The 58928-nt window shown below is 52.8% G+C and overlaps 3 protein-coding genes across 5 annotated transcripts; all 3 read left to right on the top strand.

Annotated features, from left to right (window-relative positions):
• Positions 1-5428: 5428 nt before the first annotated feature.
• LOC113837251 (hsp70-binding protein 1) lies at positions 5429-25936 on the top strand. Of its 2 annotated transcripts, XM_027430699.2 has the most exons (8): positions 5429-5588; positions 5968-6263; positions 9563-9767; positions 11689-11913; positions 21543-21698; positions 21776-21872; positions 22432-22543; positions 25602-25676. In XM_027430699.2, the coding sequence occupies exons 2-8, from the start codon at positions 6060-6062 to the stop codon at positions 25674-25676; spliced, it is 1074 nt and encodes a 357-aa protein (XP_027286500.1). In that variant the 5' UTR covers positions 5429-5588; positions 5968-6059. The 2 variants fall into 2 exon arrangements, with proteins under 2 accessions (XP_027286500.1, XP_027286499.1); XM_027430698.1 differs by lacking the exon at positions 5429-5588 and having other exon boundaries at positions 6060-6263; positions 25602-25936.
• Positions 25937-27541: 1605 nt separating this feature from the next.
• Positions 27542-54376, top strand: Ppp6r1 (protein phosphatase 6 regulatory subunit 1). 2 transcript variants are annotated; one of them, XM_035449327.1, is made up of 24 exons: positions 27542-27670; positions 38290-38522; positions 42470-42656; positions 42776-42913; positions 43000-43065; positions 43594-43706; positions 43799-43912; positions 44063-44225; positions 44313-44465; positions 44565-44699; positions 45356-45420; positions 45535-45650; positions 45764-45849; positions 45953-46042; positions 46164-46261; positions 48973-49030; positions 49123-49292; positions 52082-52215; positions 52306-52438; positions 52566-52636; positions 52760-52841; positions 53276-53386; positions 53476-53538; positions 53619-54376. In XM_035449327.1, exons 2-24 carry the CDS (start codon positions 38296-38298, stop codon positions 53620-53622), a joined length of 2577 nt encoding a protein of 858 aa, XP_035305218.1. In that variant the 5' UTR covers positions 27542-27670; positions 38290-38295; the 3' UTR covers positions 53623-54376. The 2 variants fall into 2 exon arrangements, with proteins under 2 accessions (XP_035305218.1, XP_027286498.1); XM_027430697.2 differs by lacking the exon at positions 27542-27670 and adding an exon at positions 27741-27872.
• A 237-nt stretch (positions 54377-54613) lies between these two features.
• Positions 54614-58089, top strand: Tmem86b (transmembrane protein 86B). The gene is made up of 3 exons (XM_027430700.2): positions 54614-55779; positions 56178-56424; positions 57402-58089. The coding sequence occupies exons 1-3, from the start codon at positions 55729-55731 to the stop codon at positions 57782-57784; spliced, it is 681 nt and encodes a 226-aa protein (XP_027286501.1). The 5' UTR covers positions 54614-55728; the 3' UTR covers positions 57785-58089.
• Positions 58090-58928: the final 839 nt, after the last annotated feature.

Raw genomic sequence — 58928 nt, 5'->3', positions numbered from 1 at the left:
TGCCGGGCCCCCCCTTCCTGTGCCCCCCTGCAGGGGGTGGAAGCGCGGGCAGGCCGAGATCCCCCCCCCCCCACGCGCCCTCTCTCCTCCCCTCCTCCTCCTCTCCGCCTCCCCCACCCCCGCCACTCGTCCTTCTCCCGCACGCTGACATCACCATCCCGACCCCCCTTCCACGCCGGAGGGGAGGTGATGGGAGGGAGGGATGGAGGGGTGGGTGGAGGGATGCTGGAGGAGAGGGATGCCTGCAAGGATGGAGAGAGGGATGCGGGATACGGTACCAGGAGGCAGGCAGGCAGCGATGGAGACGCAAAGAGAAGCCCGACGTACATTAATGGGTGGGAAGGTGCGGGGTAGCAGAGGCAGGGCGGAAGAGAGAGAGGGGCAGAAAGAGAAAACGAGGGAGGGAGGGAGCATTAGGAGTTCAAGGCCATCCCTGCTATATAGATTAAGGACGGCCTGGACTATGTGAGACACCCCCACCCCACCCCGGGGCAAAAAAAGAGCTGGAAAAGGCAGGCACGGATAGGAGACACGGAGGACCAAAACAAACAAACGAACAACGCATGGGTTTTAGAGATAGAGAGGGGGACAAAGAGAAACAAGGGCTGCCAGGGGGTCCAGATATTCACAGGAGGAGGGAATAATGCTGGACTTAGGTGGGAACAGACTTCAGGCTCTGTGTGTGTGTGTGTGTGTGTGTGTGTGTGTGTGTGTGTGTGTGTGTGTGTGTGTGTCTGTGTGTGTGTCTGTGTGTCTGTGTGTCTGTGTGTCTGTGTGTGTGTGTGTGGGCAGGCAGAGGGCAAAGGACCCAGAGCCAGAGAAGGGAAGGACTTTGGAGAGTTGTCGACCCAAGTGTGATCTATTTCTCTGTGTCCCCTGAGGTCAACACTCTGTACTCCTTGGGCAAAGTCTATGTTCCCACCATTATCAGGGCTCCAAAATCTGTTTTTTTTTTTTTTTAAGACAACGTCTAATCCACGGTGACCTCAAATTTTGTGGTTGAAGATGACCTTGAACTTCTGATCTCCTGCCTCTGCCTCTCAAGTGTGGGATTACAGCCCTGGAGAGATGATTCAGCAGCTAAGAGAACCAGGCTACTTCCAGAGGACCCAGGTTTGATTCTCAGCATCCACATGGAGTTCAGGGCCACATGTAACTCCAACTCCAGGGGACTCTGGCTCCAGGGCACCGTACACATGTGGTTCACAGATATCCTCACAGCCAAGCACCCATACACATAAAACAAATAATTGTTTTGCTTGTTTTTTGAGTCAAGGTTTCTCTGTGTAGCCCTGGCTCTCCTGGAACTCAGTATGTAGACCAGTCTGGCTTCAGAGATGCATCTACCTCTAACTCCTGAGTGCTGGAATTAAGGGCATAAGTCACTGTGCCCAGCTCCAGCATTTATTTTTATTTTATGTGCATTGATGTTTTGTCTCCATGTATGTCAGTGTGAGGGTGTCAAAAACCCTGGGACTGGAGTTACAGACAGGTGTGAGTTACCCTGTGGGTGCTGGGAATTGAACTCACGTCCTCTGGAAGAGCAGCAATGTTCTTAACCACTGAGCCATGTCCTCAGCTCTCATGTTTCATATACCTAGATAGGTGGGCAGATGGATCAAGATGTCCTGAGTGTTTGTAGTCTGTGCTTGTCGTTAAGTCCTAACCCTCACACAGGCCCCAGTATAAACCGTACACTCCATTGGGCGCACCATAGATATGCATCCAACCTTGTTGAATCTACTCTCTATTAGATCCACACAAGCCACAGCCTTCTCTCTGTCGGGTTCCCAAAGCAGTTAGACACCCATTTAATCCCCAAGTTTCTCATAGGGTATACCCATGAAACTTGACGCTCCCTTGAAATGACAGCCTATTTAACCACCTTCGTTCTAGCCATCTTTATAGACGGGCAAATCTAAGCCACGCACTGTTCTGAATGGTAAGGCTAGGTATGACACGGTGCTAAGTCAACAAAATTCTTTGTCCGGTAGGACTTCCGTGATAGCAGAGAGGACAAGGTGATGAACAAGGCAAAAAACTTGTTAGCTATTTTAGACAGTCATTGTTTGTGCTGAAGACATGACTAAGGGTAAGGAAATGCTTCTTTTCTTAGAATTGTGTGTGCTCTTAGAATTGTGTGCGTGTGTGTGTGTGTGTGTGTGTGTGTGTGTGTGTGTGTGTGAGAGAGAGAGAGAGAGAGAGAGAGAGAGAGAGAGAGAGAGAGAGAGAGTTTGAGACAGGGCTTCTCTGTGTAACAGCCCTGGCTGGCTGTTCTGGAACTCGCTTTGTAGACCAGGCTGACCTCGAACTCACAGAGACCTTGCCTGCCTCTGCCTCCCAAGTGCTGGGATTACAGAATGCACCACCACCACCCTGCTCATGAACTCTTGTTTTTGAAGAGCAAGTGCTCTTGATCCCTGAACCATTTCTCCTAGGAAGTGTTTCTGGGAATAGGTATGGCTAGGAAGCAAAATGAATCGTATAGACAAAAGACAGGAGTAGTCTAGGCAGAGAAAGAGCGAGTGTAGGGGTCCTGAGGCAGGAGGAGGCGGGGTCATGTCCTATGACATTGAAGAGACCAGAGTATCTAGAGATGAGTGAGCAAAGGCAAGAAGGAGGCAAGAAAGCAGCTGTGTGGCGGGGGCTTCAGAAACTGGCTGTCATGGGTCTTTGGTTTATGCCTGGTATTCTGTAATAAGTGTTCATCTCTTTTAAAAGTGTAAATTGCTTTTTGAAAATTTCATACATGTAGATAATGTATTCTGGTTATGCTCCCCACATCTGTCATCTGTAACTTATTGTTTGGATGTGTGTGTGTGTGTGTGTGTGTGTGTGTGTGCAAATGTGAGTACACATGTGTGCATAATGTCTGCAGAGGTTAAAGGTCAACCTCTAGTGTCATTCCTCAGTTGTCTAACTTAATTTTTTTAAGATTTTATTTATTTATTTATTATGTATACAGCATTCTGCTTCCATGTGTATCTGCACACCAGATCTCATAAGGGATGGTTGTGAGCCACCATGTGGTTGCTGGGAATTGAACTCAGGACCTCTGGAAGAGAAGCCGGTGCTCTTAACCTCTGAGCTATCTCTCCAGCCCCACCTTATTTTTTTTTTAAAGATTTTTTTATTTGTTTATTTTTTTGAGACAGAGTTTCTCTGTGTAAATCAGGCTGATCTGGAACTCAGAGATCCGCCTGTCACTGCCTCCGTTGTGCTGTCACACCAGGATTGATTTTTGGTTAATTTTTTTTTTAAAGTATGAGTGCTCTGTCTGCATGTACACTTGTATTCCAGAAGAGGCATCAGATCCCACTATAGATGGTTGTGACCCACCATGTGGTTGCTGGGAATTGAACTCGGGTCTCTGGAAGAGCAGTTAGTGCTCTTAACTGCTGAGCCATCTCTTCAGCACCAACCTGCCAATTAGGTTATATGGCTGATCCCGGTTTCCACCTCTGCACCACTGGGATTACAAGCATGCATTACCCCACCCACCCTGTGGGTGCTTCTTTTTCTTCTTCTTCTTCTTCTTCTTTTTTTCTTTTCAAAACAGGATCTCATGTGGCTCAGGATGGTCTCGAACTTGCTATATAGCTGGGGCTGGCCTTGAACTCCTCTTTGTCTCAAGTACTGAGATTATAGGTATACATTATTATTAATTAATAGGACCACTTTTACTCTGGAGTGTCTCAGTGGAGATGGCAAAGTTATATGATTACATTCCTTATGGTTTATTGTAAAGCTTTCACAGGGTATCTGTGTATCATATTGCAACTTTTTATAGAATGCACGGGAGCTTTCGTCTGGGCTACCAGCATGATGTATGTGTGTTTGTGTGTAATATTCATATATACATACAAATATGTTATATGTACATTTATACTATGTGACATCATATATCATTATACATACATCCATATATTATACATAGACCCCTATACATTCTAGTTCAAATTCTAATTCCCAGAACCTGTGAATATGTGACCTTATATGGCAAAAGAAACTTTGAAGATGAGATTCAGTTATGGATTTTTTTTTGTTTGTTTTTTCGAGACAGGGTTTCTCTGTGTAGCTTTTGAGCCTATCCTGGCACTTGCTCTGGAGACCAGGCTGGCCTCGAACTCACAGAGATCCGCCTGCCTCTGTTTCCTGAGTGCTGGGGTTAAAGGTGTGGCCACCACTGCCTGCCTGTCCTGTATGGCTCACTAGTGGCTTAGTTCTTAAGTAGGTGTGTGGCTAGCTGGTGGCTTAGCTCAGCACTTTGATCTTCAGGCGAGCTTTATTTGTTAGATTACAAACAAAATATCACTACAAAGCTATCTGTGGACAGCAGTAGTAAGAGTTCCAGGAAGGGCTGGAGAGATGGCTTTGAGGTTAAGAGCACACTGGCTGCTCTTCCAGAGGTCCTGAGTTCAATTCCCAGCAACCACATGGTGGCTCACAAATGTCTGTAACTCCAGTTCCAGGGTATCTGACACCTTTACGCCAATGCACATAAAGCAAAGTTACATAAACACACACACACACACACACACACACACACACACACACACACACACACACTGAGTTCCCGAGAACAGATCTCATGTTCTGGCCCACAAGGGCACCAAGCATGCAATGATGTATATATATATATATATCTCACTCATACATAAAATAAAAATGAATAAAGCCGGGCGTTGGTGGCGCACACCTTTAGTCCCAGCACTCAGGAGGCAGAGTCAGGGGGATCTCTGTGAGTTCGAGGCCAGCCTGGTCTACAAAGCTACACAGAGAAACCCTGTCTCAAAAACTCAAAATCAAAACCAACCAACCAACCAACAACCCCAAACCAATGGCAAATAGATAAACCTAAAACATTAAAAACCAATAATAAGGGCTGGAGAGATGGCTCAGAGGTTAAGAGCACCGACTGCTCTTCCTGAGGTCCGGAGTTCAATTCCCAGCAACCACATGGTGGCTCACAACCATCCGTTATGAAATCTGGTGCCCTCTTCTGGTGTGCAGATAGACACGGAAGCAGAATGTTGTATACATAATAAATAAATAAAATGTTAAAAAAGAACAAAAAACAAAAAACCAATAATAATAATAACTTCAGGGGCGTCTTGGAGAGGACCTGACCCATAGCGCAGAGTGGGCGTGGCCCGTCTAGGGGCGTGGCCGAACCAGAGGGTCCAGGTCCTTACGAAAGAGGCGGGACTTGACTGGGAAAGGAGGCGGGGCCCAGGCGAGTGGGCGGGGCCTTGCCTGGAAGGGGAGGAGCCCCGCGGTTTTCTAAGGGGCGCAAGGCGGCCGGGGGGCGGGACTTATCACCAACGCGCGCGCACGGCCGCGCGTGGAGGGGGCGTGGCGACGCGGGCGGAGGGCGGGTCGGGAGAGGCGGAGCTAGGCGCCGTTTCCGCCGAGAGCTGCTGCTGCTGCTTAGGACGGGGCGGGGACGGGGACGGGCGAGCAGCCTGGCGTGGGGGCCACTTCCGAGCGAGGCCGTGCGTATTTCCGGTAAAGATGTCGGCGCCCATCGGAGTCAGGTGCCGGCGAGCCTGTCTTTAGGCGTGGCGGCGGGCTCCAGACCCGGGAAGGTGAGGTCCGCTCCCGTTGGGGCACCCCCTCTTCCCAGACGAGGGAGGGGGGGACTTGTTGCCAGGGAGACCGAGGGAAGGCTTGTCGCCTTGGAGGCGGGGCAGCGGAGTTGCTAAGAGACGAGCACGCAAAAAAAAAAAGTGGATCCTGCGGGGGGGGGGGGGAGGGATGGGGGATGGGGGATGCTGGTTGCCATGGAGAGTGGGTGGGGCCTGTTGCTAGGGAGGAGGAAGGATGCGGGCGGCATCTGGATTTGGGGAAGGGTCCTGTGGCTAGGAAGGAAGGAAAGGGGGCTCTGGCTGAGAGGTGGGCGCAGGCAGAATGTTTTGGGGTCACGAGGAGGCTCCTAACACCCCCCGAACGCCGCCTTCCCCGCAGACCCTCGAGAGTCGGCCCGTCGGATGCCCGAGCTGCCTCGGCGGTGACCGTCGTCGTCTTCCTGCAGCACATTGTCCCCCCGCAGAAGGTCCATGGCCGACAAAGGCTCCGGGGGCGGCCGCCTCCCCCTGGCGCTGCCCCCGGCCTCCCAGGGATGCTCGTCAGGGGGCAGCGGCTCCTCGGCGGGGGGCTCAGGCAACCCCCGGCCTCCCCGCAACCTCCAAGGCCTGCTGCAGATGGCTATTACCGCGGGCTCCCAGGAGCCGGACCCCCCGCCAGAACCCATGAGCGAGGAGGTAAAGTGTGAGCACCCCAGGAGCTGGGGTGAGGGGCCCCCGCCCCGGGATGGCAAGTGTCTTTGGAGAGAGGGGCTTCAGGGAGCTGGGAGCTGTGGCCTTCTCTGTGTGCTGAGCAAAGAGTTTCTTAAGTGGAGCTGTGGCCCCTCTGTGTGCTGGTCAAAGAGTTTCTTAAGTGGAGCTGTGGCCCCTCTGTGTGCTGGTCAAAGAGTTTCTTAAGTGGAGCTGTGGCCCCTCTGTGTGCTGAGCAAAGAGTTTCTTAAGTGGAGCTGTGGCCCCTCTGTGTGCTGAGCAAAAGTCTCAAGTGGAGCTGTGGCCTCTCTGTGTGCTAAGCAAGAGTCTCAAGTGTGGGTGGCTGAATGAAGGTCAGCTGTGAAGTGACTGAGAACACAGCCTGGTTCCCGGAGGCACCCTGACGAGGGGAGAGAGAGACACAGAGAGGGACAGAGGAAGCTAGGGTTCTCTGGGATGAGGCAGACCTGGATGCAGCCTAGTCCTCACAAGTGTGACCTTGGGTATATTGCTGAAATCTTTTCCAGTCCTCAACGTTTCTCATTTGCCTTTGGGTTGATGGTGATAGTAATGACAGTGTTTCACAGGCAGTTTTGAGGTTCTCGCTTAGACCTGGGCTGTCCTCAGCGTACTGTACAGTTGGGATTTGCCAGTAGCCAACTGTGACCTTGGTTGGGCAAGTCACATCCTTGCTGTGCCTCAGATTTTTTTTTTTTTTAGTCAATGTATTCAGCATGGCCATAATAAAACCTGACAGAGTTGTCTTGAAGGTTGATAGGAAATTTACATGTAGTTTTTTTTTTAAGCTGACAGTTACTCTACATAGAAATAGTGTAGCAATTAAGTTGTAGCATAATCTGTATACATTGTGTCCTTAGACCTTTGCAGCACAAGGAGAACCAGGCATGGAACAATGAAACAGCTTGCCCAAGTTTATCAGGGAGTGTGATTACAAAGCTTTACCCCCCCCCCCCCACACACTTTCTTTCCTTTTTCCGGACTGAGGTCTCATACAGACCAGTCTAGCCAAAATGACCTTGTCCTCCTGGTCTTCCTGCCTCCCCTCCAAAGTCCTGGGTTTATAGGTGTGTGCCAGGCCTTTCGGCCCTCTTTGGGTTTCCTCTGTACTTCCTCGTCTTTGTTTGTGTCCTCTGTTGATTTCTCTTCATTCTCTATACTTTCTCTTGTTTTATTTTTTATTTTTTAAATTTTCCAGAAGACAATTAGCAATAGGTACAGTCTGCCTCTGCCTGTCTTCCTTTCTTCCTTCCTTCCTTCTTTTGTTCTTTCCCTCCCTCCCTCCCTCCCTCCCTCCCTCTTTCTTTCTTTCTTTCTTTCTTTCTTTCCCTCTTTCTTTCTTTCCTTTCTTTCTTTCTTTCTTTCTTTCTTTCTTTCTTTCTTTCTTTCTTTCTTTCTTTCTTTCTTTCATATTTCTCTGTGTAACAGCCCTAGCTACCCTGGAACTTGCTTTGTTCCAGGCTAGACCTGGCTAGCCTCACAGAGATCTGCCTGCCTCTGCCTCCCCAGTGCTGGGTGGGATTAAAAGTGTGCACCATCTGGATAGAGCCATTCCTGTCACAACTTGGAGGAAAGTGCCTGCTGTGCAACCCCGTGTAGTTCTCAGGACGTTTGTCACGATGCAGAGCCATCCAGCTCAGGGTGTCAGTAGAGTGAAGATGTAAGGCCTCTCTCTGCTCCAGCCGTGAGGGCTTCCACTCCGTGCAGATCCTCACACCTGGCATCTCGTGTCCCCCCCCTCTGTTGCCAGTTGGACAGGATAAAACTCCAGCGTCATCGAGACTCCTGTTTCTCATCTGACACCTTAGCTGTTCAGTGAGCTCTCTTTTCACAGTCCAGGATCTGGCCATCTCTCTCTCATCCCTGGTTGAGACTGTTCTTGAACTTCTAACCCTCCTGCCCCCACCTCCCCAGTGCTGGGGTTACAAGCATACTGCCGCCACCATGAGCTCCATCACCTTTCCTCGGACGTGGAGCACTTAGTCGCCTTCTCAGCCTCCTTGTCTCTGTTTCACACTTGTCTCTTCTTCCCCGCCAAGAACTTTTGTAGCTCTGCCCATCTCATTCAGAGCAAAGTCTAGGCCTTTTCAACTATCTATAAGATCCTGGGTGTTTGTAGGCAAAGTTTTCCTGTCCTGGCGGCTGCTTCCCAAATAACCACAAGAGAGTCTTACTGTTAATTATAAATGCTCACCTGGTAGCTCAGGCTTATCACTAAGTAGCTCTCACAACTTAACTGAGCCCGTTTCTGTTCATCTTTGTATTGCCTCTTGTATAATCTCCTGGCCGTAACTGTCCCCCAGCATGTCTTGCTCCCTCTGCATTTCCTAGCAACTCCTCTTCCTGCCCCCCCCCCCCCCCCCCCCCCCCCCCCCCCCGTTCCCAGTTCTCAGTTTGGTTGTCCCACCTGTACTTCTTTCCTGGCTACCAGCCAAGCAGCCTTTTGCTGACAGTGTGAGTAACACATGCTCACAGTGTACCGGATGGTTCCATAGCAGGTCTGTCTCCCTCCCCAACTTTTTTCTTCCCTTATTTAATCTGGCTTCAGCCACCTTGGCCTCCTGGTCGGCTCCGCCTTGAATACTCCTCCTAGTAGCCACCTGGCTACTCCCTGGCTGATTTCATTGCTACACGTGACCCCCGTTTAGTTCTCCACTCCCATGGTCCTCCACTCTGCTTACTCTTACCCCACAGTGCTTGTCACATCGTCATACGTCACACGCTTACATGTTCCTCTAGCCACACTCTGTTCACCATCCACACCCCCTGAAAGGCACCCCCCACCCTTCTTCTGTTTCTTTAACCTTTCTGTTTCAGGACTGAGTCCTTAGTACTAGGAAAGAATGTGTGAGTAAGAACGGCGTGCCTAACCAAAAAACAAAACAAAAACAAAAAAGGTTGGTGGTGCTCACCTTTAATCCGAGCACTCGGGAGGCAGAGGCAGGTGGATCTCTGTGAGTTCGAGGCCAGCCTGGTCTCCAGAGTGAGTGCCAGGATAGGCTCCAAAGCTACAGAGAAACCCTGTCTCGAAAAAAAAAAAAAAACCAACCAACCAACCAACCAACCAACCAATCAACCAAACAAACAAAAGCCTGGCATGCCTGCCGGGGTGGCCTTTAACCGCAGCGTTGGGAGTTGGAAGCCAGACGGAACTAGAGAATGAGATGGCTGTGCTTTCTTTCCCCAGTATGCTGTATTAGTGTCACCACCTGCGAGTCACTGAGAGCCTGCTGCTTCTCTCTCCCCACCCTTTTTCCTTTCTTCCCTAGAGACGCCAGTGGCTGCAGGAAGCCATGTCGGCGGCCTTCCGCGGCCAGCGCGAGGAGGTGGAGCAGATGAAGAGCTGTCTCCGGGTGCTGTCCCAGCCCATACCCCCAGCTGCTGGCGAAGCTGAGCTGGCCACCGACCAGCAGGATCGAGAAGGGGCGCTAGAGCTGCTGGCAGACCTGTGTGAGAACATGGACAATGCGGCAGGTACCGCCAGCCCCCACCGGGCGGGCACCCCACACCCTGTGCGGCTCAGCCCTCATCCCTTCTCTCCTGGACCGGGCCACCAGCCCCTCCCAGCCTCCGCCCACGCCCACCGGTACCACAGGAGCACGGCCCTTCTCGCGCCCCACCAAGTCACTGGTGACATGTGTGTGCCGCTGCCGCTCCCCCATAAGCCCCGAGACTAGTCATTGTCCCCTAATCTGCTGGCCATTTCCCACCACTCTCCAGAGGACAGGAAGGGAGGAGTTTGGGGTCGGGGGATAAAGTCAGCACCCATCAGAGGCTGGAAGTGTGTGTCGGGATTACCCTGGTTTGGAAAAAGAATCCGAAGGAGTGGTCCTGAGGTAGGATTGTGCTACCCTGGTCAGAACAGAAAGCAGGCCTACTGAGGAAGACTGGCACATCTGTGGTTCTAGGCTGGGAAATAGCATTCTGTAGGTCACAGGTCACTTTTTTTTTTTTTTAAAGAAAAAATATTTATTTTTGTTTATTTATTAAGATTTTATTTATTATGTATACAACATTCTGCTTCCATGTCTATCTGCACACCAGAAGAGGGCACCAGATCTCATAACGGATGGTTGTGAGCCACCATGTGGTTGCTGGGAATTGAACTCAGGACCTCTGGAAGAGCAGCCAGTGCTCTTAACCTCTGAGCCATCTCTCTAGCTCCCCTATATTCTTTTCGTTATTGTTGTTGAGACAAATTCTCAGGCAGTCCAGGCTACCCCTGAAGCTTGCTGGTAACTGGGGTTGGCTTTGAACTCCTGATCTTCCTTCTATTACCACCCCAGTGCTGGGATTACAGGTTTGTGTCACCAAGTGACCTGAGTTCAATTCCTGGAACTCACATGGTGAAAGGAGAGAACCAATCCCAGAGGTTATCTTCTGACCTCCAAAATTGTAGCACCCCCCCCCCCCCATAAATAAGTAAATGTAAAAAAGTCACAAAGCAGAAGTCACCATTTCAGGTGTATAATTCTGTAGCATTCATTCATTTTGTTTTATTTTACTGATTTTTTTTTTTGAGGCAGTTTTTCTATAACATCCTAGCTGATCTTGAACTTGTAGCAATCCTCCTGTTTCTGTCTCGTAAGAGCTGGAATTGCAGGCTTTCGACAGCACACTGGGTGACTTTCAGGATGTTCATGATACTGTGTGACTGTCACCTGCCAGGTTCCAGGATGTTTTCGTGTGAGGTATAAGGACGGAATTCAGGGTCTCAAGCATGTAAAGCAAGCATACTTCTCCTGAGCTATATTGCTAGCCCTCTTTTAATTTTGCATTTTGAGGCAGGGTCTCACCAGGTTGCCAGGCTGGCCTTGAACTCCCCCTGGAGCCCACACAGAGCTTTTGATTCTCCTGTCTCAGAGGAGTATAGGCATGTACCTCCTGTTCCTCTCCATCTGTTTTCAGACAGCTCTGGCTGTCCTGGAACTAACTGTAGACCAGGCTGGCCTCGAACTCACAGAGATCCGCCTTCCTCGACCTCCCGAGTGCTGGGATTAAAGGCGTGCGGCACCGCTGTCCAGCTTGTGACAGAGTCTTATGTAGACCAGGCTGGCCTTAAACTTCCCACGTAGCTGGGGATGACCTAGAACTTGTCATCTCACTGCCTCCTGAGTGCTGCGTGTGCCACTAATCCTGTTTTATGAAGTGATAAGAGACTCAAACCCAGGACTTCACGAGTTCTAGACAAGCGCTCTGCCAACTGAGCTACAGCCTTAGTTAGCCCCAGACCTGTTTCACTTCCAGAATCTTTCATCATTCCCAAGTGAGTCCCCACACCATTGTCAGCCCTTTCTCTCAGGCTCTGTTTCTAAATATAGTCATGCTCTAAGGCTTAAGAGGTCAGCCTGTGAACTGGGGGCTTTGACGCTTTTCTGTCTTCTCCTGTCTCTAGATTTCTGCCAGCTGTCGGGCATGCACCTGCTGGTGGGCCGGTACCTGGAGGCCGGGGCTGCAGGGCTGCGCTGGAGGGCAGCACAGCTCATCGGCACATGCAGCCAGAATGTTGCAGCCATCCAGGAGCAGGTGTTGGGCTTGGGTGCCCTGCGCAAGCTGCTCCGACTGCTCGACCGGGACTCCTGCGACACGGTACGCGTCAAGGCCCTCTTCGCCATCTCCTGTGAGTGTCCAGGATCGCTGGGTGGGGCCTGGGGCTTGCTGGAGCCGCAGGGAACACAGGGTTGGGTGCTTCCTTTATCCTTTATCCTGTTTTTGTTGGGGCTTTGTGTGGTGGTGGGTAACCGTGTGCAGCTTGAGCACCTCACACGAGGCAGAGTCTGTGTCCATGTGTGGGCTCGGTTTATTTGCTGCCTTGGAGACCATCCCCGATGCTGTAGGATACTGAGCTGACCAGCTGCAGACACAGGGGCGTTCCCCGGTTACAACAACCACACGTTCTCCAGACAGGGCAGTGTCCCTCAGTGGGTACCTCTGCACTCTGTACCAATGCTGCCCTGAGAAGTTTAGCTCAGATGTAGGTGCCAGCGTAGGAACAGAAAGAAAACCAGCACTATGGAGCAATTGTTTAATGCTGTTTTTGTTTTAATAATGTGTTTAATAATGTATTTATTAATGTATTTAATAATGTATTTAGTGTATGTGTCTGCTTCTACCATGTGGGCTCCAGGGGTTGAATTCAGGGTCTCAGGTTGGTGGTACATGTCTGTCTGCTGAGCTATGTCACAAGCTCTGGTGTGTGTGTGTGTGTGTGTGTGTGTGTGTGTGTGTGTGTGTGGTGTGTGTGTATGTGATGTGTGTATGTGGTGTGTGTGTGTGTGTGTTTATTTTTAATTTTATATATTTCTTTTCAAGATGCTATCACTGTATAGCTCTGGCTGGCCTGGAACTCGCCATAGAACTCACCACATAGACCAGGCTGGCTTCAAACTCTCAGAGATTCATCCACCAGCAAGTCCCCTCCTGTTTTGCCCTCTCTGTTATTTTGTTTTCTGACCCACTGTGTTTAACTAGGGCTGTTCTCATGAGCTCCAGTGGGTGCTTATTTCCCCAAGCCAGGGCAACTTAGCAGTGGCCACAGCACTGGGGAATATGGCTCCTCCTACCTGCTCCCCCAGCAACCGTGGACTAGAGTGTCTCAGGGGGGTGGGGCCTTATGAGTGCCTCCCCTAAAGTCAGGTGATTCCGATTCTCCTGCCCCCACCTCTGGAGTGCTGACACTGCAAACATGTACCACCATGCTTAGTTTATGGGATTCTGGGCGTCAAACCCAGGACTTTGTGCACGACAGACAACCACTCTGGAGTACGCCTCCAGCTGTCTTCACCTGTTTGTTTTGAGGCAGGATCTTGCTAAATTTTCCTAGGTTGGCCTTGAACTCACTCTACAGTCCAAGCAAGCCCTGAACTTGCCATCCTCCTGCCTCCAGATTCCAAGTAGCTTTGACGATAGCCTGTGCCTCTAGGCCCAGCTTAATCCATCCTTTTAGAGTGCACGGTGTAGTATTTTTTAGTGTATTCCCAAGGCTGTGCACCCCCTTTCAACTTCGGAACGTTTGTCTCCTCCAGCTGGACTCTGTCGGCATGCAGCAGTACCTCCCCTTATCCCCTGACTTCAGCTCTGGCAGCCACTAGTCTAATGTGTGTGAGGTTTGCCTGCCCATGACATTTCCTGTAAACAGAACTGTGTGCCCCATATGGCCTTTTGCTTCTGGATTCTTTCACCAAGCATAGTGTTCGTCCTTGTTGTGGCATGCGTCAGTACTTCATTCCTTTTTATGGCTGAATGACATTCCAGCGCGTCAACACGGCACATTTTGTTTATCTCTCCATCTGCCAGTGGGAGTCTGGGTTGCCTCAGCCTCTTGGGCTCTGCTGCTGTGAGCAGGGGTTACAAGTCCTGTCTCTCGACATGTTCCCTTTCTTAGGGTATGTACCTGGGAGTGGGCTTGCAAGGACATACAGGGCCTCCGTGTTTATCTCTGCAAGGATGACTGTTTCTTTTCTTCTTCTTTTTTTTTTTTTTAATTCTAAGACAGGTTTTCTCTGTGTTGCCGCAGCTTTCTTGGACCTAGCTAACAGAGATTCTCCTGCCTCTGCTCCTGGGTGCTGGGATGAAAGGCTCCTTTCCATTTTTGAGATGGGATCTCACATTTACTAGGAACTGGTCATGGAACTCCAGAGTTGGCCTGGAACTCTCTCTGTACCAGAAAATGACCTTTGCCTTCCCATTCTCCTGCCTGTGTCTTTCCAGGGCTCTGGGATTGTAGGCATGCACCACCATGCTTGGCTAGTGAGCTGCAGAGAGTCGAGCCCAGGGCTTCGTGAATGCTAGGGAAGCATCCTACCAGCAACTGACCAACACCCCAGTCCAACTGTTCCCTAGCTCTAGCCATTCCACATTGCCTTTGAAATAGGATGCGTAAAGCCAAACTGGTGGAGGACTGTAATCCCAGGACACAGGAGGATTGCCACAAAGGTAGATAGATGGTGGAGAGGAGGAGAGGGGGCTGGGGTGCCGGAGAGACAGAGAGAGAGGAGGTATGTGGGAGGAGCCTGTACCTGCTCCTGCACCTTGTGCTCTGGTCTCCAGTGGCTTCCTCACAGCCGGAGGCTCCTGGGCCACCGAGGCTGGTGGGAGAGCAAGGGAGCCTTGGGTAGGACAGGCTTTCAGCAGGGAGGAAGCGCTTCGTCCTTCCTGGGGCAGGAAGAAGGTCTGCTGCAGGGCCGCCTTATGGAAGTCAGGCCCAGACAGGACAGCCTAGCCCTAGGGTAAGGGAAAGGGCTTTGTGCCCCGGCTCTGCCTCAGCCCGACCTGGAGCCGGGTGGGGAGGGACTTGCAAAGCTTTCTTCTAATACGTTTATCTACTTATTATAAGATTTACTATTTGTACGTTTTTTTATGTGCATGAGTTTTTTTTGCCTGCATGTACACTGTATGTGTGCTTAGCCTGAGGAGGCCAGCAGAGGGTATCAGTGTCTTCTTGCACTCAAATTTACAGGTGGATTTGAGCTGCTGCCGTGTGGGTACTGGGAACCGAACCTAAGTCTTCTCTAATAATAGCAATAAGTGCTCTCAGCTGCTGAGCCAGCTTTTCAGTCCCTATTTTTCTTGTGTGTGTTTTAAAAATCTGTTTGTTTATTATGTGTAGTGGTATGCCTGCATGTAAGCCTGGACGCCAGAAGAGGGCACCAGATCTCATTACAGATGGTTGTGAGTCACCATGTGGTCGCTGGAAATTGAACTCAGGACCTCTGGAAGAACAGCCAGTGCTCTTAACCCCTGAGCTGTCTCTCCAGCCCTGTGTTTTTTGTTTTTTTTTGAAACAGACTTTCCCTGTGTAACTCTGTTTGTTACACAACTCTGGTTGTCGTGGAACTAACTCTGTAGACCAGACCAGGCTGTTCTTGAACTCACAAAGATCCGCCTGGCCCCCAAGTGCTGGGATTAAACTGCCTGGGTCTGGTTACATTCTTGAACATGGTACATGTTTATGTAAGGTAGGGGTGTGTGTGTGTGAGAGAGAGAGAGAGAGAGGGAGAGAGAGAGAGAATATGGTATGAGTGTGTGTTGGTGTGTTTGGTATGGGTATCTGGTGTGGATTGTGAATGCATGCTGTGGTGTGTATGGTAATGGTGTTTTGTGTGTGTGCATGTAACTTGCAGACATGCACACAGAAGCCTCTCTCCCTCTGCCCGTGTGTATGGACCTGGTAACTGACCCCCCTGGATGGCTCTGCCCAGCACATCTTAGACAGCTTGGCTCTCTTTCCTCGTCACACCATAGTAACTGTCATCTTGCACCATTTCTGGGGAGCATCCTACCTAAGTAGTTCTTGCTTTGGTCCTTTATGAGGCCCTGGTCATCAGGGCAGTGGACTATGACAGTGGTGCTGTCTTTGAGCCCACATCCATCCATCCTCTGCTATTGGCTCTGTCTCCAAGGTGGCTTGAGTGGCCTCACAGCGTGCTGGGCTCTCCAGATGCCATGGGGGAGCAACCGAAATGACACTGCCATTTCACCCTGAAGTAGAGTTCATATAACCACAGCCAAGCAGTGTCTGTCCTTCTTGGGGTGGCTTTATAGCATGGTGCTAGGTGGCTGCTTTTGAGGTCTCTGTGCTAGGAACCGGTAACGCTTGGTCACATGGGCTCCTATTGCCCGAGGCAGGGACGTTACTGCATTCCTGCCCCTCTCTTGTGAGGGCACAGACTCGGCTGCCTTGTCACTTCACGTTTGTAAGTGGTTCTTTGTTTCCACAGAGAAAGGGTTTCAGAAGGACTCAGAGATGGGTCACTTGCAGTCAGGCGTGTGAGGGCCTGGGGTGGGGGAAGGGACACGGAAGGCCAGGGAGATACACTTGTACCTCTGTTGGCTTGATCCCTGCTTCTGCTTCTTGTCTCCCGTCCCCAGCTGGGGTTTCTCTGTGTGCCTCTCCCTCTGTAGACCAGGCTGGCCTTGAACTCAGAGCTCCTCTTGTCTGCTGCTTATCAAAAAACAAAGCAAAACAAACAGAAAATAAGCCAAATAAGCCTTAGTGTTAATGGGAGAGGCGGTGGTGAGTGCCATCGCACTGTGTGCTGGCCAACTGTGGAGTCTGTTCTCTTTGTTTAACCCTTGTGAGGGCAGAGCATTAAACTCAGGCCAACTGTGGAGTCTGTTCTCTTTGTTTAACCCTTGTGAGGGCAGAGCATTAAACTCAGGCCAACTGTGGAGTCTGTTCTCTTTGTTTAACCCTTGTGAGGGCAGAGCATTAAACTCAGGCCAACTGTGGAGTCTCTTCTCTTTAACCCTTGTGAGGGCAGAGCATTAAACTCAGGCCAGCCCATTTGTGCCAGGTGCTTTGACCCGCTGAGCCATCTCACTGGCCTTGTCTTATCTCCTCTCTTTTTCAGACAGGGTCTTATGTATGCCAGCCTGACCTCCAACTTGCTGTATAGCCAAGGATGGCCTTGTGATCCTCCGGCCTCCACCTCGCAAATACTTAGATTACAAGTGTGTGCTATCACATCTGGTTTTTGGATTTTTGTTTGTTTGTTTTTGTTTTTGTTTTTGGAGACAGGGTTTCTCTGTGTCTTTGGAGCCTATCCTGGCACTCCCTCTGGAGACCAGGCTGGCCTTGAACTCACAGGCCTGCCTCTGCCTCCCGAGTGCTGGGATTAAAGGTGTGTGCCACCAGCGCCCGGCCTGGTCTTGGATTTTTAAGTTTTTTTTTCCTTAACATTTCTGTAGGGGCAGGCATGCCATAGTGCAAGTGTGGTGGTCTAAAGGCAGCTTGTGGGAGTTGGGTCTCACCTTCCGGCAATGTGGTCTCTGGGATTGGACTCAGCTTATCAGCCTTGCTCAGGCAAATGCCTTTTTACCTGCTGAGCCATCTTGGTAACCCATTGTTAATACACTGGAACCCAGTGTGTAACTCCCTATATAGCCCACGCAGGCCTCAGACTTGCAGCAATCTTGCTGTTCTATTTTTAATTATGTGTATATGCTTGTATGTGTTCTTATTTATTATGTATACAACATTCTGCTTCCATGTATATCTGCACACCAGAAGAGGGCACCAGATCTGATAACGGATGGTTGTGAGCCACCATGTGGTTGCTGGGAATTGAACTCAGGACCTCTGGAAGAGCAGCCGGTGCTCTTAACCTCTGAGCCATCTCTCAGCGCTCACCCACATTCTTATATCTATGAGTTTAGTCAGACATAGATTTTGATCTTCAAACATCTGATAGATGTGCAGAATATGGCATCTAAAGGTTTTCATATTAGTACTCTGTTGGCATGAGACACAGTTGCTCCTGACAGCACCAAGCTATTCCTGAGAAAATGTTGAGCACCCATGTCACTCCTTCTGGAGTCCATTCTCTCCTCTGCTAATGACCTCTTGGGCAAAGAACTGCCCCCACCTCGACTGCTGATTTTGGACATGCTGTCCTACTGTGCTTACAGGAGACAAACCTAGAAGACTGCTGAACCTTGCCAAGTCAGGGTAAGACAGCCTTTCTATCTCCCTGTTTCTGTGTTGGTCAGTCTGATACTCCAGGCCTTAGCCAAAGCTGGTCGCCCCTACGCTGCTGTGAGCCTTTGGGTGACTGTCCAGGTAGCCGGCTGTTTCTGTCTTCTCTGCACCTTTGGAAGTTGCTCACCTGCACTTCCTGCCTACCCTAATATAGTTATCTTCCTTCTCAGGTGCTTGATGGGGTTGAAGATTAGACTGTCACAATAACTGTTCTCTCTTCTCTTCCTAGATAGAAATATTAGGTACAAGACTTAAACTTTCCAGCTTAGGAGAACTCTATAGTAATCTCTGTTATGCCTCCACCCTAGGACTGGATATGTAGTTCCTGCCATTTGTTCTTGTTGCTTTACCGGCAATAGGTCTTGAGTGTGTTTCTTCTTTCTTTTCCTTCTCCTAGTGCATATTTAATATATGCTATCTTTGCATAGACTTTTGTATCAAGTCTAAATCTTTTTCTTTAAACTCTAAGGGGAATTGTAGTGAGAGATCTACCAGACACACCTGCGGCGCTGACCACGCCCGTTTGGGTGTGGTCACAGGTGTGTAGGTGAGTGTGGGAGATTTGGTCTGCGGTCAGGGACAGGCTTGCTCTCTCGAGGTTCTGGTCCAGCCACTGAAAGCAGCAGGGTGCTAATCCTGGGTTTCTCATGTAAAGTGATTTCTCCCCGAATAAAATTAGCCTATATCATCTTAGTCCCGTGTATCTTAATTTGAACAACCGCATGGTTTACACAGGGTCAAAGCGCACGCTGTGGTTTATGGAGCCATACAGTCATTTCACTCACTGCCTAGGTCCTGTCTGCTCTGCCTGGAGCATCACACCCCTGATCTATAGTTTGACTTTTCTAGAACACCACTGTCTTGGGGTTCCTATTGCCGTGAAGAGACACCATGACCACAGCAACTCTTGTTAAGGAGAGCATTTAATTGGAGCTGACTTACGGTTTCACAGGAGGTTCAGTCCATTATCCTCGTGACAGGAAGTATGGTGGTGTGCAGGCGGGCATGGTTCTGCAGAAGGAGCTGGGTCCTCAGCCAGCAGGAAGAGAGAGGCACTGATCCTTGCATGAGCATTTGAAACCTCAAAGTCCACACCCCAAAGTGACACGCTTCCTCCAACAAGGCCACACCATCTTTTCTTTTTCTTTAGTTTTTTGAGACAGGGTTTCTGTGTAGCTTTGGAGCCTATCCTGGCACTCGCTCTGGTCACCAGGCTGGCCTCGAACTCACAGAGATCCGCCTGCCTCTGCCTCCCGAGTGCTGGGATTAAAGGCGTGCACCACCAATGCCCGGCAAGGCCACGCCTCCTAATAGTGCCATTCCCATTGAGCCCGCGGGGGCCACCCTGTAGCTGGAGGCCAGCATGCAGCCTTTCCTAGTTGGCCTTAGCCTTCCTCTGTCTTGCCAGCCCGTCTCCTCACAGCACAGAGCTAAGTGTAGCGTTTTTAAGGGAGTAGTGTGCCCCGTGGTGAGGACTTTGGCTGTCAGTTGAGAGCAGGCGTGGCTATTCTGTCTTCCCCCTGCTGCAGAGAAGAGATAGGGGCCCAGCCAGGGTCCATGGAATGCGGGAGGTGAGTCAGGCAGGGTTGTGTCAAGAAGGAAGGTGAGTAAGAGACTTCCCGAGGAAAGGTGACAGTGCCCTTCAGGAACACTGGTAGTGACTCAGCAATTCTCAGTCGTTGGAGTCAGGGTCAGGGCACTTGTCCACATCTAACCATGCTTGTGGTAGCCCCACAGCACAGGTTGGTCCAGCCCCCCAAATTTCCCATGTCCAGGTGTGGAGAAACCCTAGGGTCAAGGGCCATGCCTTCTCTGGCCATGCTTTGGAGTTGGAGCTTCCAGGCTATTCTTGCCAGTTGAATTTATGGTTCCTCGAGTCTCCTCCCCATGGACTATTTTGTTACTTATTTTATCTGGCTTTATTTTGAAGTATTTTTCGAAATAGGGTCTCAGGTAGCCATGACTATGTTATAACTCACTCTGTTATTGAAGATGGCCTTGAATTCTGAGTTCTGGGATAACAGACATTGGCTCTTGTCTTGCTTGGAGGCTGCACAGAGTCCTCATTGCCCTCAGAATAAAGATCACACATGCTCTGTAGCCTGGCTCTCTTGGCCTTGGGTCTCTTGTCTGTAAAATGGGAATTTAAGCCATGTGTGGTGGTGTATACCTATAATTCCTGCACTTTGAAGGTGGAGGCAGTCAGACTAAGAAGAGCTCAGGGTCACCTGTGGCTGAGTATGTGAGTTGGAGGCCAGACTGAGACATATGAAACCTTAAGACCTAAATAAGGTCTGGGAAAACAATTCAGTGGTAAAATGCTTGCAGGCTTGAGAACCTGGGTTCGAATCTCCAGTATGCATGTAAAAAGCCAAGCATGGAGGCTTGAGGCTGTAATCCCAGAGATCCGTTGGTCCTCGGACCCCCTAGCCGTCCAGTCTACTGTAACAGGGAAAGCAACAGGCTTAATGAGAAACTCCATTTAAAAAAACAAGGTGGGCAGTGGTTCTGGACAGCACCTGACATGACCTCTGGCCTCCACATGCATGCACACATATGTGCCATGTACACAAACAAAAAGACCAAAATAAGTAATGGATGAATGACTGACTGACTGAATGAATGAATGAATGAATGAATGAGCAAATAGGTAAAATGGGAACCGGAGAGCACCTGTACCTGGAAAGTGTTTGTGAAGAGTTAAAAGTAACAATGCGTAGGAAGTGTGTGTTCCTACAACAGAATGCTGCTCTATTGTAAGACGAAATGAAGACTCAGAATTTATAACACGGATGGACCGTAAACATTTGGTTGAGTGAGTTCATCCATGTGAGGTACCCGGGCAGCAGATCCACAGCGGGAGACGGTAGACCCGTGTTGGCAGAGGCCAGAGGAGGGAACTGGGAGCGGGCACCAGCGTGATGTCCGTGTTCTGGGGTGAGGTGGTGGTGATGGCTGCTTAGTGCCATATGGAAACCCCCGAGTTCCATGCGGGGTGAACTTTATGGCTGTGGTGGTGAACTCTGTATGATGGCCGTGGCGGTGTGGCTCTGACGGTGCCTCGCGATGGTAGTGATGGCGGTGGCGATGGTACTGAAGGCTGAAGTGATGGTGGGGTGGTTGTGGTGGTGGTGCGGGTGGCAGCTTCACGGTGGTTATGTTAGGAATGTGATGGCAACGGTGATAGGGTGTTGTTGATGGTGGCTGTGGTGCTGATGGCGGCTGTGGTGCTGATGGTGGTGAGGAATGGTGGTGCTGATGGTGGCAATGGCAATGATAATAGTTGTTAACAAGTCTTTGTCCTGCCAGCCAGCTCCCAAATAAAGGCGCAGAGACTTAGTATTAGTTATGGAAGCTCAGCCTTAGCTTTGGCTTCTCCCAGTAGCTCTTGTAGCTTAAATTAACCCGTTTACATTAACCTGTGTTTTGCCTTGTGGCCTCTTACCTTACCTCCGTCCTGCCCGGCCTGCTTCGTCCATGTGTCTTGCTTCTCCTGCATGCCTAGATTGCTTTCTCTTCCTTTCTGTCCTCAGAAATCCCACCCATGCCTCCTGCCTAGCGATTGGTCATTTAGCTCTGTTAAGCCAATCAGGAGCCTTGGCAAAGACACACCTTCACAGTGTACAAAAAGATGATTCCACAACACACAGACACGGGTGGGTGCTGTTGGAAGCTGTGATGGTCATGATGCCAGTGGTGTTGGTGGCTGTGGTGATAGTGATGGTGGCAGCCATGGTGACTGGGACCTCAGAGCTCTGCCCCTCCCTCAGGTCTCGTCCGAGAGCAAGAGGCTGGGCTGCTGCAGTTCCTCCGCCTGGATGGCTTCTCTGTGCTCATGCGGGCTATGCAGCAGCACGTGCAGAAACTCAAGGTCAAGTCGGCATTCCTGCTGCAGAACCTGCTGGTGGGCCACCCGGAGCACAAAGGTGAGGTGGCCCGAGAGGGACTTGTGGGGGGTGTGTTACGGGAGCCTTCCTCCTGACTCCCACAGCTCTCCCCCCAGGAACCCTTTGCTCTATGGGGATGGTCCAGCAGCTGGTGGCCCTTGTGAGGACAGACCACAGCCCTTTCCACGAGCATGTGCTTGGAGCCCTGTGCAGGTACACTGGGGCCCCAGGAGGAGGGGGCCTTGGATGGCGTCCTCAACAGCAAGAGCCGCACAGGCACTAGCCCGCTCTTGCCCTGGAGCACTAGATGAAGAGTGCAGGCCAGCGAATAGCAGAGATCACAATGCTTGGGGGCGGGAACCCCTTCTTATGGTTCCCACAGGGTAAACAAATTGGGGTTCTGGGCTTTGTCAACCAGCAGGCCTTGGACCACATGTGCCCAGGGTCTCTATGAATGCTTCCTAAAATAACTCAACCATACCATTCTCCAGCATGAGCTTTATAGATGACAACGCTATGTCACAGCGCCCAAAGGTTAGCCACACCCGCAGCATGATGGAGCCAGACAGACATCATGGCAGGCCCCGTCTAAACTTTATATTCCCCGCAGCAATGTACAGCAGCTGCAGTTTTACAGATGGGAGCCAAGACCCACTGTAGGGCCGTGGTGTACCTTGGCTCCTGCAGGATCAGTGTGGAGGGGGGCTTGGAGCTGGGCTGGGGTCTTCGTTGCTGATGGGGTCCTAAGGTCTGCTCTCATGTCCTCCTGTAGCCTAGTGACGGACTTTCCCCAGGGTGTGCGAGAATGCCGGGAGCCTGAGCTGGGCCTGGAGGAGCTGCTCCGTCACCGCTGCCAGCTGCTGCAGCAGCACGAGGAGTACCAGGTAGAAGGGCGGGGGTGGGGTCCGTGCCTGCCCTGGGGCCAGTGGGCTCCGTCTGTCCCTGCCTTCTCTCTCCGTTGTGTCTTCTCCCATTAGCAAACACTGTGGGCCGCATGCTACCTCAGTCAGGAATGAGAACTATTTTATAAACTGGTTAAAAATGATAAACTGATTAGCTATTATGTACCACAAAAATGATAAACACCCTTAAATATCAAGTTTGTTTTTTTTTTTTTTTGGTTTTTTGAGACAGGGTTTCTCTGTGTAGCTTTGGAGCCTATCCTGGCACTCGCTCTGGTCACCAGGCTGGCCTCGAACTCACAGAGATCCGCCTGCCTCTGCCTCCCGAGTGCTGGGATTAAAGTTGTGCGCCACCAACACCCAGCTAAATAGGTGAATAAATTAAGTAGATAAGAATGGATAACTCAGCGTTGTTAGCGCACGCCTTTAATCCCAGCACTCGGGAGGCAGAGGCAGGCGGATCTCTGTGAGTTCAATGGCAGCCTGGTCTACAAAGAAAAAGCTCCAGGACAGCCAGGGCTACATAGAGAAACCCTGTCTCCAAAAAATGAAAAAAAAAAAGAAATTTTTTTAACTTACATGTCTGTGTTTGTATGTTTGTGGGGTACCTTTGAAAGCCAGTGGAAGGCATTGGAAGCCCTGGAGCTGGAATTACAGATGGTTGTGAGCTGCCTGGTGTGAGTGCTGGGAACTTGAGTTGAGGACCCGAGCAAGAGCAACACGTGCCCTTAAGCCCTGAGCCATCCCCCAGCCTATGAGTGTGTTCATGTGGAGGACACAGGACAACTTTCTGACATGTGGGCCCCAGGGATCAAAGTCAGGGTGTCGGCACTTTTACCCCCTCGGGGCCACCCCGCCAGCCTTGATTCTTCATTTTGTGAATTCCCTGTGGCTCCGGTGCTGCCACTTTTAACAAAGCTAGGCCCGGCAAAAGTGCAGCAGTGGTGTCCATCCTGCTGCACCCCTGCCTCTCTGGACACCCCGATGTTGACAGAGGGATATTGTAAGTAGGAGAGGCAGGAGCCGCATGGAGCACGGGGAGCTGCAGCCCAGGCTGGCCTGGTGTCAGGTGGAGCACGTGGAGGGGAGGAGGCCCCTGCATGTTGCACTTGCATTTATCTCCCAGGGGACCCTGAGCTGAAGAATCCCAGGGCCCCTCAGAGGTGCCCACCACCCACCGGCGCACAGACCAACAGGCAGATCTCCGTGGGTGGAGGCCAGCCTGGCGTTCAGAGATCCTTCCAGGCCCGGTGCTGGGGTGAAAGGCGTCCACCCTTGTGCCCAGCAGGGAAGGTTTATTTTGACTCCTGGTGTTAGGTTTTCTCTTCTATTATTGCTCTATTGTGTGGAGTGTGGGTAGCTTCATGGCCTCATTGATTCAACGGCCTCTTTTTATTTAGTTTTTAGGTAGGTTCTCACAGTGTTAGCTCAAAGTAGTCTCAAACTTGAAACCCTGAGGTAGCTGCCTCTTAAAGGAGGTGTGGCTTGTCCTCAGTTTTTCACTACTACAAACACTGCTATAAGAACAGGTTTTAAGGCAGGGAACATGGCTCATTTGGCAAAGTGCTTGCCACAAGGAGCTGAGCTCAAATCCCAGGTACACACGTGGAGGGAATCCCAGCACTCAGGAGCCAAAGAGAGAAGATTCCCTGGGGCTTGTGTGTAGCCAGTTAGGTAGAATCAGTGAACTCCAGGTTCAGTGAGAAACTGTCTCAAAAAATATGGATGGTGGTGCACACCTTGAACCCTCGCACTGGGGAGGAAGGCAGAAGCAGGCTGATCTCTGTGAGTCTGAGGCCAACTGGATGTACTTAGTGAGTTCCAGGCCAGCCCAGGGCTACATTGTGAGACCGTCCTTCAACAGGAAATGAGAAACAGATGGAGAGTGGGTGAGGGCGATCCTGGTTCACCTCTGAATGTCCACACCCACGTGCACGCTCACACATGCATTCATACCTGCACACACGTGCACACACGCAAACAAGGTGGGTGGCTTCTGGGGACTTCCGGTTTTCACACATGCGTGCACGTGAATGTACACATACTGACATAACATATCCCCATAAAAATACAGCTTAAAATGTTTACATTTGATGGGTGATGGAGGCGCACGCCTTTAATCCCAGCACTCGGGAGGGAGAGACAAGTGGCTCTCTGTGAGTTTGAGGCCAGCCTGGTCTACAGGGTGAATTCCAGGACAGGCTCCAGAGCTACGTAAAAACCCTGTCTCGAGAACCAAAACCCAAACCAAAAATGTTTACATTCATCTATATCATCATCGTCATCATCATCTTTTGGTTTTCTGAGACAGGGTTAGGCTATTCCGGAACTCACTTTTGTAGACCAGGCTGGTCTCGAACTCACAGAGATCCACCTGCCTCTGCCTCCCAAGTGCTGGGATAATTAAAGGCGTGCACCACCACTGCCCAGCAACAATCTATTTTTATTTTATTTTGTGTACATTGGTGTTTTAACTACTATATGTATATTTGTTTGAGAATGCCAGATCCCCTGGAACTGTAATTACAGACAGTTGTGAGCTGCCGTGTGGGTGCTGGGAACTGAACTCAGGATCCCTGGAAGAGCAGCTAGTGCTCTTAACCTCTGAGTCCCTCATCTATTTATTATGTGTGTGTGTGTGGGGGGGGCATGCGTGTGCTGTGGTGCACAGGTAGAGGTCACAGGACAATTTGTGGGAGCCGGTTCTTAATTTCCACAACATGGGTTGTGGGGATTAAACTCAGATCCTCAGGCTTAGTGCTCAGCACCTTTACCTGGGGTGGATATATGAGAGTCACGGGGCTGATTCCAGGACAGACCAGTTTGGGAGGCCTCAGGCTGTCTCTGGGAAGAAAGCTCAGGGACCTATGAGCAGGGGGGGGCAAGTGAGCCTGATCTGAGCAGTGGTCACTCGGAAAGCCCAGTGGCTACTGGAGTGGGCTGGTGGTAGCCAGTAGAGAGGGTTGTTGTGGCCGCTGAATGAATGTCCCAGAGGCAGGTCTGCCTCTGTGCTCAGGATCTCTCTCTTCTCCTTGTCCAGGAGGAGCTGGAGTTCTGTGAAAAGCTGTTACAGACATGTTTCTCCAGCCCTACCGACGACAGCATGGATCGGTGAGACCAGGTGGCTTCTTGCATTCTCTCCGTGGGAACCCCAGGCCTCCTGCCTCCCTCCTTCCCAGGCATCCTCTCCCAAGGGATTGCCAGGCCTTGTTCAGGCCTGGGCCTGGGCCTGCCAGCCCATCTCTGGGCAGCCCCCTGGAGGGGGTGCCGAGAAAGGTGCTGGCCCTTTGGATTCCCCTGCCTTGCTTTCTGTCACCCTTTCTGGTCATGTCCACACTGCTCTTCCAATAAAAGCATTTCTCCTGTTGCCCTTCCCATGTGTTGTCTTGCTTTTCCTGGAAGGTTCTTATGGAAGGTGGGAGGGAGGGGCAGAGCCTAGAGGACTGGGGGTGGGGGTGGGGTGGTCACTAAAGGGATTATACAAGCGTTGCTCGGAACTGTTGTCTCCTTTTATCTTGCTGCCTTTGTTGTGTTGGGACCATCCCATTCTTTTTTCAGTATAGAATCAAACAAACAAAACACGTTTGCTTATTTGATAAGGGTGGAGGTCAGCGAGCACGTGGGGAGTGGATTCTCCAGTCCCACCACGTGGGTTTGGCAATCAGCTCTAAATTGTCAGGTCCTGAGGCTTGCACAATAAGCACCTTTACCCATGGAACCAGCTCACCCTCCATCCGAAAAGGAAGTTTTATGTGAAAGTTAGTCTTCACCGTCCAGTTGGCTGGATTTAGAATCTCCATGGAAACACATGCAGCGTGCCTATGAGGCTGTTTCCAGAAAGGTTTACTTGGGAGGAGACCCAGTCTGAATATGGGTAACACTGCCTTACGGAGGGTCCCAGACTGACAAGGAGACTCGGGGAGCACGACTAGTGTTAACAATTCCCTTCCGTGAAGCTGACTGACGGTCTCTTACAGAACGACGAGGATCAAGCGAACGCCACCAGCAACAAATAAATTAGATCACACAGAGCAGAAGACAGGAAAAAAAAAAAAATTAGTGACTGGTGTTAATCCGCGAAAGAGGTCCATTTAAAGCCATCTGAGAATTAAAGAGGCGGGAAAGGAAAAAACAAAAAAACAACTAGACGAGAGAAGGCACACAAACGTGACTCCATAGAACTTCCCGGAAATACAAGCTGCCACCAATCTGCCGCTCCTCTCCAGGAAGGAAAAGCTAAGCTTTCTTCCATAGTCCTTACAGCCGACCTCTAAAGCGGGGGTGGGGAGGGTGGGGGCGCTGCAGTTGGGGTAAACTGAGGCTCAGAGCTGGGATCCCCGCGCTGGGGGGGGGGGCTCCTCCTCCCGGCTGTTACAGAGAGAGAGAACTGTGCTCGGGTGGAGGCGCGGGGCGGGAGAGCCCGACACGCAGCTCCGGGCGAGCGGGCTGCGCACACGCGCTCGTTGCAAACCGAGCTCTGCCTGCAGCAGCAGCAGCAGCAGCAGCAGCGCCCGAGTTCCGGAGCGGGCGGAGCCTGGGCGCCGGGCCGCCGCGCCGAGTTCCGGGGTGGGCGGGGCCTGGGCGCGGGGGGAGGGCCCAGCGCGCACGCGCCTCGCCGGGCCCGCCCCCCCGCGGCGCCGGCCTGTGTGCGGCGCACCTGCGCACGGAGCGCCGCCGCGAGGGGGCGGAGCCTGCCTGGCTGGGTCCTCCCGCGCTCGGGGCATTGTGGGACAGCGGCGGAGCTAGCTGTGCGTTGGAGGCCCGGAGCTGGACGGGCCGGGCCGGGCCGGGCCGGGGAGCCGCAGGCGCTTCGGGGGACGCTGAGGTGGACGAGACGGCCGTCGGCTCCCGGGGTCGCGCCGCGGAGCCTGGGATTTGTCCTTTTCGTCCCTGCTCCCGGTGCCGGCGCGCCCCGCGCCCCTGTGTAACCGCGGCGCCTTCCCCCGCCGTCGCCCCTGCGCCCGCGGCGCCCGCGCCAGGCCTCGTCGGCGCCTCGGCCCCGGAGCCCGGCGGTGGAACGAACGAGCGCGCCTCCCCCCCCGGTGGCCGCGGAGCCCCGAGCTCGTCGACGATCGGGCGGTGAGGCAGGGGGATTCCCTGTGACCGCAGGGCGCCTGCGCGGGGCCGCGAGCTCCGGCCCGGGCGCCTGTGCGAGCCTCCCCGGATCCTCGGACCCCCGGATCCTCGGACTCCCCCCCCCCACCCCGACCCCACTGCCGGCCCCCTCGGCAGGGCCGGAGCCGCCGGCGGCGGGGCGGCGGGGGCGCCCCGATGAGCCCCGAGTGCGAGGAGCCGCCGCCCCCCCGCGCAGGTGAGCCCCGCAGCCGCCTTCCCCCCCCCAGTGTCCCCGTCCCCCCAGTCCCCGTCCCCACGCTCCCACCCCCCCAGCGGCCCCGGCTCTCGGTGCATCCTCCCCCTTTTTGACTCCCCAAGTCCCTCAGCCACTTGTCAGCGTCGTCAAGTCTTGTTTCCTGTCGCCGCCGGGCTCGCTGTCATCCATGCCGTCACCCCCATCTTCCTGGTCCCCCGAGGGTCCTCTCCAAGTCTCTCAGGCCCTTCCTTCCTTCCTTCCTTCCTTCCTTCCCTCCCTCCCTCCCTCCTCCCTCCCTCCCTCCTTCCTTCCTCCTTTCCTTTTCTTTCCCTCCCTCCCTCCCTCCCTTCCTTCCTTCCTTCCTTCCTTCCTTCCCCTCCCTCCCTCCCTCCCTTCTTCCTTTCCTTCTCCCTGCAGCCCACCACCCTGCATCTCTTCCCCCGCTGGGATCCACATCACCTCCACCTGTCACTCTGACTCAGCTCCCTTGGGACTCCTCGGCGTCCCCACTCCCCCATCGCAGTCTTCCTCCTCCTGAGCGCCTTCCTCTTTCCTTCCTCCTGCCCGCCCCTCTGTGCTCACCTCTGGCCTCCCTGTTTCACTCTCATCAGCCCTCATGGACTCTTGGCCTTTGGTGAGGGCAAGATGAAGCAGGTTTTTCTCTCACCTGGGCTGTGGCCGTCCTGTCCCTGGCTGTCCCTCGCTCCCTGTGGTGAGGAGGCACTTGGAAGCCGCTGTGCTTTGGTGCACTACTGGGGGGTGTGAGGGGAGGCCTGCTGAGGGCAGGGCCCGGTTGCTTGCTGCTGGCTCCCAGGAGGGGAGTGGTCAGCAGAAGGCCCCAGCACTTTGTCTACTCAGGGAGCCACAGGCAGAGTCGGACAGTCACAATTAACTGTGTGTTGTGATGGCAGTAACCCAGGGTGCTGTGGCAGCAGGGCACAGAGTGGGACAGGAGACTGGTGAGACCGGCCGGATGGGTGGCTTTCCTCTCGAGGAAGGCTGAGTAGGAGCTAACAGATGGAGAGTGGGAAGAAGGGCTTTCCAGGGGGAAGAAACAGCACTTGCAAATATGTGAAGGTGAGGGCATGGAAAGAGTCAGGAGTCCCGTGGCATGATGTGGGTTGAAGTGTTGAGAGGGCAAAGGGCACAGTGCCTTGGCTAGGACATTTGTCCTGGGCCTTAAGTGACCTGGTTAGTGGGTCCCTTCTTTTTCTGCCCTTCAGTGGTGGTGCAGGTGGCTCAAACCCAAGGTCTCCTTGCTGGGCAAACCACTCTTAACCACTGAGCTACGACACAGCCTAAGCCTCCCCTGTTACTTTCAAGTGTGAGGCAGTATCTTGCTACGTTATTTAGACTTGTTTTGAACACACTCTGCAGAGCCAGTAAGATATTGACTCAACTGTCTTCTGTCTCAGTCTTCAGAGTAGCTGGGTTCCACGTTTATGTTACCAGACCACGGTGGTTGGGGTCTTTTCTTGATTGCTCTTAATATACAGAGCCAGGCAACTTCACTGTGGACTTACTACCATTACCACCTACCTGGAAGGCAAGCCCTTTCTGGAAAGGAAGCTGCATTGTCTGTCAGATATGGTATGGGGTTGAGGGCTGTAAAACTGCAACAGGGTTGCTTGCATCCTGGAAGAGAGGTTCTGTCTGCACCAAGGCCAAGGTTGCAGGGCCTGGACTGCTTGATCACCACAGTAGGAGTTGTTTCTGTGTGCATTTTGTATCCCTGGTGTGGCCACTTGACATGGGAGAGGTTGCCATATTCTGCCACATACTCATCTAGTTGGAGTTGTCTTGAGCTGTTTAAAATTGCTTCTCCTGTGGGGTTATTTGTTGTTGTTGTTTATTTTCTGGTAACCTTTGCCTAATTCGAATCAGTTTCCCAAGTTCAGTGACTCTGGCCCTCTAGTTTGGGAATTGGGATAATGAGGAGTTATTTAGAGCAGAATCTTTTGTGAGTTAGACCTGGGTTCGAGGTCTGCCTCTTGCCTTTCCATATGGAAGGTGAGTCCTTGGGAAAGTTATGCAAGTGTTCTGTACCTGTTTGTCTATGTAAGTGGGCTAAATGGAGGACTCTCTGTGTAGGGTGTTTCCTGGGAATGGAGTGCAGTGTTTGTAGATGCCTGTCACAGAATGGAAGGCCCCATCGGTAGCTCTGAGAGTTTTGATCTGATTCTGGATGCCTTAGTAGTTCTCAGTAGATATGTGTCCTCTAGGGGACATGGCAATGTTTGGAGACCCTTTGGTAGGAGGAGGTAGGGAAGGTATGCTTCTCACATCTAGTGTGGGTCTATCCCACCCACCTGTCTTGTAATTCACAGGGCATCTCTGCCACAAAGGACTCTCCAGTCCAAATGCCATTGTTGCTGATAGGGACAGCAGGGAAACATTGCTTCTCTGCTTTATTTAAAGCTTGAGTGTCTTGTGTGCTTTGTGCTTCTATGTGATGTGGACTGTTGTATATTTTCCATTTTATTCATCCTCTCTGGTGGTTTGCTTTTGTTGGGAAGGAGAGCAAGCTCATTCCCCCCACCCCCCCACCCTTTTTTTTTTTTTTTTTTACTACTTTGGGATCTCTGGCCAAGTGACCTTCAGAGATCACTTTTCCTTCTCTGGCTTCAGTTTCCATTAATCCAACAAGTACTTTTACTTTTTATTCTGAACCAGAGTCTCATGTAGATCTGCCTGGCCTCAAATTCACTATGTAGTTTCTGATCCTCCTGCCTCTACTTCCCAAGTGTTAGGATGGGGGGGGGTGTCACCCTTGGGACTCTTAACTCAGGGCCTTGTGCATGCTAGACAGACACCTTGGCAAATGAACTACATCCCCAACCCCCAACAGACACTTTTGGTTTTGTGTCTGGCAGTGTGTTTGATCCCGGGTAGCATCCCTAGAGAATGGCAGCTGCTTGGACAGACCTGTCTTTTCCACACAGCTGAGGCTTGTGTGCTCTCGTGGAGTGACCACAGGGGTGCTTTGGAAGGAGGCTTGCTGGCTGTGGCTCCTTGGAGGAAGTGGTGTCACTGTAGAGGCCTGACAGTCTCAGGAGGTAGTCAGAGCTTGTAGGGCAGGTGGAGGGCACAGCCCCCATCCTGAGAGCAGCCAATTTGGTACAGCTGTTGAATGCTTCTGCCATTAGACTTGCTGCAGGAGAGAGGCGAGAGGCCTGGGTGCTGAGAGTTAGGACCCAGCACTTAGTGGGGACACACCCTTGCCAGACCCGGGCTCCCTCTTTGCACATCAGTTTTGTGACTTGTTTCCAGGAAGGGCTGTAAGATATTTCTCAGATGGGGAAACTGAGACTCAGTGGAACTAGGTCCTTGCTTTTCATTTTGGAGAGAGAAAATTTCCAACCCTGGTCAGTTGCATAATCTTAACTACTTAGGACTCTGAGGCAGGAGGGTCACTTGAACTTGGGAGTTTGAGGCCAGTCTGGACACACACATGGAGATTTGAACTAAGGTCTTTGACAGTTTATTTTTAGTTTAATTTTGAGATAGGGATTTTGCTTTATAGCCCGGGCTAATCTCAACTTCCCAAGTCCTGGTTTTCCCTCAGTTTTTCTAGGGGCTATTTCACATCTATTCAGTAGGCTGTTCCTTTTTTCCCTTTAAACCTGTGACCGCTTCAGGAAATGAGTGTTGAGTATAAACTTTCAAGTCTCCTCCCCAGGCCTCGGCTAGGCATCCTTAGACTGTTTTCTGATTACTCCTCCTATGGGGCTGGGTCAGAGTTTCTGTTTCCTCTGGGAGGGTGGTTCTAGGATCCCAGGGGTAGGCCCATGGTTCTCTCACTCAGAAACCTCCAGGCTTTCCTGAGCCACGGGAAAGTCCCAGCTCCCTGTTGCTTGTGGCCAGGTCCCTCTAGCAAGTGGTTCCTTCTCTGAGTGGCTCCTGCCAGGGTGATGGTGTGCTCTGAAAGCCCCATTGAAGAGCCCTGCCCAGAGGTGGTTAGGTTGCTGTAATTGTCTCCTCATCCCCGGTATTAAGTGTCCCAAACCCCTTTTCCAGATTTGGCCGGGAGCTGGCTGTGGCATTAAAAAGTAGAGGCATGATCCACCCAGCCTTTTAAGGAGCTAGCAGGCCTGTGCTGGTAGCACGGTTTCCTTTCCTCCTAGAACAGTCAGCTGGCCCGAGGGTCTGTCCTGATGCTGGCTCTCCTGAAGGCCCTCCCAAAGGGTTCTCTGCCCTTGTCTCCCAAGGTGGAGGGGTTGGGGTGCTGAGGGCAACTCTGAACCTGCCCAGTGTTTGCAGCTACGGTGGTGGCTGTAGCAACAGTAGGGACAAGATGGGGACCACCTTCAGGTCCTGTCTGAGCCAGGGAGGGACAAGGTGCAGGCCCTGGCGGGCTCCTGAGAAGGGACAGCTACTGTCAGAGACCTCAGAACAATGCAGCAGAGCATGACGCTAGAGCTGGAGGAGAGGCAGAGCGACTTTCGTTTCTAATGGCTTCCTTTCTCATTTAAAATTTCCCTTCCTTCCGGTAGCAGCCAGTCTTGGTTTTCAAACCGTCTCTAAAACCAGTGGTTGTCACTTCCGTTTTCTTGAAGCTGCTGAAAGTTACGCAGGGTGGGGGTGGCGCAGTGTGTGGGGCCTAACGTCTGAATGATTTGAGGAAAGTGCTTAAGTCACTCAGGCAGATGCTGGGAGTCCCTGCTTTTCTGTCTGGAGTGCTGTCGCCCTGCCGTAGTGACTGTCCATCCTCTCTCCGTCTCAGGACGGCCTGTGGGAGGGGTTTGCCCTGCTACATCAGGACCTGCCTGCGATCAGCATCCCTCCCTGATAATCTGGACACCAACTGTTACCTCTAGACTTGTTCCAGCCGCTCCCTGCCCAGTTGTCTGGGAAGCCAGCTTGGGGAGAGATCCCCAACCTGTTCGCCAGGTGGTGGGTGGGAAGGTTGGAGCAGGGATGGGGGTTTTGAGGGACTGTGAACTGGGCCCTCTAGCTAGGTGTCTTAGAAGTGAGTGGGGAGAGTTTCTGTCTAAAGACAGACACGGCATATCGTACGGATTCTGGGCTGTCTCTTGGTAGCTGTGTGGTTCTCTTCCTTTGGGCCCCTATTCTAAATAGGATTCTATTGTCAAATGGAACTGGCAGCCACTCTTTCTCCTTCTGTCTTGTTGTGAAGACAAAACCCTGAAAGGCTGGGTCCTGGGATGGACTGTAGATGGCGGCGTGGCCTGAAAGGCTGGGTCCTGGGATGGACTGTAGGTGGCGGCGTGGCCTGAAAGGCTGGGTCCTGGGATGGACTGTAGATGGCGGCGTGGCCTGAAAGGCTGGGTCCTGGGATGGACTGTAGGTGGCGGCGTGGCCTGGAAGGCTGGGTCCTGGGATGGACTGTAGGTGGCGGCGTGGCCTGGAAGGCTGGGTCCTGGGATGGACTGTAGATGACGGCGTGGCCTGGAAGGCTGGGTCCTGGGATGGACTGTAGGTGGCGGCATGGCCTGAAAGGCTGGGTCCTGGGATGGACTGTAGGTGGTGGCGTGGCCTGAAAGGCTGGGTCCTGGGATGGACTGTAGGTGGCGGCGTGGCCTGGAAGGCTGGGTCCTGGGATGGACTGTAGATGATGGCGTGGCCTGAAAGGCTGGGTCCTGGGATGGACTGTAGATGGCGGCGTGGCCTGGCCCCTCTCCTGTCCCCACTGTGGAGGAGGCTTTTTGTGTTGTCTGAACAGCTCCACATCATCACATGATTTACCCTGTGTGTGCGTGCTCACACACTTCTACCACAGTGTGTGGAGACATCAGAGATCAGAGGACACTTGCAAAAGTCAGTTCTCTTTCCACACGTGGAACTCAGGGATTGAACTCCAATCGTCAGGTTTGGCGTTGAATCCTGTTCAGCCATCTCACCAACCCTGAGCCCCACTTTATTAAAGTTGGAAGGGTGTTACTGGAACATACTCGTGAATCTGCCCACCACCCGCTGCCTGGCAGGTATCCTGCTGGCCACACTGAAAAAAAAAATCTTCATCACTATGCTCAGTGAAACTCTTCCTCCGTGCGTCTCAGTTGGGTGTTGCTAAGAGTCCACATGGCTCTGGGCGTGCTGACTGTCAGGTCTGCTTGGTGACCCTTCTCCAACCAGGCCTGGCCCAGGAGTTGACTGGTAGCTGTTAGGACAGGCAGTCCCCAGTGAGGGTTGTGCTGCAGGCCTAGGTGGGCACACAGGGTAAGCCTCCTGCGCCTGAGGAAGGCCTCTGTCTCATGCCCAGAGTGTCGCTAGGACTACCTAACCTACTGGATGTCAAGGTTCCGTGTGACTCCATTAAGGCTCCTCAAGTCGCAGGCTCTGCCTCTGCCGTGTTCTCGCCATGCAGGCGTAACGAGGGGGCGCTCCTATCTCCAGGATGGCAGTAGTAGGGATGAGGAGCAGTTAATGGACTTGAGCTCTCCAGAATGGAGCTTTGGTGAGCTTCCCTTCTTCCAGGCCAGCAGGCACTTTGTCAGTCCTGGCCTGGCCTCAGTATATTGTTTCTTCATGAATGGTTTTGTTGACATATTTGCTGTCCAGTTTCTCCATTTAAAGAGCACAAGTCAGTGGTTCTGAGTATACATACACCTACAATCTAGTTTATGCTAGTTTTTCCTCATAGTTTTTTTTTTTTTTTTTTTTTTTTTTTTTTTTTTTGTAGGCAGGGTCTTAGGTTACCCAGGCTGATGTTGAACTCATTATGCAGTGAAAACTAATTTTAAACATCTAGATCCTCCTTCCTCAGCCTCTCACGTGCTCACATTACTGGCATGCACCATTGTGCCTGGCTCAGTTTTAAAACGTTAAGGAAAAAAAAAAAAAAAAAAAACTCAGAAGGAAGCTGTCCCCTTAAGCAGTTACTCCCAGTTCCTCTAGTTCCTTAAAATTCTGTCAATGTGGACGTGACAGAAGGTCTGTTGTGGACCCTTGATAGCGTCTCGTCACTGCTATGGGAAACAGCCTCCTGTGTAGAGAGTTCACCAAGCCCAACTTGTCGTCGTCGCTTCACAGCACGTGGTCTTCAGCCGGAAATCAGCAAAGTCATGATTAATGTGGCGGTTACCCCTTGAGATTATTCCAGTCCTAGGTATATGAAGATGAGGAAACCTGCCTGCCTCACCCCTCCTGTCTGTCTGTCTGTCTGTCTGTCTGTCTGTGTTGCTGTCGGCTGGTGAGTCCCCTCTGCAGTGAATTTTTCTGTGACAGGTGTTTGGTTGGTCTGTGAGACTGCCATTGCGTCAGGAAGTGTCGGAAAGGGTCCCCTGAGGTCTGCACATGTGTTTCTTGTGAAGCCCTACCCACTTGTGGGGTAACACCCCCAGCACCTGCACTGACCCTGGACCTGCCTGGCCCTTCCCAGCCTGCCTTGAGTGACCTTGTGCCTCCTTCTCCCTGGACTTCCTTTGGCTTTGATGGAATAGGGCCAAGGGGTGGGAATGATTTTATTTTATCAATCCTAGACTGGCAGTCTCCTGCCTCAGGGGCTGGAACCTTGTGACCACATGGTTTGGCAACATGTCTGTCAGTGAGCTAGCATTTGTGAGCATTCACAACTAAGGGGTAAAATTCTGTGGTAGGTGGTTTCCTGTGTGCTCTTAGTAACCTAGGAAGATTTGAAAGAATAGTCTTTTTTGTTTTGCTTTGTTTTTCAAGACTGGGTTTCTCTGTGTAGCTTTGGAGGCTGACTTGGAACTTGCTCTGTAGAACCAGGCTGGCCTCGAACTCACAGAGATCCGCCTGCCTCTGCTGGGATTAAAGGCATGCGCCACCAACGCCCAGCTAAGAATAGTTTTTTAAAATGTATTATTTTTTTTAGATTTTTAAGTTTTATGTGTGTGGTATTTGTTCTCTATATATGTCTATCTAGCATCCACATGTGCCTAGTGCCTGAGGAGGCCAGAAGAGGGCATTGGGTCCCCAGGAACTGAAGTTTGCAGACAATTGTGAGCTGCCATGTGGGTGCCAGGAATTGAACCCAAGCCCTCTGGAAGAGCAAGTAGTCTAAACTCCCGAGTTATCTGCAGCCCTGGCAGTCTTTATTGTGAGAACACGTAGCCACAAGTGTATTGTTGTTGTGTGGTTATCTCCTTTCTGGATAGCAGCAGGTGGGCTCTGTACAGGTTAGAGCAAGTGGACCACGGCTGGGCCAGGGAGCTGACTGGCTGGGCCTAGATGGTTGGGAGAATCCGCTGTGCAAGGAGGACACATAGTCAGAGACCCTGGAGAATGCGGAGGGGACAGCTGCTGCTGGGACAGAGCCACCGAGGTAGACTGAAGCTTAGCGTGTTTTGGAAACAGAACAAGGGTGTGTGTCCAGGGTGAGTGAAGAATGCAGCATGGAGAGGGCTACAAGAGTGGGTAGGTTTCCAGGCAGTGCTTGAGAGCAGCTGGAGGGGGGGGGGGGCTCTGACTATCTCTTCAGAAAGCTCTGGCTGGCTGGCTGGCTTTGTTGGAGAGGTCTTCTCCCTAGGACCAGGCTCAGGTTGCAAATCAGAGGGTCTTGGGGAATAATGAGGTCTGTGCAAGAGGAAACCAGTTAGGCAGAGAGGGTCTGGTGCCTGTTTGCCAAGCTGTAAGCACTCCTGGCTCTGTCTTAGCTTCATCCAGTGTGGCCTGGGGTAGCAGTGGCCTCTGCCTCTCTTGGGTGGTTGGCAGGCCATCAGGAGACAAGTGAAGAGCAGAAGTTGTGGTCGGGCCTTAATTGTAGCAAGATTTCCACAGATGCTGTCCTTGGGCCAGATGGCCCCTGAGGTCCCAGGAAGCCTCATACTTTACCGGGATTCAGTTATTTCCATCCTGGGTGATGTGATGGCAGCCTCTGTGGCTGTGCCTTGGATCTGTGTTGTAGCACAGGTTGGGTTGATGGGATGACAGGTTCTGTTGATGGTCTCTGGGGCTTTGTTGTCTTGAGAGGAGGAAGGCTTTTTTTTTTTTTTTTTAATTCAAGTTAGGGAACCAGGCTTATTTCACATATAAGTCCCCTCTCCCTCCCTCCCCTCACCCCATCCCTCCTCCCCCACCTCCAACCTATCCCCCACCCCATCCACCCACCACTCCCCAGGCAGGGTAGGGCCCCCAACAGGGGCTCCACCAAGTCCACCAAATCTTCCTGTGCCGGGCCTAGGCCCCTCCCCATGTGTTCAGAGACAGAGCTCATCCCTTCACATGGGATGGGCTCTCAAAGTCCCCCACACACACCAGGGAAAAACGCCAGTCCACCTCCGGAGGCCCCCGGAGTGCAGGGGCCTCCCCATTGGCATCCATGATCAGGGGGCTGGATCAGTCCAGTACTGGCCTCCCAGACTGCATCTGGGGTCGATATGCTCTCCCCTTTTCAGGCCAACTGTTTCTGTGGGTTTCTCCAACCTGGTACAGACCCCTTCGCTCTTCATTCCTCCCTCTCTTCAACTAGGTTCCAGATTTCAGCTCAGTGTATTTCTGTGTATGTCTGTCTCGGAGCAAGGCATTATTAATGCAGGTCAGGGACTCAGGACAGTGCTACCAACTGGTTAGTAGCCAGGGTCTTCTGGTCTTAGCTAGTTACTGGAGTCCGGGCGTCATAGCTACGTCACTCTCCTGCTGAACTGTTATTTATCCTCATGGGTTTCTTTGAGCCCTGCTTAGTGACTGCTGTGTTCTAGGAGCCCCAACACCAGGTTTCCCTCTTCCCTGTCCCAGGCCTGGGCGTGGGCTGATGAGTGTAGCTGGGCTGTGTTTGTGTGTGTGGTGTCTAGGCAACAGCCACAGCCTCGAGTCGAGCATACTTCCTCTCTCCCGGCTGCCACCACCCTGCAGCTCACCAGGCGGCCTGGGTGATCCGCTGGGATAGGCAGCAGCTGTGCACTAGAGGTCATGGGAGCATTTGAATTTGTTCAGCAAATAAAGTGAATTTGAAGCCACAAGTTCAAATGCCATCCTTGCGCAGATACAGGACGGTGGACACAGGCCCCTGGGGGTGGGCCAGGCCCACTGCCATCCTTGCGCAGATACAGGACGGTGGACACAGGCCCCTGGGGGTGGGCCAGGCCCACTGCCATCCTTGCGCAGATACAGGACGGTGGACACAGGCCCCTGGGGGTGGGCCAGGCCCACTGCAGGCTGTATAGCTTTTCCTCGCAGGCCCTGGATGGTCCACCCTGAGGACTTCACCAGGCCTCAAGTTGAGAGTGATAAAATGACTTCTTACACTGCGGGGCTGGGGAGGGGGCAGTTTGGAGGCTGAGACGGCGGGCTCCAGGTTCCCTGGCGGGATTGGGTGCTGCTCCCAGTGTTGAGCATAGGCGCTGTACCTGTGGACCTCTTGTGCAAGGCAGGCTTGGGTGGAGTCTGTGTCTGAGGCCCGGGAGGGGTGTTTGTGCTTGGTCACTGTGGCTGTGTCTTACCCAGCAGGGGATGCTAGGTGTGTGTGACAAATTGATTATGCCCTTGCTTGTAGGGCGCCATGTTTTGGAAGTTTGACCTGCACACAAGCTCTCACCTGGACACGCTGCTGGAGAAGGAAGACCTGAGCCTGCCTGAGCTTCTGGATGAGGAGGACGTGTTGCAGGAGTGCAAGGTTGTCAACCGGAAGCTCCTGGACTTCCTGCTGCAGCCTTCCCACCTGCAGGCCATGGTGGCCTGGGTCACCCAGGAGCCCCCAGCCAGTGGTGAGGAGCGGCTACGCTACAAGTGAGTCCTTCACTCTCCCTCCCCTGTACTCAGTAACTGAGCTTTGGGGATGAGGATCCGAGGCGGGGAGGGTCAGGGCCTGTACAGGATGGATCACAGCTCCCCCAGTGAATACCCTTCATAGTCCAGTTCTTATAAAAGTTTTGTATGGTAAGATTCTCTAGACATACCAAATCCAAGGCCTTGGGATAAGTCCCATTCACCCTCCAAACCTCAGCGAGGAGCCAGGTCTCCCTGTGTTCATTTTAGTGTTACACTTTGCTCCTGTTGGTTTGTTGGTTGTTGTCTTTGTTTTGTTGTTTTGAGTTAGGGTCTCGAGTAGCCCAGGCTGACCTTGAACTTACTGTGTTGAGGATTAGATTCCTAATCTTGCTATTCCCTTCCAAGTGCTGTTGTTATAGTATGCATTTCTCATGCTTGCCTTCCTGCCTGTGTGTGCGTGTGTGTGTGTGTGTGTGTGTGTGTGTGTGTGTGTGTGTGTGTGTGTGTGTGTGTGTGTGTGTGTGTGTGTGTTTTCAGAGGACAAATTGCAAGAGTCAGTCAGTCTCTCCTTTGACCTGTGAGTTCTGGCAATTGGACTTAGATTTTCAGGCTTGGTCTTCACCTTGCTGAGCCAGCCCATCATTCCTCCACCTTGTTTTTTGAGACAGGGTCTACTGAATCAGAAGCTAACCAATTCGGCTATCCTGGTTCAACAAGCTCCAGAGATCTTCCTGTCTCTGCCTCCCTAGTTCTGGCATTACAGACACAAGCCATCATACCCAGTGTTTTCCATGGCTGCTGGGGAATCTAAACTCCTCATGTTTGCACAGCAGTCACTTTTACTGACTGAACTATCTCCCCAGCCCCTTCCTGGTGTTTCCTTGTTGTAGTCTGTTTAATTTTAAAATCTGTGTGTACCTGTGGAATTTGTGTGTACCACACGCATGTAGGTTTCTAAGGAGCTCAGTGGATGTTGGATACCCAGGAGCTGGAGTTAGAGAAGGCTGTGAGCCATCTGATGCTGGTGCTGGGAACTAAACCTAGTCCTCTGCAAGGCTTTGTTTTGTTTTGTTTTGAGACAGGGTTTCTGGCTGTTCTGGGACTGGCTCTGTAGACCAGGCTGGTCTCAAACTCACAGAGATCCGCCTGCCTCTGCCTCCCAGATGCTGGGATCAAAGGTGTGCGACACCACCACCCCCTCTGAAAATCTTAGACATGTGTGACTGCTGGCCTTCTCTCCAGTCTCCTTCCTGCTGTTTTTAATCAGTTCAGGTTTTTGTCAGGATGGTGTAGACTTGAACATAGCTGTAAGAAGTAGTTGAGTGATCCCAAGTCTATGTTGCTGTTTTCCCAACTGGTGACATTTTGCCTGACTCTGTAGGGTTTCATCCTGGGCTAGTGACATGGACATAACTTGCCTGGTACCTGCCTAGTCCCTGTTGAAAGGAGGCTTCCTGACTTGACATGTGCGCCTCTGCGTATGTGCAGCCTTTTGTGTCTGAACCACAGCAGCACCCTGAGCACTTCCGTCACCACACAGGCTCCTTCCTTCTTAACTCACACTGCGAGTCTGTCCTGCTTTTACCTGGTGTGTCATCGGCTTTTCTCAGCGTTGCTTCCTGGAGGTTGATTGAAGCCCCGGAGAAGAGGTGTCTTTTCTTTGGTCTAGAGCAGCAGGAGTCTCCTGGGACTGACTTAGCCACTGCTTTCCTGATGTGGGGCAGCCTGTGGGGCTCCCGTGTGGTTTACAGCCAGCCGTTGACTCCAGACCAGTTTCTTTTCATCTGAGATTTTGTAATTATTAATTTCCTTTTGCATCTTGAGCTTTGGGAGTACAGTGTCTGCATCTGTCTGATCTGTTCTTGGTGCCTGGCACAGTGCATGGGGCATGGGGAGCAGCACCGGGTAGCGCTGCAGGACCAGGCAGACAGGATGCTGTCCGGGCCCCAGTGGTTGAGTGCCGTCATGCTGCTCTTCCTCAGTTGCCGCTCGTGTCATCCTTCCCTGGTCTTTCATCTCTGCCTCCTGTGTCCGTCTGACCTGGGTCCGTCCTGTTCACCTTGCTGTCCTCTGCCCTGTTCTGTCTTCCTATCCTGGAAACGCTGAGCCTGACAGATGACAATGAAGGCTGCTCCTTAGTTTTCCTCTTACAGTGTGAACTCAGCAAGGCAGTGTCCGCTGTCGAGCCATGTCCTGTTTGGTCTTGCTGCCTCCGATAGCACTTCTCGGGGACAGCGTCTGTAACAGTAGGGTGTCCCTTGCTTCCTGGTGTCTGTCTCTTACCAGCTCATCCCATTGGGTGTCTTCTCCTTTGCTCTTCCCTCTGCCCATCCACCCTCATTAACCCTGCATCTAGTAGGCTGTGAGCCAGACTCCGCATGGAGAGCAGATTGACGTGTGGCAACCCTGCTGGCTGTGGAGTCTGTTTTCTAGGTGCTGGGGCTCTTGGCGCAGGTCCCCATGGTTTCGAGCTAGACTTGGAGCAGGTGTATTCTCTCGGGGCCTTGGGTGGCCCCAGTAGCAGTGAAGCTCTCGGAATGTCAAGTACCCAACCATGTCTGGAGATTTAGGGCGAGGGTGGGTGGTAAGGAGAGAGTTGGCCTGAGCTGGAGCAGCATGTGGTGTGGGGTTGGGAGTTACAGTGGGTTGTTTGTTTGTTTGTTTGTTTGTTTGGGATAATGTTTCTCTCTGTAGCTCTGGCTGTCCTGGAACTCACTCTGTTGACCATGTTGGCCTTGAACTCACAGACATCCACCTGTCCTCTGCCTCTTGAGTACTGGGATTAAAGGCGTGTACCACCACAATGGGTTCCCACTAGATTTTTGTTTTTAATTTCAATTTTAAAAGTTTATTTTCTGTATGTGAGTGCTCTATCTGCATGCATGACTTTAGGCCAGAAGAGGGCAGCAGATCCCAGTGTAGATGGTTGTGAGCCACTGTGTGGTTGCTGGGAATTGAACTGAAGACCTCCTCTGGAAGAGCAGACAATGCTCCTAACTGCTGAGCCATCTCTCCAGCCCTCCTTATTTTATTTTTTGAGTCAGGGTTTCTCTATATAACCCTGGCTGTCTCAGACCTCATTCTGTAGACCAGGCTGGCCTCTAACTCACAAAGATCCTTCTACTTTTGCCTCGTGAATGCTGGGATAAAAGGTGTGTGACACCATGCCTGGCTGCTTTTTATTTTTTGTCTTTGTTTTCCGAGTCAGGGTTTCTTTGGGTTGCCTTGGATGTTCTGGAACTCAGTCTGTAGACCAAGCTGGCCTTGAACTCACAGACATCCAACTGTCACAGAGATACCCCCCCCCTCCCAGTGCTGGGGACTAAAGGTGTGCGCCAGCACCGCTGGCTAGCTTTTTGCATGTGTTTTATGTGTATGGGTGTGGTGGCTGCATGTTCATCTGTGTCACTGGATGTGTATGGTGTGTGCTTAGTCCTGGTGGAAGCCAGGACAGGCTGTGGGATCCCCTGGGACTGGACTCACAGCTGCAGTTGGTTGTGAGCTGCTATGTAGGTGCTAGGCATCAAACCCAGGTCCTCTGCAAGAGCAACAACTGCTCTTGGCCCCTGAGCTATATAACTCCTGATCCCTCAGTGTATTCTTAAAGAAGCCTACGGAGGATGCAGAAATTGAAGGGGGTGGGGTTGGAGAGATGGCTCAGTGGCTAAGAGCACTGACTGCTCTTCCAGAGGACCTGAGTTCAATTCCCAGCACCCACATGGCAGCTCACAACTGACTGCAATTCCAGTTCCAGGGGACTTGACACCTATGGCAAAACACCAATGTACATAAAATAGAAATAAATAAACTTAAAAAACAATAAATTGAAGAGGGCCTTTATTTCTCTTTTGGATTCCCTTCCTGGGCATAGGACACCACCTCCCCAGCCCAGTGCTGGGTGTGGGGATGAAGTGAGGCCTCCACCTTCTCTCCACACCCACACCTATCCTGCGCTCACTTCCCAGGTACCCTAGTGTGGCCTGTGAGATCCTGACCTCTGATGTGCCCCAGATCAACGATGCCCTGGGTGCAGATGAGTCCCTCCTGAACCGGCTCTATGGCTTCCTGCAGAGCGGTGACAGTCTCAACCCGCTGCTCGCTAGCTTCTTCAGCAAGGTCATGGGCATCCTCATCAGTCGCAAGACAGACCAGGTGGCTGCTGACTCTCAGCATGGGCTGAGCAGTAGGGAGGGCGTGCGGGCGTGCGGGCGTGCAGGCATGCGGGTGTGCGGGCCCGGGGCCCGGGGCCCTGACACAGCTTGTGCCCGTAGCTTGTGTCCTTCCTGCGCAAGAAAGAGGACTTTGTGGACCTGTTGCTGCGGCACATTGGCACCTCGGCCATCATGGACCTCCTGCTGCGCCTGCTAACCTGTGTGGAGCGGCCCCAGCTGCGGCAGGATGTCTTCAACGTGAGGGGCCTGCTCGGGAGGTGGGGTGGGGTGGGGTGGGGTGGACCGGCTCACGGTGTAGGAGCTCACCCACCCTCTTCCTTCAGTGGCTCAACGAGGAGAAGATTGTCCAGCGGCTGATTGAGCAGATCCACCCATCGAAGGATGACAATGTGAGTGACGGCTGGCATCCCCGTGTGCCTTACAGGATGGGGAGGGGCCTGAGCATATGGCTTAGTGGGTAAAGTGCATGCTTAGGATTCATGAAGCCCTGGGGGTCACATTGCCACAACACCTGTAATCTCAGTCCTCCGGAGCTGGAGGCAGCAGCAGCAGAAGTTCAAGATCACCCTTTGCTTCTTGGAAAGTTTGGGGGTAGTACATGAGACGCTCTCTGTCTTGGCAGGGGTGGGGATGTGGATTATTACTGTAGCGCGGCTCAGTGCCTCATTCCTTTTCCTGGCTGAATAATAAATACCCCATGTTGCAGCTATGCCAAGCTTTGTTTTCCATTCGGCATTTAATGAGTCTGTGGCTGAGCTTTGCTGCTTGTGCATACATGAGTGTCTCGTTTCTGGAGGTGGTGGGCACTGGCTTCCTTAGTGCAGCGTGTCCCAGTGTCTGCAAGGGGGCTGCTCCTGTCTCTGAAAGCGGACGGACCATTGTCCTGCGGTGCACCCTGACTTGTTTCCTTTCCCCAGCAACATTCCAATGCATCCCAGTCCCTGTGTGACATCATCCGCCTCAGCCGGGAGCAGATGATCCAAGGCCAGGACGGCCCGGAGCCAGACCAGCTGTTGGCCACCTTGGAGAAGTGGGTTTGCAGGGCCAGTGCTGCCGCCTAGGGAGGGACCCATCCTGGGGAGCCTGGCCCTTGGCCCTTCATTCTGACTCCCCTTCCCTCAGGCAGGAGACCATCGAGCAGCTCCTGAGCAACATGTTTGAGGGAGAGCTATGCCAGTCTGTCATTGTCAGCGGGATCCAGGTGCTGCTGACCCTCCTGGAGCCTAGAAGGCCAAGGTAGGGGTGCCAGCCTGAGTGGGCACTGCCCTGCTCGTCTGACCTGTCAAAGAGCTCCAGATGTTGAGGGCAAAAGGCTGTGGTGTCCTCTGGCCCGTCCTTGTGGCCCGTGTGGCTCACTTTGCCTTCTTTCTGCCCTCTCCACAACAGGTCTGACTCTGTGGCCATGAACAACTTCTTCAGCAGCGTGGATGGGCAGTTGGAGCTCCTGGCCCATGGGGCCCTGGACAATGCAATATCCAGCATGGGTGCCTTGCATGCCCTGCGTCCCCGGCTTGCCCGCTTCCATCAGCTCCTGCTTGAGCCTCCCAAGGTGGGAGTCAGGTTGTTGTGATTCTGGGGGGACGTGGGGGTGGAAGCCAAGTACCCTGTGTGCACTCAGCATCCCTTGTTCCTGCAGCTGGAGCCTCTGCAGATGACATGGGGCAACCTGGCCCCACCACTGGGGAACACAAGGTTGCATGTGGTCAAGCTCCTGGCCAGTGCTCTGAGTACCAACGCTGCTGCCTTGACACAGGAGCTCCTGGTGCTGGATGTGCCCAACACCTTACTGGTACAAGGGCTGGACGGGCTCAGGGCCGGGGAGGTGGAGATGTGGGCAGAGCGGTTCTGACCCCAGCCTGGGCCCCATCCCCCATCCCTCATCCCTCAGGACCTCTTCTTCCACTATGTATTTAACAACTTCCTGCACGCTCAAGTGGAGGTGTGCGTGAGTGCCATGCTGAGCTCCGGGCCCCCTCCAGACAGCAGCTCGGAGACACCCAACCCAAACCCCATCTTGAAACATGTAAGCTGGGGCCCCTGCTCCCCTCCTGCTGGGGACCTGGTACCCGAGGCCATACCCTCCCAGAGGCCTCCCACTCGAAAGTATCAGGACCTAGGATGGGTGTGGGGTGCACAGTTGGGGGACAATGGGTCTGTCCGGAGGGCCAGAGAGTGCTATGACTGGGGACTGGGGATATGAGGAACAAGTGAGGGTGATCCTTGTGTATACTCCATGAGAGAAGTCAGCCCAGGAGAGGAGGGTCTCAACTTTTGTGTCTAGCTTAGGCTACATAGTGAGACCCTGTCTCAGGGGGAATAAGAAGGGCTTGGGATGAAGCTCACTTGGTTAAGCTGGCCTAGCATGCATGAAGAATGGATGGTCCCAGCACCACACGACAAAGCTGGTGTGGTTGGTGATACTCTTGGGAGAATCAAAAGGTTATGGTTAACTTTGACTACATAGTTTGAGGCTAGCCTGGGCTACATGGTCCTGTATCAAAACGGGGAAAAAAGAAAAAAAAAAAAGCCAGAGACACTGGCTTCGACCCTTTTTTCCTCTGCTCACAGGCCTGGGGCCTGGTGATGTGTGTTTGCTAAGTAAAGGCCCCGTCCCCAGCTGCTGGGCTCGGGCAGTGTGGCTGTCCCCAGGCCGACTGCGTCCTCTCTGCTCTCCTGCAGCTCCTTCAGCACTGCCGCCTGGTGGAGCGCATTCTGACCTCCTGGGAGGAGAACGACCATGTGCAGTCAGTGCTTGCTGCCTTCCTTTGGGGCAGATAGGGCTGTGGGGGGATGGGTTTGGGGCCTGGGTCGCCCTGGCATCCAGCCTGTCACCCAGCCATGACCTCTGCTTTCACCAGGTCTGGAGGGGGCCCGAGGAAAGGCTATATGGGCCACCTGACCCGGGTGGCCAATGCTGTGGTGCAGAACACAGAGCAGGGGCCCAATGCCGAGCAGCTGGGGCAGCTCCTGAAGGGTGAGGAGGCAGGCGCGGGGCTGGCGGCAGGCGCGGGTGGAGACGGGGTGTTAGACGCTGAGGTCGTCCACCTCACACCCTGTCCCTGTCCCTGTCCCTGTCCGTGCACTCAGAGCTGCCGGAGGATCAGCAGCGGCGGTGGGAAGCGTTCGTGTCAGGACCCCTGGCCGAGACCAACAAGAAGAACACAGTGGATCTGGTGAGGCCTCATCTGCTGCCCCGCTCGCTCGCTCGCTCGCACCCCTAACTCCCCCCCCCCCCCGCAGCTGCAGGCTGAGCACTGTGCACCACCCTGTCCCCAGGTGAACACTCACCACCTGCACTCCTCCAGTGACGACGAGGACGACCGCCTCAAGGAGTTCAACTTCCCCGAGGAGGCTGTATTGCAGCAGGTGGACGGGGCGGGGCCTGCGGGGTGGACGGGGCGGGGCCTTGGGGTGGGAGGGGCGGGGCCTTGGGGTGGGAGGGGCGGGGCGGGCGGCTCCCTCAGCCCTGACCTCCACCCCTCTGTAGGCCTTCATGGACTTCCAGATGCAGCGCATGACCTCAGCCTTCATTGACCACTTTGGCTTTAACGACGAGGAATTTGGGGAGCAGGAGGAAAGTGTGAAGTACGTGTCCCTCCTGGGAAGTCGGGGCCCCGCTGTGTGACAGCGGGTGCCCACCTGCCTGCCCGTGTGTCCCCGTGTTCCCCGTGTGAGGCTGCAGTGCTGCCTAGCCTCATGGTGGCGTGTATCTTGTATCTTCTCTGGGATGTTCATCCGGGTGTGCACCACGGCCCGGCCAGCAGCCCGTGTTTTGGGGCACACCCCAGCTGTGGCCTTGTCTGGTCACCTCTGCCCTTCCCACACTGAAGGTCAGCAGGGTGGGGCACCAGCACTCCTCACAGTGAGGAGGAGGAGGAACACAGTGTACCGTGGAGAGGGGGGGAGGAGAGACAGGACCTAGCCAGACAGAGGGAGAGCCTTGTCAGGGCCCTTGCGGCACATCTCTGGGTGCCCCGCACCATGCTGGACTGCAGTCTGCTGTCCCCTCAGATACGACCATGGGTCCTGCGTTTGCGGCTTCTCTGTGTAGTGTCTGGCCTTGTGTTAGTCAGAACCCTTTCTTGGGTCCCTTGGGGAAGGTGCTCACAGTGGGTCTGCATGGTCGAGCTAGTTTCCTGGTGGATGGAGTCTGCTTGTAAGACACCAGGATAAAAGAGTTGGGGTAGGGAAGATACCTGGTACAGTGTTGGGGGAAGGTGTCCTGCAGTGCTCCTAGGGGACACACCAAGTCTGCGGAGGGGGGCAGTGCTCTGTAGCAATTGGCTGGGCTGCTCCATTTCTGACTTGCTGAGAGCCTTAGCTTCTCGTTTGGGGAATTAAGGAGACTTCCCTTGTATGTTGTAAGAATGGAGCATACTGGTCTGGAGAGATGGCTCAGAGGTTAAGAGCACTGACTGCTCTTCCAGAGGACCTGAGTTCAGTTCCCAGCAACCACATGGTGGCTCACAACCATCCGTTATGAGATCTGGTGCCCTCTTCTGGCCTGCAGGCATACATGCAGACAGAACACTATACATAATAAATAAATCTTAAGGGAAAAAACAGAATGAACTATATTGCTGCTGAGTATTTCATTAACTTAAGACTGTTAGCCCCTTGGGAAATAACCCCAACCTGTGTATGCAAGGTAGACATGGATGGCTTGTCATGTGTCCACTGTGGGGTGCTCCCTACCAGCAGCACCTCCTGGGTAGTTCAGGCAGTTAACCCTCATGGTTGGGAGTGGGGGGAGGGCGCTGGCAGCAATGTTATTTAATCTCCAAGCATGATTATGTTCACACGTTTAGCATTTGAGCACCAAACTGTAGGCTTCTCAAGGACAAGGATCATGTGTCAGCTACTGCAGCCAGTACCTGTGTTCTGGTGGGGTCTGGCTGGATTGTCTCCGTGAAGCAGTTTGCCTCATCGGCTCTCAGCGTCGTATATGTTAGGATTCAGGCATTACGCTGGCCTGTCCCCTGTCACCTGGCGGGGTGCACTCAGGCAGTGTCCTGGTCAGCCCTAGGTCCTATGGCTGCTATGTCACTAGTAGTCTGTACAGAGGTGCAGAGGTCCCTCTAAGAGGCAAACTGGGCCCACTTGTGCTCTCTCTCCCTCTGTTCCTCAAGGGGCGAGCAGGACTTTTCCTGCCTCTTCTCCTTCTCTTCTCTCTCTCCCCATCTCTCTCCCTTCCCCTACTCCTTTCCCTTCCCATTCCTGGTGGTGTGTTTGTTGCCGTCATCGTCCTCCCCGGGGGGCTCTGGCGTTCATGGATCACCTTGATACTACAGAGTGTTCTCCAGGAGGGCAGTGCTGGGCCAGTGCCTTCCCAGCAGCTCTCTGGTGCTTACAAGGAAGAGGATGATTGAAGGCCACAAACCCTGACAGGAAGCGACAGGTCCCCCTGTGTTTCTGTCAGCAGCAAATGGCACTGGTGTCGTTAGAGCCCCTCACAGAGTGGCTGCGGAATTAGGGGTGTCTTGCGTCAGCTTTTTAGTAATTTGCTTTGTTGCGTGGTAGTTAAGAACTGCAGCTTGGCACACCCAAAGCTGTCGTCATCCGGAAACATGGATGGGTGTGTAAATTCTTACCTAAGTTGCAGGTAAATCCTTAAAAACACCCTTCAAGGTAGATGCTGTTTTCTTGATGTTACAGATAACAAAATGAGATTTAGAAGTGCCAAGTGAGTCTACTTCACAGACAGATAGGTCACAGACAGGCTGCAGGCCGCCCTGCAGGGCTTCCAGCATGGCTCTGAGCATCCGAAGGAAGCTGCGTTGTCTCTGTCGTAGGATTCAGTGTAATTTTATGTGTGTGAGTTTGCGTGCGTGCGTGCGTGCGTGCGTGCGTGCGTGTGTCCGCACCATATGCACACAGTGTCTGTCCATGGAGTCCAGAAGAGGACGGAGGCCCCAGGAAGCTGAGTTCTGGACGGCCATGAACCACTGCATGGCTTTGGGGACCCAGTCCAGGTCGTCTGCAAGAGCAGCAAGTGTGTTTGACCCCAGAGCCACCTCTCCAGCCCCAGAAGCTGAGTTTTTATGCTTAGGGGAGGGATGAGGAGGACACTTCCCTTTAGTGTGCTTGTGAGAAAGAACCAAGTGGGGTGTGCGGGGACTGAGATAGGTGGCTGACTTCTCTTCCTTGTGTGACCTTAGAGTTCTGTGGACACTGGGTTTCAGGTTACAGCACCTTAGGGAGGAGCTGACCTTGCATAGCAATGAGGGTTGCTGTGTGCCTTGGGAGCAAGCACAGGGGGGAGAATTGTGGCTCAGAAAATGCCTTTTTTCTCCCAGTGCACCCTTTGACAAGACTGCCAACATCACCTTCTCCTTAAACGCTGACGACGACAATGTGAGTGCTGCCTGTCCTGGCTGTCAGGGTGTGGGGGGTGTGGGGGGTGTAGGGGGCCCACACGCAGTGCAGCACGCCCTCCTGCCCTGCAGCCCAATGCCAACCTGCTTGAGATATGCTACAAGGACCGGATCCAGCAGTTCGACGACGAGGAAGAGGAGGAGGAGGGCCAAGGCTCAGCAGAGTCTGATGGAGAATATGGTGCCTGGCAGGGCAGCCAGCCAGCGAGGGCTTCCCATGCGGGCCAGCCCCCTGGTGTCCGGTGAGTCTCCCTCCACCCTCCTGCCTCTTTCTTAAGTTCCCCCTGCTAGGGGATGCACGTATGCTCACACACATGCATGTGTCTGAGTGCACACTCACACACCAAATGCAGAGGGTTATGAATGTGCTGGACTGAGGCTGAGGTGAATGAGAAAAATCCGAGTGTGTTGTTTGTTAGCTGGGTGGTTTCAGTCACAAGTGCTGGAGACTCAGCTCAAGTCATCAAGTTAGGTGACAGTGAACAGGGCTGGCATTCAGCTGCACTCCTGAGTTCAGATAGTGCCGCACAGGGCCACACAGGCTTCCCTTGCTCCTCTTGCTGGAGTGAGAGATGATGAAACCACTCTCAGATTAGATTGTCATCAGCTTTGTATACATCAAGTCCGCCCCCCCTCCTCTTTTTTTGGATTGATACTCAGCGTGATCAAATTAATTCATGTCAGGACTTTTGCTGAGATGAAAACCACCTCATATATGGCCTGCAGCTCCAACTTTTACCTCATGATTTGATTTGAAGAACAGTTATTTCTGTTTTTATGGTTTTTCAAGACAGGGTTTCTCTGTGTAGCTTTGGAGCCTATCCTGGCACTTGCTCTGGAGACCAGGCTAGCCTGAAACTCACAGAGATCCGCCTGCCTCTGCCTCCCAAGTACTGGGATTAAAGGCGTGCGCCACCAACACCTGGCTTGTGTTAATTTTGTAGTTGATGTGTAGATGCATACAGATGAATGAATGTACAGACCCTGTGTTTGTAGCCAGATAGAAGCTCTCAGTCAGCATCTAGAGCCAGGAGCAGAACTCACTCCCTCTGTACCTTTCATGGCTCCTGTCCTCCAGTGCTGCCTGTCCTGGCTGTCAGGGTGTGGGGGGTGTGGAGGGTGTAGGGGGCCCCACACGCAGTGCAGCAGGCCCTCCTGCCCTGCAGCCCAATGCCAATTGCCTGCCCTGGGCATCAGTGTGCTGACATCTTGCCAACTCTTTGTAATCATACACTATGAGGAAAGGGTCCTGTATCTGAGACTCTTGTCGCTAGAATGTTTTGAGGCAGCCTCCTGACCCTAGGAGTGCAGGTGTGTGCCACAACCCAGATTTTCACTGTGGTATTACTATTATTATTATTTCTTGTGTGGGTGCACAGGAGCTGTGGTGTGCTTGGGAGTGTCAAAAGACAGCAGGAGTCAGTTCTCTCCTTCCACAGCTTGGGTCCCAGAAATTGAATTCAGGTTGTCAGACTTGGTGTCAGGTACTGTTATTTACTAAGCCATCCTACTGGCTGGAGTGTACACACACACAAGTACACGCACACACACACACATGCATGCACAAATTTGGAGAGATTAATTGTGCAAAACAGTAGGTTTTTTATGTTACCTTTTATGTTATTAACCCTTCTAACCCTCTCTTACTCTCCCTCCCCTCTTCCCAACTAACTGCCCTCTTTTTGTGTCTTTGTAAATTGTAGCTTATTTCCCTTAACATGGTGGTCTGTTACCCTGCAAATGTCTAATTTCATTCTTTACTGCTAAATAAAACTCCAACCTCTCTTTGTATATAGATCATGTTTTGTCTAGTCCTCACTGAGGCTGATGTTATAACTTGGCATTGTAAATAGTATTGTAATAAATAACTGTGCAGCTGTCTTTGTTCTATGCTGACCCGGATTCCTGATGTGTGTGCCCAGAACTACCTGACAGAGTGTAGCAGATCTAGCTTTGGTGTTTAAAGAAATCCCTCTTGTCTTTTTTTTCCCCTTGATATTTTTGTTTTGTTGCTTTGTTGAGAAATAGTATCATAGAGCCCAGGCTGGCTTAAACTGGCTTTGTAAGTGAGGGTGACCTTGAACTTGTCACTCTCCTGAGTTCTGGGATTACAGGCATGCACCTCCACACCCTGTTTATGTTTTTGTGTTCTTCTGTTCTTCTTTCTTTACTTTCTTCTAATGAACTCCTAAATCAAAGCATCACACAGCTGATGTAAGAAGCCGCCCCTGACTCTCCTACAGTCCGTGGCTGCTCTGAGGCACTGGCCTATCGCCTACGGTTTTCACGTACTGCTCTCACTGACTTGACTTTATGGTTCTTGCTCCTTCAATACCCAGAGCACTGACTCACTTGTCTGCCATGGGGCAAACAAGATAAACTATAATAGATCTGACACTAGGCAAAAATAGAAAGATTGCAAACCCCGCCCCCCCTCCTTGGTTTTTCGAGGCAGGGTTTCTCTGTGTAGCTCTGTAGGCCAGGCTGGCCTTGAACTCACAGAGATCTGCCTGCCTCTGCCTCCCTCCCGAGTGCTGGGATTAAGCCTGGCTGATTTGTAACTCTCTGACTCATGTCCTTTTTGCCTACATTGCATCTTTCCTCACTACCTAGGTCTCTTTTCTAAATGTCACACTGTGCTCACGTTTGTACCGTTTACATACACACATGTGCTTTAGGAAGTAGGCTCTGCATAGGAGGGATAAGGTGTTTCCTGGCATTTATAGCTGGAGGAAAAAAGCAAAGTCAATCTTTTATTTGGAAAGGTCTGTGTGTATTTGACACTGGTAACAGCTGCGACTTGAGAGATGGTGCCTCATCTCTTGTGGTTGTGGCTGAGTCTTGTTCTGGAGTGACTCAGACTCCCCTTGTTTGCTGGCTTCTCCCTGCGGCATCTTCATTGCCTGGGTTCCCTGGACCTCCCTGGAGGCCTCTGTTGCCCATCATCTTGCGCTGTCCTGCTCTGTGGCTGGGGAAGTGGGTCAGTAGGCTGCCCCTAGGTGGCCTCCTAATGAGTTGGTGTCTGAGGCAGGAGTGGAGGAAGCACAGACAGCGAGGACGACGAGGATGAGGAGGAGGAAGAGGAAGAGGATGAGGGGGCTGCCCAGGCGGCCTGTGGAAGGGCCAGCCCTCCCTCCTTCCCCAGCCTAGGCCCTCAGCCTCCTGGTAAGTGTTTGGTGGCTTGTGCTCAGGTACACGGGGCGCGGCTGCCTTCTTGAAGCTCATCCTCTGTCCATGCTCTTTGACCTCTCACAGCCCCAAGTTGGACAGCCACCTTTGAACCAGTGCCTACGGATGCCCCAACAGGACCCTCAGTTTCCAAGAAGACAGACATGTCCTCTACCCAGATCCAGACCAGCTCTCCAGCCCACCGTGCCCCACAGCTCAGGTATGGATGGGCAGGGCAGGGCAGGCAGCTGTGACTGTCATCTGGGAGGGACTCCCACGCCCTGGTCCTCTCCTGAGCTTGGGTGTTGACCACAGCCACATGTTCAAGTTCCTGTCTTACCTTCTAGGTCTCAGGACCCCATACCCCCCTCAGCACCTCAGGAAGTCACAGACAGCAGCAAAGTAGCAGAGCCCTTGGGTGAGCCAAGCCGTCCCTTTCCCAGAAGGGCAAGGGCTCTGCCTCAGGCCCATGTGTGCTGTGAAGACAGCAGTAAGGCCATGTCTCAGCTTGCTGACATACGGCCCATCTCTCCTTCCACAGCCCCCTGCCAGGCCTTGGTTAGTGTTGCGGATGTCCAGGCCACTCTGCATGGGATGTGCTCTGACCCCAGCTCCTTGGACAGGTGACTGTTGGTGTCCATCTGAGCTGCTTGCTGGAGGAGGGGTAGGGGAAGCCCAGCCTCCTTGCTGAAGTGGCTGCTGCGCCCTTGTCCCTACTTGTCCTCAGCACCGGGCTCCACTTTGAGCTCCTTTGCCCCTAGAGCTGGCTGTTCCTTTTAGTGATGAAATGTTTTGGACAGTGGCAGGAGTGTGCGTGTTACCATAAGCGTACCCTGAAGGGGGTTGGCCACTGAGAGTCAGGTAGAAGGCTGAGGAGCCCCGGCTCTCCCGCCCCCATGCTCTCTCTGCCTTCAGTGTGCTCATAGGCTTCCCTGTTGTGAGGGCTCTGTGCCCCAGCCTTTTCTCACCTGAGGCCCATTCTGGAGAGACCACTGGCCTCAGCAGGCAGAGCCTGTCAGCAGGCATCTAACAGTAGTCAAACTGGTCTCTCCTACAGTGCAACCAGAGACCCCTCTACCTCTGTCCCAGCCTTTGAGGCCCAGAAGTCCCCCCAGACAGTGGAGGGGGAAAAGAACCCAGAACCTTTGGGGCTTCCCCAAAGCCAGAGGTGAGTTGGCCTCTCCAGGAGGTGTTGGATGGATGGGCAAGGATGGTGGGGCAGGAGGTAACCCCCAGTTCTCCTTTCTCCCCGAACAGTGCCCAGGCCCTTGAGACGCCCAATGGCTCTACCCCAGGAGGGCCCATTTCATCGGGTTCCCAGTGAGTGTGCCCCCAGCCTGGTGTGGGTGGGCAAGATGGGGTCACTGGACCTCCTCACACGTGTTTCCTTCTGTTTCTAGGTAGCTGCCTGGTGGCAGTGATGGCCAAATCCTCTGTCCTCCCCATGGAACCCCACCCCCCCCAGTGGGGCAGGATGGGTCCTTTGGTGGCCCTCTTGCCCATTTCCCCATATCCTGCATTCTCTCCTCTGGACTCCAAAGGAGGCTGGTGCCAGGGAGATGCCCTCACCCACCCCATTTGCACTGAGAAGAGAAACTATGGAGCTTTGTCTCCTAGAATAAAGATAGAGAGTCACATAGAGAGAGAGAGGAGAGAGAGAGAGGTATATTATATATTATATATATATATACATATATATATATATATTGAGGGAGGAGTAAGAAAGGAAGCCAGGACAATAGCTGGGTCAGCAGCTCTGAAGCACAGCCTCCCGGGAGTCGTCTGTCCAGCGGGGACCGGCGCTGGGCTTTGAGGCTGCTGACCCAGGCTCTGGTGCAGATGCTCACACCCGGCCTTTCACTCAGGACCACCTTGGGGTGTAACAGAGGGCGCTAGGCCCAGAGGGCCATGCGTTTGTTCAGACCTTGCACTTTGACCAGGCATCTGGCCCCTGGCCCTGGGGAGCGGGGCTTCCCTGGCAACATCCCTAGAGGGCCAGAACCGGGGATTCTGGGTGCCCAGTACCCTGAGGGTCCCAGCACTGCTGCCAAGTGGCCTTGTCCCAGCTCCTTCCCCCAGGCTGGCGTGAGTGTGCAAGTATGTGTGCAGGGTTTGTGTTTCATACTGCAAATATAAATAAAGGAAGACAGCTGAAGAATCCTGGTGTCAGACCTTGAGTTCTGGGACTCAGGGTTGGGTGAATCTGCTCTATATGGTCTAGAGAGAATGGCATTCTTTTGGAGGACACTGGTGAGTGTGTGAGAGTGTGTGTTTGTGAGTGTGTGTGGTGAGGAGTGCTTTTTTGTTTTGTTGTTGATTTTTTTTTGATACAGGGTTTCTCTGTGTGGCTTTAGAGCCTATCCTGGCACTCGCTCTGGAGACCAGGCTGGCCTCGAACTCCCAGAGATCCGCCTGCCTCTGCCTCCCGAGTGCTGGGATTAAACGCGTGCACCACCAACGCCCGGCTGAGGAATGCTTATTTTAAGTGTGTGTGTGGCAGGGGTGGGGGGTGAGGAGTGCTTATTATGCTCACCAGGTAGAACACGAGGAAAAGGGCAGCAGTCTTGTTGAGTTAGCGCTTTGGAATCCTCTCATCATGATGTGCACTGCCTTGGCCCTGTTTGGAGATACAGATCAGGGTAGGAGCTGTGTTGTCAACTCACAGCCCCCTTCCCTTCCCTCTGTCCTCCTTTAGCTGAGATCTGCTGGGAAGAACAAGAGGTCTCTGGACCTTGGAGCTGGGCTTTCTGCCTTTAAGGGGATAGGGAACGCTGGGCGTTGGTGGCGCACGCCTTTAGTCTCAGCACTCTGGAGGTAGAGGCAGGCAGATCTGCATGAGTTGGAGGCCAGCCTGGTCTATAGAGTGAGCTCCAGGACAGACAGGGCTACACAGAGAAACCCTGTCTTAGAAACTGCCCTCCCCCCAAAAAAAGGTGGGGTAGGAGGCAGGCAGCTGCCTGGGAGTCCCCTACTGAGTTACCCAGTAGTGGGCTGGGCCCTCAGCACCCGGTAGGTACCTGTCCTGTATATGCGAAGGCTGCAGAACAGAACAGCGACTGTGCAGTGCAGTGATCATCTTTGTGAGAAGCGTGTTTGAGTGACATCCAGCACAAGGCAGGGTTTGTTCAACCAGTGCTTGTGGCAGGGTTCCTCTCTGGAATCTTTCCTGCCTGCTGTTGTTAGGGGTTGGTTGTGGGGGGTAGGTCGCTCTCTGTGGAACCCTGCATTGTCCCTTCCTATTGGCTGGGCACAAGACAATGGGAGGGCCACCTATGCTGGCCTATAAAAGGAGGTGGCCAGGTTTCTCTGTGCGGGGGAGGGGCTGTGAGGGGTGGAGGGACCCTTGAGTCCTGATGGGCACTTTATCAGCAAGTGCCAGAGAAGAACAGGCCTTGGGTGAGCCCTGTTATCGGTCCCAGAGTCCACAGGACACTTGGATTAATGTGTAACCTTAAAAGGCTTCCCCTGTGCCCTCTGAAGCCACTGGTTCCTAAGTAGACACCACTCAGCATGGATCCTAGAAAAGAGGGGCTGCTTCTGAAGACACTCTTCTCAGACCAAGTGAGAGCCTGTGAGGGGTGGGGGGGGTTGGGGGTGGGTTCAGGCCTGGCAACAGGGGTAGCCCTAGGGCCTGTGAGTCCTTGTGGTGAGTTGGTTGGGATTCCCTGTCCTTCCAGGAGTTTGGGTACTAAGGTACTGTGGTCTTGTCCTGAGTGACAAAATTACCAAAGTGGGTAAAGATCCTGGTCCCTGAAGTCCAACCTGGATACCAGGGTGGTATGAGGGACACGTGTTAAAATAGGCCCTCACTGTGTATCATAGACTGGTCTTGAGCCCAGTGCCCTCCCGTTTCCATCTCCTAAGTACTGGACTTGTGGGCATTTCCCATCATCCTTGCTGTGACCCCTTCCTGAGGACTGGGTTGAGGGTGGGAGGCTGAGCAGCTTCCTCTCCTGAAGCACCCACAGGTCCGAAGGTGGCTGGTCCCCTTCATCATCGCCTGCTCCCTCTATTTCCTCCTCTGGATTCCTGAGGACCAGCCCTCCTGGATCAGTGCCCTGGTGAAATGCCTGCCCTGCCTGTGCCTGGTTGTGTTTCTGCGGGCTGTGGCCCCTGGTGGGAGCAACTCCTGGCTCCTCGAGGGAGGTCTTGTATGTTCTGCCTTGGGAGATGCCTTCCTCATCTGGCCTGAAGCTTTCCTTTATGGTGAGCAGGGACCCTATGACAATCCATTTAGGGATCTTGTGGAGTCAGCCAGTTCTGGGACACAAGTTTAGGTTATAGGGAGATGCCCCTAGAATCCACTGGGCTGAACCAGGCTGTGGTCCCGAGACACCCGGAGGCAGTGATGCGAGGCGGGCAACTCACGGTTCTTCTGAGGGTTTAGGGTCAGGCTGTAGTTGGAAGGGATGGTGTAGAGAAAAAAAAAAAAAAGTTTTTTTTTTGTTGTTGTTGTTTTTTGAGACAGGGTTTCTCTGTGTAACTTTGGAGCCTATCCTGGCACTCGCTCTGGAGACCAGGCTGGCCTTGAACTCACAGAGATCTGCCTGCCTCTGCCTCCCGAGTGCCGGGCTTAAAGGCGAGCGCCACCACCGCCCGGCAGTGTGGACAAAATTAAAATGCCCCATAGCTGAGGAGGGCAGGGTGTTGTTTTTGAGACATCCGTAGTCCACGTTGGTGTGAATGGCCTCAAACTTAGGCCTTAGCTTAATTCTGCCTTAGCTTTCCCGAGAGCTAGGATTACAGGAATATACAGAGATTTCTCTACCACACCTGGTATGGAGGCATAGTTTCTAGGATGTGTGTGACAGTGGCCACCCAGGGCATGGAATAGTGTGTGGGAAGGACCTGCGTTGCCCAATGGGCCCGTCTGGCTGGAGTAGAGTGGTTGGTGAAACCGGGGCGTAGGGCTTCCCAGAACACGATTTGGAGTTGATGGACGCGTGAACAGAGCCAGTAGGTGACACGGTATGAATTTTAAAGTCATTCTCATTGCTCTGGGAACTGATAGAATGATCAAGAATGGGAAGAAATTGGAAACCCACCAAGAAAAGGGGTGCTCTAATCTGAGAAGAATATGATGTGACATGCCGGGAGGAGCTTGTCCCGTTAGGTCTGGTGGTGAGAAGCAGGAGTGGATGCCCTCCGTTAGCCTCATGGGGCCCTGTCCCTCTCTCCCTCAGGCATGGCCGCCTTCTTTGTCGCCCACTCACTGTACCTCTGTGCTTTCGGCCTGTCCCCGCTGCAGCCCAGATTGCTGCTATACGTCGCCCCGGTCTGTCTCATCTACTACAGCTTCCTCCTGCCACACCTTGAGTCAGGCATGGTCCTTCCTGTGCTGGCCTACGGGCTGGTCCTGTTCTCCATGCTGTGGCGCAGCCTGGTCCGGGGTGGGAGTGCTGCCTGGGGCGGTTTGCTCTTCACCGTCTCCGATGGTGTGCTGGCCTGGGATACCTTCATCCACTCCGTGCCTTTTGCCCGCCTAGTAACCATGGCCACCTACTATGCAGCCCAGCTCTTCCTCGCCCTGTCAGCCCTCAGGAAGCCAGGGCTCAAATTCCACTAATGCAGGACCCGGACAGCCCAGGGTCTCCCGAATGCGTACCTTGGCTCTTCACATTGACCCAGCCTGGCAAGCGGATGCTTCCGGTCATGTGCCTGCAGATACTTGGCCATCTTAAAACATCTGTGTACCGTTGGCAGTTTCGAATCTACCACTGAGATCAAGCTGCCCTCCCCGGGCTTCTGATTGTGGATTCCAGGCTCCCAACCCAGCATACATCCCGTCTTGCCCTCCCCATGCCTGCTTCCTCTTCCCTGTCAGCCTTCCCTAATCTGGTTCTCGCTGCTGAAGTAAAGTGAGTGTTGGAACATCAGTGTCATTATTTGGGAGGAAATGTGTGGGCATGATGACAGGTCCTAACAGCAGGCATAGTTTTGTTTTGTAAAGATTATTTGGGCTGGGCAGTGGTGATGCACGCCTTCCGTTCCAGCACGAGGCCAGCCTGGCCTACAGAGCAAGTTCCAGGACAGTCAGGACTACACAGAGAAACTCCTATCTTGAAAAGCAAGGACAGCAACCAAAAGTTACCCGAGTGGGAGTGGTATACCTGTGTGTGTAGACAAGCATGCCTGTATGTTCCCACTAAGTCAGAGGAGGGCTTCTGGTGTCCTCTCATTGTCTACCTATCAGAGACAGGATCTTGCTCCCTGAACCTGCGGCTTGCAGTTTCTTAGCTGGCAAAGCCAAGAAGCCCCCCAAATCCTGTCTGCCCTCCTCAGAGTTGGGGGTAGAGGCTTGTGACCTTCATGACTACACAGCAAGTACTCTTTAAATATATGTGTATGCACACACACACACACACACACACACACACACACACACACGTGTATATGGCGCACGCCTTTAATCCCAGCACTCAGGGAGGCAGAGGCGTACGGATCTCTGTGAGTTCGAAGCCAACCTGGTCTACAAGAGTGAGTTCCAGGACTGCCTCCAAAGCCACAGAGAAATCCTGTCTCGAAACCGCCCCCCCCCCAAAAAAAAAAAAACAAAAAAGCCAGAAACAAAACATCAGGCATGGTAGAATGTTTATGATCTCACTGATGGATCAGTCTGGGTGGTGAGTGAGTCCAGTGCGAATAAACACTCAGTTCCTCATTGTTTATATAGCAAACACTTTACCGACCTATTTGCCTGTCCTGCCCCA

This window comes from Cricetulus griseus, chromosome 9 (genome assembly GCF_003668045.3).
Source record: "Cricetulus griseus strain 17A/GY chromosome 9, alternate assembly CriGri-PICRH-1.0, whole genome shotgun sequence".
Lineage (NCBI taxonomy): Eukaryota > Metazoa > Chordata > Mammalia > Rodentia > Cricetidae > Cricetulus > Cricetulus griseus.
Note: the sequence above shows the minus strand (reverse complement) of the source record. Positions and strands in the feature narration are given on the sequence as shown.

Excerpts from the sequence above, each read along its gene's own strand:
- Tmem86b (XM_027430700.2), top strand. The coding sequence starts at position 55,729 with ATGGATCCTAGAAAAGAGGGGCTGCTTCTGAAGACACTCTTCTCAGAC. Across the intron at positions 55,780-56,177 it reads AGACACTCTTCTCAGACCAA|CACCCACAGGTCCGAAGGTG; the intron begins GTGAGAGCCTGT and ends CCTCTCCTGAAG. Across the intron at positions 56,425-57,401 it reads GCCTGAAGCTTTCCTTTATG|GCATGGCCGCCTTCTTTGTC; the intron begins GTGAGCAGGGAC and ends TCTCTCCCTCAG.
- LOC113837251 (XM_027430698.1), top strand. The coding sequence starts at position 6,060 with ATGGCCGACAAAGGCTCCGGGGGCGGCCGCCTCCCCCTGGCGCTGCCC. Across the intron at positions 9,768-11,688 it reads GAACATGGACAATGCGGCAG|ATTTCTGCCAGCTGTCGGGC; the intron begins GTACCGCCAGCC and ends TCCTGTCTCTAG. Across the intron at positions 11,914-21,542 it reads GGCCCTCTTCGCCATCTCCT|GTCTCGTCCGAGAGCAAGAG; the intron begins GTGAGTGTCCAG and ends CCCCTCCCTCAG.
- Ppp6r1 (XM_035449327.1), top strand. The coding sequence starts at position 38,296 with ATGTTTTGGAAGTTTGACCTGCACACAAGCTCTCACCTGGACACGCTG. Across the intron at positions 38,523-42,469 it reads GAGGAGCGGCTACGCTACAA|GTACCCTAGTGTGGCCTGTG; the intron begins GTGAGTCCTTCA and ends CTCACTTCCCAG. Across the intron at positions 43,707-43,798 it reads CTGTTGGCCACCTTGGAGAA|GCAGGAGACCATCGAGCAGC; the intron begins GTGGGTTTGCAG and ends CCCTTCCCTCAG.